This window comes from Protopterus annectens, chromosome 4.part0, assembly GCF_019279795.1.
Source record: "Protopterus annectens isolate FY-2018-M chromosome 4.part0, PAN1.0, whole genome shotgun sequence".
In the NCBI taxonomy this organism is placed as follows: Eukaryota; Metazoa; Chordata; order Ceratodontiformes; family Protopteridae; genus Protopterus; species Protopterus annectens.
Genome location: NC_056733.1, coordinates 341,589,383 through 341,661,471, shown reverse-complemented (window position 1 = coordinate 341,661,471; position 72,089 = coordinate 341,589,383).

The following is a 72,089-nucleotide window of genomic DNA, read 5'->3' as shown; positions in this document are numbered from 1 at the left end:
TGATTTGGATCCTGCAAATATATTACACTATCTTACTACAATTAGTAGGAGTAGTGATGGCGTCAGGGTTATAATTAACAACAATTGGTGTATTCTGAGAAGTTGTACTGAATTACAGGGTCTTATTCCTGAAAAAGCTAGATTTGCCTATCAGAACTGTGAGAGCTTAAAACAATAACTTTGTTATAAAGATCTAAAGTATACGAATATGAACCAGCTTATAACAAAGAAGGGAACTATCACCTAACAATGATGTCATATTTATACATCCCAGCAGTGGCAAAATTTATTATATTAAATGTTTTGCAACATGTAATACTTGTTATATTGTCTATCTTGCAAAATGTCAGACCTGTCCAGCCTTCTATGTAGGAAAATCTACTAGATGGCTTAGAGATAGGATTGTAGAACACAGGTCTGACATAAAAAGAAGTAATCTAACAAACTCACTAGCCAAACATATTAGTGAGATTGGTCCAACACATAGTTTTACCTTTAGAGTGCTGTGCTTCAGAAAACAATTAGGGGAAGTGATATTAATAATAAACTGGAGTTGAAAGAATATGAATGGATTACACTTTTACAAGCCGATGTTTTACTTGGTGTTAACAAAATGATTACGTTCAAACCAGTCCTAAAAGATAGGATGTTATGTTTAAGCTAGAACAGTTATTTTTGTTCTGCCTTTAATAAATTAGTTTTTAATTGTTCATTTATATGTTTAATTGGAAACTTCTTTTTATTGGCTGTGTTTTATTGAATGATTGCTATCTGATTGGTATTTAAGTAACTCAATGAGTTTGCTTTTTATCTTGCACTGAAGAAGGGTTGTTGTACCTGAAAGCTTTGCTCTACCAATAAATGTTTTAGTTGTATCGGTTTGTTTTTTGCTGCTATTTCTATAGTTAGGTTAGACAGCTAAATATGTATAGGCAAATATATATTTATATATATATATATATATATATATATATATATATATATGTGTGTGTGTGTGTGTGTGTGTGTGTGTGTATATATATATATATATATATATATATATATATATATATATATATACACACACACACACATATATATATATATATATATATATATATATATATATATATATATATATATATATATATATATATATATATAAATGTATGCACATCGCATACTCACACATTATCTATCTGCTATAAGCAACAGGTGTTGAGACACAATTTTTGTATGGATTTAAATCATGACTAGATGTCAGTGTGCAAAGGTATGCCATTTTCAATTCCTGAGAAGATGCTTACAGTATTTATTAAGGGAGCACAATTAATTATGTTTATAATACTTTTTCCTTTTACAAACTTAATATAAATGTCAGTCTTCTGATCAATATTCTTAAAGTGTTATCAAAGTGTCACCAGACAGTTGAAAGTATTCCACAGTCAAGTTGTAATTTGTGGTAACTTTCTGGATTTCTTGGATTCGGGTGGACTGCATTTCTTTAATGTCTTTCATGTCTGGTTAGAATTCAGAAAAGTGACATGTAGATCTGCAGCAATAACAGAAAAGGAGTATTCTAGTGCAGGAATGAATCGAGCTTTTCCAAGTATAAGTCTTCTTTTCTTTGTTCAGGTTTTCCTACCTATTTTGTGATATGCCAGTCAGCTTTTGATTTGTTTAGACTTTGTGCATATGTCCTGTAACAGATACATAAGGATCTAGCCAGGCTTTGATGGTGTCAAAGGCTGTGTCATTAGGGCAGTTAAGGTCCAGTTTGCAAGTGCAATATTCGACCTACTGGGTCAGAAATAACATGGATTCAGTCTTAAAGTTTAAACTGAAATTCAGCTAACTGACAATGTTGACAATACCTGTCAGGTTTGAGGTTAAGGTATGAGTGATGAAAGCAGCTGGGTTGTAATCTACCAGGCAGGCAAAGTGAGAATGCGCTGATAAGCAAACCATAAAGGTCCTAACACTGACTGCTGTGGGACAATGCAGGTGAAATGAATCCATTTTTGACCCATTTTGACATTAAATGTTGTGTTATGTAGAGAGCGAATGAACACATTTCTTTATCAACTGGCTGGGCATAGCCTTTGCTGGAAACCTTGAAAAAAAGACAGAGGTATAAGTGGCCTGTAAGATTTTCTTTTTTTTTTTTTTTTTTTTTTTTTAGAATGGCCTAGGTCTAGGTCAAGCCCTGCCAGAGTTCTGGAAATAACTTGAAAAGAAGGAGGTGCTAATAATGTTTAAGAGGAAAGCCATAAACTGTTGATGAAAGACAGAGTCAAAGGCATTATTCAATTAAACAAATACAATCCTAATCAATTGCCTCTCTTCCATGTGCATAAAAATAACATGAGGGAACATGATGTGGTAGAATTCTGTGTTCTTTTCCAAATCCATGTTAATTTGCAAACAGAAGTACATGCTGAAAAAGTAGCTTTTATGATACAACCAGCACTGAAGAATAAAGGAATAAAGAGTGATTCTTAAGGTTATTAAGGATGTCCCATTTTTGACTTGTACTAAGAATCACAGTGGGTATTGAGGTCCCCATAAGATTATTTTGCTTTTATCTAGAAATGTGGGATTATAGCCATAGCCTTAAAAATGTTTACAATACCAGAGGAACTAGAAGAGTAGAAAGTGGATACTACACCAACCTTGTTACTACTTTAAGGTGTCCTCCTACCTGGTGACTGCAAAGTGGCATGTTTAGGTCACTGTTTTAATTTTTAGAAGACAAAAAGCAATCAGAATAGCTCTTCTTGGAGCAAAGAGCCCAAACACATGGTCTTGGCAACAAAGACCCTCTAGCTAGAACATGAGTTAGGATGACAACCTATTGAATGCAAATCCCTACAATAAAATGCTAGTTAGAGCCTTTAGTGAAGTGTAACAAGTCTTAGCTTATTGCAAAATGGTTAGTTGGGTTGCTCTCCAAAGATGAACCCATTCCAGCAGGACATGTATAGTCCCTTATATAAGACATCTTTTCTAGAGCTGAAATTACCCAGAGTGCTTATCCATCTTTTGCAATCAACTAAGGCTTGTTACACTTTACTAAAGGCTTAAACAAACATTTTATTTTGGGGATTTGCATGCAACAGACCATGACTTTAATTCAAATTTTAGATAGAGGATTTCCATTTCCGAGATCATATGCCCAGGCTCCTTACTCCAAGAAGAGCTATTCTGTCTGGATTTTTTTGTTTGTTTGTTTGTTTCTCCTCAGCCCCAACTACCTAAGCAAGGGGTGAGATTGAATCAGTAGGACCATATACTGTCATTGTGTTATCCCTCTTTAATTGTTAGAAGATATGGACATTGACTTTGATAGGAATTACACATGCAGACGGTGGTAGAAAAAGTGTCAGATATATGCACTGCTCCTGGCTAAAATTTAATGAATAAAATAGATCGATAACCATGAACTCAAGATAGCAAAGATATTAGATCTATAATTCTGCAACCTCTACCAGACTTAGAAAGGATGGAGAAGAAAGGTACTTTCATACTCATATGTTACTCCAGTCCAGCTAACCAGTCTATCTTGAGGAATATGCAAATATTGTCCTAAAAATTCCACCAAAGAATCAAGTTTGCTCTGAGTCTTTCAGTCTGACTCATTGCTGCAGTACATAACCTGTCTTCTTGGAGTAGAGGTGCAGAGCCCAAACAATGACCCAAGCGATCCAGCTTTAGTTAGTTGCATGGGTACTGGCGGAATAAATCAGGAAGGAATGAGAATGAGTGTCTAATCTTGGCTTTCCCATTCCAGGGGATTTGTAACATGTCCCACAATGAGAGGACTGCCTGCAGAAGACCTCAACACATGTACTTCATGTGAAAGGCATGTCCAGCCAATGAGTACATCAGATTCTGAATGAGCATAGAAGATGTACAGAAGCTTTCACTTGCACCGGGCTTGGCCTAGTGGGCATTACATTATGCCTGATAGACAACAAAGTAGGATTGAGGATGATAAGAAAATTGACGACCCCCGTAATAAACGTAACACTTGGCCCTGTCCTCCTTTACTTGGTGTCCACAGATGTCAGGAGGAAAAGGAAACATGGGACCGAAAGATGTGGAGAGTTGATGCTCATGGATGAGGAGGGGCCAAAACAAATATGCAAAAAATGTGACAGTACCCTAGAATGCTTAATGGTGGTACCTAACAAATACAGGACAATGAAGCTAACCATTCAATCACTTTAGCATGCATTGCTCTTTGTGAGCCTGCTTTGTTATTGAACCAAAGTTTAGAACTAGGTCAAGGTGCAGATTTCAAAGCCGATCATGTTCCATGGTAAGAGCCCACTCAAAGTTCTGGCATTATTATGCAGGAATCCATCCTACTTTTCAGAAGCACAGCATAAGCATCTAGCAATTATATGCATGTCAACAATATGGGTGGTATGATGCTGCATTCATCTCCTGACATCATGAAATAATTGCATATCAACTCAGTCCAAGCTGTTAATGCATAGGTGAATTAGCTGGCCAAAACTGAACAAGGTAACCCTAAATAAGTCTAGGGAAAGCGATATATCAGACCATGAACTGTATTTAATCAGATTCAAATGTGATAAGTTAGTTTGTTTGATTATTAGTTGCTTTTAATGAGCTTTTTTTGTTGACACATTTTTTTCTGCTATCTGTTGGTCTTTTAATGATAACTTGTTGCTTTATTAACTTTCTTGTCAGCTTATACTAAGGCACAATTCTGTTAGAAAGGCATAATTAGATGCTTTAAAAAGTATAGTTATACAATTAAAAATACAGTAAAAAAGAAAAATGAGGGATCCAGTGCTCAAGCAGAATGAAAGAAAAATGATAGGCGACAAGAAAAATGGGAGAATGACAAGCAGTGTGCTCAGCATGTTGGGCTTTTTTGTGTTTGTGAACTTTGTGGTGGAACTGCAGAAGAATGTGCAATTTGGAACTTTACGGGAGAAGATAAAAGTGAAAGATGCTAATTAACTGGTTAGAAAAGTGAAAAAGTGCAGAGTGGGTATGGAGAGGAGACAACATGATGTCAAAAGACACTATGGGGTGGCAAAGAGAGTAAAGTGAAAGAAGAAAGTATCAGATGCAACCATTATAGTCAGGACAAGAAGAAGAAACATGATCTTGGTCAGGCCCTAGTCTGGGTAGAAAGGTAGTGAATTCTTCACTGTAATGAAGGGGGCAAGTAAAGATTGTCAGTATGACAGAAGTATGGGCCAATAAAAAGACAGGGGAGGGGGCATAGAGATGGCTGAGTATAGCTTGTTCATGAGGGACACAGAATTGAGGGATGGAGATGGAGTAATGATCCATATAAATAAGGCATCAAATATGAGGGCAAAAAAAACAACCCCATGAAGGTAAAAAGAGAGCCAGGCAGTCAAAACCTACAGTAAGCAATTTGGCTATCCAAGTAGAGGAAAGGAGGAATATTGTGGATTTATGCATTGAGTCAGCCCTTAGACTAGGGCAACCACTTACTCATTTGTTTCCAGACAATCCAGAAATCAGTATGATTGTCTGGTAGTATGCCAATTCATGTACAAACTCTGGTTTTCTGCCTGGTAGCACAAACCAAATGCCATAGTATGTAAAAATGCAACCTTGGACTGATTTATTTTACAAAACACCACTTCAATACAATTCAATCAATTTAGCCAAGTATAAGAATGACCAAAAACAAAAGACAAGGAAAAGGAAATTCACCACCTCAGTTATGTCACAAAATGGGCATGAGGTTAGTGGAATAGGCTGGAAAGGGGTGGGGAGAGGCAGGGGCTATGGGCAATGTAAAGATTGTACCTTTGGTCCAGTTTTTACTAATGTGAAATGTGACACCCCCACCCTGGACAAATCAAGGAATGAGGATGAGAGTAGAAGACAGAATAAAGAAATGTGGTAACAATGAGTGCATCACTGGCATAGAAGATTTGAGTCTGACAAGAACAGACTGAAAATGTTTAGATATGTGTCTATCCAAGGCAGAGGGGGTCGTGGATATCCAAGTGGGGGGCACAATTAGCCATCAATGATCATGATCTTGCCATTGTTTGTTTTGGAGTTGGAATGCAAGACAGGAACAAAAAAGATAAAGGCAATGCTGTGGGACTTTAAAGGGGTGCATTCTGATGACACTGGGAGGGTCAAAGGTAAGTTAGGGAGCTGGGAACAAACTGAAGGAATAAAAAAAAGCCATCATTGCTTATAGCATAGCAGAAACAGCTAATTTATAAAAGGTACATCTGAGAAATTGCCAGCGTTCATAATGAAGTTATCTGTGATGTCTTATATAGAACCTAAAAAGTGTCTTTTGATTTTTTTTTTAAGTAAGAGGGTTATAGAGCTTTGGAGAAATGTAACTGTGATAAAATTGACTAAAATACCTCAATCATTTTGCTGAATTTGCTTTCCTTTGTAATAAGTAGTCATTTTACTTCCCCTTGCTTTTCTTCTGCAGCATGACAACCACAAGAGAGATCACCCCTCCAACCTGCATGGGAATCAACGTGATAAGAACTGTTTTAAGAAGCACAGCATCAACCCTTATGCATTAATAGAACTAGGTGATCAGAAGTTTGTTACATCTGTTGGCTCCGTCATCTCTGAATCCAGAGTGGCATGAGGAATGTTTTGTCAGCCTGCCATCGAAATGGGAATGGAAGTTGTTAAAATTTACCATCGCTGTTAATCACCGCACTTCAAAAGGCAAAGACAAATTCATTGGGGAAGCTTCAGATTATATTTTGCGATTCTACAGAGGTGAAAGTAGAAAACATGAATAGTAAGTATATATGTATTTAATCAAATTAGCATAATGTATGCAAGGGAAGTTATAGTTCATATTGCTTAGGGTATTTCTTTTCTAAATTAACTAACAATATACATACAGAACATATTACATCTGGAGGTCATAGATACAAATGTTAATGGGACAGTATAACTTGCCTTTTGGATCACATTCAGTGCCTTTTATCTTACATGGAGAGTGAGACTGCTGTTTTATATAAAATGTTTATGAGTTCAGAATAAAAGCATATAATTTTTAGTATATTTGTCAGTGCTGTAAAAACTCACATTCACATTCAAAGTCATTGTAAGCAAGAGTCTGTGAAATTGCTAGGGAAATCCAAATCCACACAAAAAGTAATCAAAGGCCAGGGATCGGACCCTAGAACGTGGACCTGAGAGACAGACAGAATTCATGGCACAACATCGTGTTGAATCTATACTGCTGACAGCTTAAGTCTGGAAAAAATTTGTCTTTCCAACACCTTATACAATGTTCTTTTGATGTCAGTCTTTCTAGAGTTAGCCTGTTTTACATCACTGTTCTCCACAGCCAGTCCAGGCATCTTCCCATTTCATTAAGCACACTTCTGGTGCAAACACTTTCACTGCTTGTTCTGCATTCCCAGATGTGAGCTACTGCCTTGACTAGTGAACTTCTGCTTCATTTTCCATCAGCCTGCTCTTCCCTCAATGCATACGTTTTTGTTTACCATACAGAGAAGACCCGTTCTGCAACCTCAAAAACAATCAACTGTTCCTTCAGGTAACAAATAACTTTAACCTTTTTTTAGAATGGAATGTGTGCCTTTTTCCACCTATACCACTGCCAGGAGGGCAAACAAAAAAGCTGAACTTCTACCCCAGTGTTTTACAGTTGGCAGCTAATTTGACTTGAAGGGCTTACAATGAAACTTTTTTTTTAATATACCCAGTTGTTTGATAATGCCTTGCAGTGCAGCAGATTTCAACACATCCTTGAGGTTTGATAATGATTCATAGATTAGTACTAGGCTAACTGCCCTTATGAGCTGCCATTTTAAGCCTAGCCAATTATCCCTTGTGAGACTCAAACCTTGCACCTTGTGTTTGTAAGGCAAACACTTTAACCATTAGGCCACCCTCCCAACATAAATATTGCAGTGAAACAATTTTTAATATGCCCCTGGAATTTAGTAATGGACTTGCAGTGACATAATTGTTAGCATACCCTTGCAATTTTATAACGGCCTTAAGAGTGAAGCAGTTTTTAATAAAACTCTGCAGTTTGGTGATGACCTTGCAGTGAAACAACATACCCCTATAATTAGCTAATGGCCTTACAGCAAAATATTTTTTTACTATACCCCTGCAGTTTAGCAACCTTTGTTGTAGATACATGGGGCGGGGACAGAGAGTGCAGGTCTCTAATTTTCTTAAAATAGCTGAGCGTCCCTTCTATGAGGGAGTGCCTTTTCCACAGTATGTCCCACATTATGTTTTATGCCAAGGCTTCAGACTTCTCACTTCTAATTAACTGTACTGAAATGTTCAGAATGCCCCATGTGCATACACATGCATTCCAGCTGCTATGCTCATTGTTATCTTCCCCAGTGTATGCCACCTTGCTCCAGTTCTGTGTGTAATGGCTACCCCTTTTTGCTCTGATTAACCCTCTCCACATACAGAGTATGTCAGGTTTATACCCTGTTTTTGCTTGTATTTTTCCTATTCCTTAGTTGGCTTCTTATATAAATTTTCAAGTCATCTGATTTGCATACATACAAATTCCAAATTATGCATTTATTTTATCTAACAGCTTATTCTAGTTTACCATTAATCATGAAATATGCTTCTTGTCCACGGCTCTTTTCCTCTGTAGCTTAACATATATATATATATATATATATATATATATATATATATATATATATATATTTTTTTTTTTTTTTTTTTTTTTGCATAACAATTGACTTTTTTATATGATTATCCCTTCCCTATTGGATTTATGCCAGGTTTGTACACTTTTTTCTTTCTACTCTTTCCTATTAGGTTTCCTACCCTGCCCGACCATGATCAGCATCTACTTCCTTATGTCTGTTCTTATTTTCTCTCCTTCGTTTGCATCATCTCCAAACACACATAACTTAATTTTCTTTTCTAGCTTCATAACCCATGTTATATCCCACGGCCTTGTAACATCACCCCAGAGTTCTTTTGGTCACTTATACTCCCAAAACATATTTTCAGTCATATCAGGCACTTTTTATTTAGTGCTATTTATCCTTTTGTTGTCCAGGTGAGTCCCACTATGCTGATGGCCTCTTTTCAGCAGGGAGGTCTGAGGTGGCATTTATACTACTAGGGGGAGTTTGGCCAGGGCTTCTGGAAACCTCCCCTACTTGTCATTGTTGCGAGTGGGACCATTTTAGAGCAGCACTTCCTGTTTCTGTCCCAGGCACAGAAGCAGCCCTGAGAAACAGGTAAGCAAATGGGGAGAAAAGAAGATGATAGAGTGATGAAACAAATGGAGGTGAAAGTAAATATCAAGACAAGAGAATGTGTGCAGGATTCTTAGAAAATGTTTCAAAGAAATCTGTTGATGGAGATTAGTCAGCAAACCATGGATGCATAATTGCAACCCTCCAGTCGGGACGGTTGCAGGATGATTTACTTAAAGAAATGATGGTGCAGAGTGAGTCAGAAAATGAAGAAGATGCATCCTGATGGGACATTATGGAGAAAATTAAAAAAGGAGGATGCAGAGACAATCCTGAAGAATAGTGGTGAGATGGAAAAGAAAACATCTTCAGAGAAAGTGAAAGAAGGCAAAAGTAGAGAAGCAGAAAAGAAGGCAGAAGAAAATGAAAAATGGAAGTACGTAGCAAGGATTCAATGTAAAGAAGACAAAGAAATGGACAGGTATGGAATATGGGATACTTTAATAGCCCAAGTGGGTGTAAAATCACATGAGGTAATGGCATTCTTATTAAAAAGAGAGACATTTTGTGACATTATATTTGAGACAGTTTTTCAATAGAAAAAAATTGAACAATATGAAAAAAGAAAGACTGTAACCAATGGATTTTTTATAAGATAAAAGCATTTAACAGGAAAAAAAAAAGAAAACTAATGTACAATTTCAAAAGAAGTAAAAAGAGAGTCTTTGAAAGGGCATTTGAAAACTGCATATAAAGAAGTACTGGACATTGCAAACTTTTATGCCAAAATGGGTTTATGGACTGGCAGCTGGAATTGTAACATATACCAAGCATGATAAATATAGAGGGGAATAGGGGTGTTATAAAATACCGGGGACAACCCAAATGTCTTTTTTTTTTGTGGAAATGAAGGACATTTCATAAGTAACTATGACAAAAGAAAATGTTATATTTATGGAGAAATGGGATGTGATGCAAAAAATGTGAATTGAAATGGTATAAATGTAACAAACAAAAACAAAACAAAATTGGACACTTATGGGTGGATTGCAAAAATGGCAATAAGAGTAAGGAAAAAGAAAGAGAAGAAAATGAACAAAGAGAAGAAATTTCAGAAGTAGTAGAAACAGAAGAAAAATTAAACGAGAAAAAATAATAAAGAGGACATAGAAGAAGGTTCTGAAATAACTGATGAAGAAAACATAAATTAGGAGGTAGCAAAAGAAAAACATAATAATTCTATTAGTAAAAGGGTAAAGGACAGAAAAAGAAAATTTAACAGGATAAGTACAGAAGAAAAAAAGAAAGGAAATGGATGAAAAAGAATATATACAGCTAATGATAGGGAGCTGGAATAAAGGTTAAGGTATTTGGTCACAGACACAAGGTACTGTGCTTGATTCTCACCATTGGAAGGGAAGTTGGCTAGGCTTAAAATGGCCAATTAAGAAAGCTAGCCTAGTAATTAGCTATGAACCTATGAAACCATGAATCCAAGGAAAGGGAAAAATGAAAATTTTAGAGTGCTTTCTGTAAATGTGAATAGTATTAAGAATATAGTAAGAAGAATATGGATTTTGGAGTGATGTAACATGTGTGATGTAGATGCAACTGTATTAGGAGACACAAGATTTTTAACAAATGAATAAGATTACAAATACAGAAATTATGGGGAGGAAAGATAATCTGGAATTTGGAAAATGACAGGTTCTGTGGAATAGCTGTATTCTGTGAAGATACAGTAAAGATATTAGATGTAACTTTAGCAAAAATGGGAAGATTAACCACTATAGATTTAAAATGGAAAGAACAAGTATATTGGGTTATGACATTATATACTTATACTAATTGAAAGACAGGGAAAGCATATATCATCAGATTTTAGATTCTACAGTGATAAATATGAATATTATAATAACAGGAGAATTTGTGATTTAAGAGACAAATGTAAAAAGAAAGGAAATGATATATGAAAAATGTTAGAAGTTATAAGATGTGGTAAGTTAAAACTTTGGGATAAAAATTAATGGACTTACAAAAAGAGTACACATAGAACTGAACTAGATTATTTTATAGTATCAGATTATTTAGTTATAGAAGAGGGGGAAGTAGTTCAAAACAGGATTTTCTGATCATCTTGCAATATGGCTAGAGATAAAGGAAAACAAAGACTATATAAAATAGGCAAAAGAATAAAAAAGATACATGCGAAAGCATGTAATGAAGAAGGGAAGAGATTAGTTATACATTTATGGAAAGATCATATTACTATTAGAACATTTTATAAAAAAATGGTCTGAATGGTGGGTGATATTAGAGGAAAAAATTAAAAATGTTTTTTTACAGTGGCCATATGATGTGAGAAAATTAGAGAAAGAAAAATATGAAAGAACATATAATGATACATTGGAAGACTTAGAATATGACAATAGAAAATTCTTTGAAAAAAAAATATATACATATATATATATATATATATATATATATATATATATATATATATATATATATAAAAGAAATCAAGAAAAAATACAAGAATTGTTATATAAGCAAAACTATTTCTTACAAGGAAAAAGAGAAGACGTATCAAGTTACTTAAGCAGATTATTAAAGGAAGATGGTAGTGTAATTAGATAAATAAAAATGTAAAAGGAGAAATAGAAGGAACTCAGGAAAAATTATTAATAGTGTAGTAAAATATGTACAAGAAATGTTTAGAAAAAAAAGAAGGTAGTGAAAAAATGGAAGGAAAAAAGGTAACAGAAAAAAAGAATAAAGAAATGAAAAATGAAATTTCTTTAAATGAGCTAGACAAAGTATTAGGACAAGTAAATATGGATTTGGTTGCAGGACCAGATGTAATAGGGTATGAAATGTATAAAAATTTAAGGGATTGGCAAAAAATATATATTTTTAAAGGTTTTGAATGAAAGGTTAAATGGATGTTTTAAGTGTAAACAATTAGATAGTGGAATACTTAAATTCATATGGAAGAAAGAAGATAGAAGACAATTTAAAAACTAGAAATAGATAGCATTGAACAACAATGATTATAGATCTTTATGAAAATAATACAAAAGAGATTTGAAACTAAAATGGAAAATATTATGGAAGAACGTATATATAGTATAAAGAGGAAGGTTTGTCAAGAATTATTAATGATTAAAGTTAGAGAAATTGTGGATGATATTATGAATAGAAAAAAGAAGCAAAAATAATGATAGGAGACTTTAATAATGCATTTGACATGACTGGAAATAAAATGTTCTGGGTAATAATAAAAGAATATAATATAGGTAAGAAAGATCGGAAAGTATGTATGTCAGTGTATATTAATTTGTTTGTGTCTTTCGGCTTTTCCCGGTTAGGGGTAGCCACAGCGGAATTCCGGTCCGCTAATGATTGGTAGTGGATTTTTTACATACCGGGTTACCAGCCCTGACGCACAACCTTCAACGAAGGCACACCCCATTCATGTATGCCTCCACACAGAAGATGCTCTAGCTGAGAATTGAACGGGACTATGTCTTGCTATGAGGCGACAACGCTACCGCAGCACCACCACCGCAGTTAGTTATGTCAGTGTATGTTAATAATAAAGTAAAATACTTGTAAATGGCTGTCCAATGAGTTGTATGCTCTTTGCATTAGTTATGAGCATGATAGTATGTGAATTAAATTATAAAATAAAGCACACAGGGTATATAACACCTGAAGGATTAATAATTCCAGTTCTGTTGACATATGCAGATGGTATTATAATAATTGCAAAAAAACAAAATTTGGATAAAAGAAGTAATAATTTGCAAAAACGAGTGTCTGGAGGTGATAGGGATGGCTTTAAATAAAGAGAAAAGTAAAGGGTTAGGTGACAGAATAAAGATAAAGCGGTATATGTTTTACAATTAATTAAATTGCTGTGTTAGGTGTAAAATTTGGGAATAAAGATGTAAATAGAATTCAATGGGAAAAACAGAAGAAAGAGTGCAAACCTGTCTTTTCTGGGTAACATTAAAAATTATCACTCAGAAAAAAGGCTTGTTTGATAAATTCAGTACTATTAGGAAAAATAGCATGCTTAGCATGTGCATTTATGTTGCCAACAGTATTTGAAAAGGAATTATTGCAGATATTTTTTTTCATTTATATTGGGTTCTAGATTAAACCCCTTAAAAAGAGGAGTTTTGTATGTAGATAAAGAAGAAGGAGGTTAGGGGTTAATTAGCCCAGTGGTATATGCTGCTTCATTAAATATGTACAAACTGTTAAAGTGGATAAATGAAAAATATGAGAGATTAGTAGTAAAATTGTAAAAAAATATAAGTATGATAAATATTTGGGAATGGAAAAAAGAGTAAAAGAGAATAAAGAGTGTATAATGAAGAAAGAAAATGATGCCAAGAAAAATATTTTTGTGGAAAATAAAAACTGATGGCATAGAAAAAGATAGAAAAGTATGGTATAAGAATGTAATGATAAAAAATTACTATGTAAAACCATGGGAAAATCTATAAACTTAAAGCTATAAAAATAAGAAGTAAATGGTGTAATCAGAAATGTAAAATGTCAAGATTTTTTGTGGAGACTGGTAATAGATAAATTGCCAGCAAAAGGAAATATGACACTGTGGTGTCCCCACTATGGACCTGTAATCAAGGAGCCTGAATTCTCACCACTAACACTGGAATGGGATGTCCACTTGGAATAGAAATGAATACAATTAGTAATTCCAGATGCCGACCTCTCTGCATCAAGCACAATTTCCCTTAAGAGCACACAGGGCATACACTCAGCCCGGGGTCTGGGTGTCTCCATCTGTCACCCTCCAGGTCCCCAGTAAGACTGTCTACTGGCACAGCTGTGTTCAGCACCCTCTTTGTGAAACTTGTCCTTCTTGTCCCTGCTCCCTGTAGCTGATACAGATACTCTTTGAGATTTAATTTTTATACACACACATACACACACACACACACATCTGGGAAAGGCTGGCACAGATTACCTGGCCTACCAACTTTCCCCAGAGTATATGCTAGTTTCACTGCCATCAGTCAGATACTATAAGGTTTTTAAAATGGTATTCAGTTATACTACCACTATCCACTGCCCTATTTCTCCTTGCATGGCTGGCAGTACCTTCCATCATCACACCTCTCCCCCTTTGAAGACTCAAGCTAGTCTTTGAAACTGCCCCTTGAGAAACATTGCTTGAGGGGAATGAACCTATCTGGAAATACATTACAATATACCCTGTCTTTAGAGCCCATCTGTGTTGGCATTGCTAACCCCACTATGGTGATGCACTGTCATATCATATGCCTGCAACCCTAGGCTCCACCTTAGTAGCTTGGCATTTTGCTGGCTGGCTTGATGTAGCCATAGATCTCCCTCAGACTCCTCCTGCCTCCTACTGCAAATACGTAGCACCAGGACCTCCATGTCATGGTAAGGTTTCATCATGTGGTACAATTTGTGCCCCTGCTACCTGCCTAGCAGTTCTACCATGTAGTTAACATCACTGACCTTCATTACCACTTTGAAGGGTCACTCTCAAGCTGCCTACAGCTTATTGTGCCTGACAGGAATGAAAAACATAACCTACTGTCCCACAGCATACTCTCTGGCTCAAGCATTCCTGTCATATCAGACCTTTTTCTGCTGTTGGGCTCCTGCCAAGTTCTGCTAGGCCAAGCCCATAAGCTCCCTGATCCTTGTCCTGAGGTTTAGGACATATGCCACAACAGACTTCTTGTGGGACTCACACATCTTCCCACTCATCACAAATCAAATCTAAATGTCCCCTCACCCTATGGCCATACAGCAACTCAAAGGGTAAAAAACCTGTGGATTTCTGTGGTACCTCTCTGTAAGTGAACAGCAGATGGGGCAAATATTTTTCCCACTCTCTCTTAAACTGGTCTACAAATGCCTGTAGCATGGTCTTTAATGTAGAGTTTAACCTCTCCATAAGATCATTAGTCTGGGGATGGTAGGGGATGGTCTTTAGATGCTACACCCCATGGTGCTTCAACAGACAAGCCAGCAGGTCTGGCATGAAATTGGCAACAACTCTGTCAGTCAGTAGTTCTCGCTGGAAATCTACCCTGCTGAAAATCTCTAGCAAAGCATTTGCCACTTTCTCTGCCTTGATGAAGGACAGAGCCACCACCTCAGGGTATGTAGTAGCATGATCTACTACCACCAAGATATAATTCTTCCTTGTGGAGCTTGTGGTATGCCACACAATATCCATAGCAACTCTCTGAAATGGCTCCTCAATCACAGACAAAGGCATCAAAGGAACCTTGACCTTGTCTCCTGCCTTGTCTACTTTTCGGCACTGCTCAAAGCTCCTGCAGTACCCTGCTACAACCCTTGCAATCCCAGGCTAATAAAAGTTTTGCATAATATGTCTGTTGGTATGGTTTATGCCCATATGTCTTACAAAAGGACTGTCATGGGCTATGGCTAGAAGTGCCAGACAGTAGACTCTAGGCACTACCAACTGCTGTATTACCTCAATCCCTAACCCTCCCTCAGGGGTCCATTCTCTATACAGTAACCCTTCGTTCCAGTATACAGACTCCCCTTTTCCTTGAGAATCAGGTGCCTCCCTAGCAACATCCCTCAAGCCTTCTAGTGTAGGGTCTAAGAGCTGAACCTGTCTCAGCTCTACTTTTATGACTCTTCCCAGCTCCCCTTCCACAGGAAGTCTGGTTTCCTTTGACAGCAGTGCCTCACTGTCAGCCTGGGTACTACCACTCACCTCTGTCCATGCAGTCGCTCTGTCCAAGGGGACCTCAGTACCTATCAACAGCTGTGCCTCACCTTCAGGCTCACTGCTACAGGGTAGCTTCCTCCCTGAAATAGCCACAACACTAGCCTTGGCTTCAGGTGTGGTGTCTGTCTGGGTCTCCCCCAGGCTATGAGACCTACATGTCTGTCTCCAAGCCTAACTGTCTGTAACTGTATACACACAAGGTGCTGCATTATCAACATTATTCCATATCAGAACATCTGCAGGGATATCCTCAAACACACCTGCTAGCTTGCTTCCTTTTCCACCCTCCCAGTCAAGGTGAACCCTGACCAAAGGCATTTGGAATGGGGTACCTCCTAAAGCATTGACTGGACTGGATTGCCCGAGCAAGTACTGCACCTTTTTAACCATTGCAGGCTTCACAATGGGTATGTCAGAGGCTGTGTCTCTCTTCACAGTGACCTGTTTTCCATCCACCAAGATTGGATATAAACTCTGGTGATAGTTTGGTACCCTTGTTGTCTCCAGACAATTTACCACTGGCTTACTGTTATTCCCACTTGCTGGCTCCTCCACCTTTTGTTCCCTACCTTGCTTCAGTGGACATCTATATGCTACATGGCTCCACTGGTTACATTTAAAACATTTAACCCTTGTCCCTGGCCATGCACCTGAACTAGTGGCTTCCCCTGTTACTGGCAGACTCTGTTGGAGTTGTTTAGGCTGCCCACCATGGGTTCCCTTATATCCATGTGCAGCACTGGGTATCCCCTTCTTGTGCAGTGATGCCCTGCTTGCTAGAATAGAGATCTCCTTTTTTCCCCAGCTCATCTGCAGAGTTACACTCCCAGTCTGCCAATCAGATTCTCATGCCCTCAGGGAAAGGGCTAAGGGCTTGTTCCCTCACCAAAAGGTCTGCAAGCCCTTCAAAAGTGATGACCTGACACCCACTCACCCACCTATGAAAATAAGTGCTTAACTCAGCAATATAATCACACGCATTTGCATATGCCTTGTGACTATGCTCCTTTTTTCTGTAAGCTTCAGGTGTTAACTTAAAACATTTTAGTAAACAACATTTGTTTTTTTTTCATAGTTTAAGCAATCAATATCAGACAATTTAGAAACAGCAGTTATAGCTTTACCATGGAGTAAGGGGGTCAGAAACTGTACCCAGAGCCCTTGGTCAACATTATACTCTTTACATACTCTTTCAAATATATGAATAAAACTATCAAAATTATCACCCTCTAAATTGTGAAAGAAATGTAATGACCTTTATGGCTTCTGGGGTTCATTTATTCCCTTTCCCATTACCTCCACGGCAGTGATGAAGAGCCAGCTTCTCCCTCTCATGTTAACACTGCTTCTCATTTTCTTCAGATTCCAAATGCATCAGTCTCTGTGCTGATTCTAATTCCATATCTTTGGCCTCCAGTTCAAGTCTCTTTAACTCCAGATGGATTTTTAAGTAATCTAAGGAAAAGGTGAACTGTCCTGTTTGTAAGGGCTGCAAATTCCCATCACCAGTCTGGTTATCCTCTTGGTTGCTGGTCTGAACTGCAACTAAAGATGAAATTATTTCCTCTTTACTCAGGTTTGCATACACCAGTCCTTTGGCTTCACACACCTTGGCCAAATGATTCTAGTTCACGTAGATCTTCAATGTTTTCTGCATCAAGTTAGTCCACATAATACATCAATTTTATGGAACAATTAACTAATGTATTACATGGTTAATTATTTAATTAACCATTTAACTAATTAACTAACTGTATAAAAAGACGTGTAGTTTGCATGCCCATGTTTGTTCTGAAGAAGTTGGGAGATTGCTCCCGACGAAAAGTGGATTTTATTGTTTTGAACACTTAAAAATAAACTTTTTCAAGGATTTTTATCTTGCGTTGTCAGTCAACTGCTGTGTTAGCCGACTTGCTGTGGTGCCAGGTTCCGTGTTTGGTGCAAGTAGTCTACAATTATTTAACCAAATGATTCTATGTCAGCTTGCCATAATCCTTGTTGACATTTTTGCCAGTTCTCCCTGACTAAGCTAAACTAACAAAAAATAAATAAAAACTGTTGTGATATGAAACTCTGAATGTTCACCTTATGGCTGCTTGAGAGTACACCTTTAGTGACAACTTCTTCCAGGCTACAGAAGTTCAATATCTACACCACTGCTCACCAATATGTGACATCACCACTCTGGACCAGTAATCAAGGAGACTTAGTCCTCACCACTGACACTGGGTTAGTAACCGAGTACATTTCTGAAAACTACAAAACAGAGCCATGACAGCTCCAAATAAAGGGTGTATAGTATGTGTAAAGCATGTCAATGGTAATATATATGGCCATTAGCATGGAAAACAGTTGGCAAAAAAAAAGATGTTATTTTTTTTTAGCCGATTTTGGCAGTTTAAGAGTAGGGCAGCAGTGCGCAAACGGGATCGGGCTGAAAATAAAAAAAACTGAAATAAGCATTGTATCCAAAATCACTGTCTTGTCATTATACTCAATGGCAGGCAGAAGAAAACATATCCAGTGAATAGTAGTTGATAAGGGGGAAGGCTCACTGTCGGACATGTAACTATGCATTAGCAGGCAATTCTATGTAAATGAGAGGAATGATACTGAATCCCAGATTTCCCTTCAATGGTAGCCAGCACCCAACAGTGTAAGTGCTGGAATACCATGATGCAAGCATAAGAGTTAGCTGACATCATGGAGGGAGGGTGTCAGACATACTGTAAGCTTATTGGAGCCCTGTGGCTTGGGTTTGTCCTTAGCTTAGCAGAGCTAAGCAAGAGGGTGTGTCTGAGACTGCCTAGCACTCTTTACATTGCCTAAATAGGTGTGCGAGCTGCGCACCATATTTTAAAGGAAAAAAAAAAGTAAACCAGGAAATAGCAGCTCCGTGCACATCTGAGCACTGTGTTTGTGCGGCGCACCCCTGGACTTAAACAGAAAAGCAATGGGAAGGGAAAACTGCAGTAGGAAGGTAATCTAGGAGAGCTAGCATAGCTGGCAGGTGAAATGTATCAGAATCAGCCAATTACACAGGCAGGAGCCCAGCCCAGCACATCACTATAAACTAGGCAAACACTTTTCCTTCTTGTTTTTCCCACAAACTCTACACCACCGGTGTATACAAGCAGGGAAATTTTAACAAAAAAAATCAACAAAATGATAGGGGCTGCAGCAGCTATCATACATCAACATGTGGAAGAGGCTGAGAGTGGTGAGGATGAGAATGCTGTCCACCAACCCACAGTGAGTGGAAGAAGAAGAGTGTACAGACCCAGGGTAACCTACCAGGGGCTAAATGAGCTGGAGATAGTGGAGTGCTATAGGGTGGACAGGGACCTCCTACAGCAAATTGTTGAGCTGTGCCAGCCACACATCACACACAGAACTAACAGAGGGGAAACCATCCCAGTGGATACCAAGGTATGTGTAGGCTTAAGAATACTAGCCACAGGTACCTTCCAAAGGCCAACCGGGGATATCATGGGGATCTCACAGGAATCAGCATCCAGGGTACTCCACCAGTTTCTGGATGCCATGTCAGCCCATGCCGGTGAGCACATATATTTCTCCAACTCCTGTGAGGCGTTGGCCAGCAATATGCGTCTCTTCCACCAAATAGCAGAATACCCTGAGGTAGTGGGTGCTATAGACTGCATGCACATATGCATCAAAGCACCACCTGGTGAGCAGGGTAGGGTCTACATCAACCGCAAGGGCTTCCCCTCCATCAACTGCCAGGTCATGTGCGATGCCCAGGGCATAATAATGAATGTGTGTGCTGGCTGCCCTGGAAGCTATCACAACTCCTACATCTGATGCAGCTGTAACAGAGAATTGCCAATGGGGACACCCCTTATGGTCACCTAGTGGGGGATGCTGGTTATGCACTGGAGCCATGGCTGATGACACCCATCAGAAATGCACATACACCTTAACAAGAACTCCATAATGAGGCACATGCACAGACCAGAATCATAATAGAGCGTGTATTTGGGATGTTCAAGTCATGGTTCCAGTGGCTGGACACATCCAGTGGAACCTTGCAGTACTCACCAGCTACATGTACCCAAAATGTCATCGTATGTGCCATGCTACACAATATGATCCTGCAGAAACAGCTGTAGCAGGAACAGCATGGGGCAGGGCCACACAGCCTCCCACCATTGCCAAGGCCTGCACAGGCACAGAGTGACTCAGAGGAGAAACAACCTGATCCTGCCCCAGTAGGCAGAAGGAGGTTTGCCCAGTATGCCCAGGCCTTGGCAAAGAGGCAACGCATAGCACATACACTGACACGGTAGGGGCCCAGGGAATGACATCTCTCTCTGACTCACACATACAGTAAAAGGGATGCCAGACATGACACTACCTGTGCTTAACCATGTATAGGGAGTTTACTATGTGCATCTGATATAGTCAGCCCTCCAGCACCATCCTCAATACTGGCACAGCCACAAGGTAAGTCACTCTCTCGACCAATTGCCAAATGGAGTAGTATGTGTTGTTACTTGTATCTATGCTATGGATGTGAGCATGCAAGGGAATCGGGTGGTTAAAATGGGATGCCAGCAGATAGTAGACACCTATAGTAGCAGCATGAGATCTGTAACAAATACTGGTGTCACCATAGTAGACAGTACTAGACAAGGTGACAAAACTCACTGCAGGAAATGTGCTTGGCCGCATGTGTGTCTATAGGACACACACATGCCAGTCAGGGAGGCTCACATACCCAACAACAGTCTCAGCCAGCAGGACAGGTGTAGACAAACACAAAAAAGGCTGTGCTAAGGCCTCTGATTGACGGCTACAAGGAACACCCCCCCAAACCTACACAGACAGACTACAACAGGTCAGGCAATGGGATGTTAGTTTTGAAGGGTAAGAAGTCAGAAATTGAAATGTAGGTCAATCATACCTAAGACCTGTAGTACACTGATATGCCTCTAGTCAGCATGATAGGTTAGACTACAGAATGAAATGGAGTACTTTTAATACCAGTACAGTCATAGCAAATGTGTATAAGTATCAGGTGTGCCCCCCCAATCCTATGTAGAAATGTAGTAACAGTCAGGTGTGCCCCCCCCCAATGCTATGTAGAAATGCAGTAACAGTCAGGTGTGCCCCCCCAATCCTATGTAGAACTGTAGTAACAGTCAGGTGTGCCCCTCAATGCTATGTAGAAATGTAGTAACAGTCAGTTGTGCCCCCCCATCCTATGTAGAAATGTAGTAACATGTATGTGTAGGTATAATAACAGTGGAGCACAGATTACCTGAGCTGGACAAGGTAGAAGGATAGATTGTAGCATGTGTACAATATGCAGGTCTGTGTGTGTTAGGTTGGTGTGTGTAGTATATTGTGTGAGAGTGGTCAGTATGTATGCATGGTGAGGTTTGTCCTGGTGGCCATTGCCCAGTACTGCTGATGACAGGGCCAAGTTCTCACAACTGCAGTGCCAAACACAATGCTTCCCGGCAAAACACATTCCAGCACTAAGCCATACTAAATGTTTGGAAGTAATATGAGTCACCATCTGAAAGATGGGCATGGCATGAATGTCAGCCCAGATATACAAGCAGTACACAGGGGGAAGTACTCCAGACAGACAGTGTATAATATGTAACTGTCAAATGGACACACCCTCTGAATTTTACATACAGGTTTGCACAAATTATTTGGGCTTCCCAATGTCGTCTGGCCAAACACTGGCAGACTACAAAGGTCATAGGAATGAAGTATTGAGAAACAGCTGATATCCCTGCACAAGCCAGCATAGGTGGAATGCCCCATGCATACCTGTGAGTCAAATGCAAGTAGTATCCATAGCACACATGCACACAGCTCACCCCACAACCACCCACAGGTACCTCTCCGGTCTTATCCCTGCTGTTGGGAATGAGTACATGACTCCCACCTGTGTATGGCAATAGCGAAAGAATGCAGTATGCAGAGCAGGTTTCCCATGCAGGTGTGTCTCTAGCTGTAAGCAGCACCCTGCCAGCATCCACACCACTGGATCAATGCTGACAGAAAGTATTGGCATGAACAACTTGCACACCTACCCTATCACCCCAGGGGAGTATAGTGTATTGCAGTCTGGGACTGTAGGAGTGACAGAATTCAACAGCCTGCTACAGCTGGCCAGCATCATTACCAAATTGCCTACAGCCCTCTACCAAAGGCCTGTGTCTCACCCGTACTGCCAGTGTATGTTATGTCATGGACTCCCAAATAGCAACATAACACAGTCCACAGAACCCAAATGCAAGGCCATGTGGACAAATCACAGTAACATGTCCACAATGTCCTACTGCATGAACTATGGACCAACACCAAATTACTGCTGGGATGAGGTGATAACTATAGGGAACATATCAGATAATGTTTGCATAATGTATGGAAGTGGATAGAATAATAGAGGGGGGTTGGAGCATGGGCGGCATGGAGTGTGTGAAGTCCGAAACTCAGCCATGTGCACAAACTATCCCTGGCTGCAAACACAAGAACGGGTGGCTACAAACCTGATCATAAACCACATGTTGAAGGGGTAATGTCCAGAATTATGACCCCATGCCTCTGGGTAACCTGTGTGACTCTGTACAGCTGTGAGGTATGGCCACAGCAGGATATGGCCATACTGTCACGTCGATAGATGTACAAGCATGGGATCCTCTGCTACCACTGTACCAAGGTGCTGAACCATTTACACAGACCCAGCAGCAAGTGTCTGCAGCTTCCCCTCCAGAATGGCATGATTGTGCAAGAATATGTAGGCTGCTGACCACAATACTGGACAAAGCTGCATTCACCCTGTGTTCTCCAGGACATCCCTGCAAGCAAATATGTATACCTGACAGTATTTGATGACATAAAACATCACAGTGTATGACAGTACATATGTCTGAATATCTCTTCTAACACCAGGACCATGCAGAAGAAGCAGCATAGACAAAATTACCTACAGTAACCCACTATCCTTTACCCATTTTGACCCCATATTGTCAACCGATCTATAGATATCCTGCAGAAACAGTTTGCTAGCTGTAGGTATATAACACAAAAGCCTGCACTGGAGTACAATCTACCTGGAATGGATTCACACATTCAATACAAAAGGTCATACTGGGCATGCTCCCACACTTAGAGAAATGAAGGCCATGTCAGACAACAAAATACTGAAAGGTCATACTGGGCATGCTCACAGACTTGCAGAAATAAAGCCCATGTCTGGCAACAACAGTGGACCATACATATCTGACAGTCACGGATGTTGCTGCATACATTCCTCAGTACACACCAGTCATGCTTTGCACACACATTGGATAGGAATACACACATATATCCAAGGACAACACACTATAATAGACCAAATTTACACATACATAGATGTGTGGAAGAGAGGGACAGTGACAAAGAGCCTCCCATCATTAGGCCTGTCCCACCCAGCACACATCCATTTGGCTAAAACCACATGATGTCCAAATGTCAGTCACCGTAGACATTTGCCTCTGGTATCCCTCAGCACTATAGTGTCTGTGGTGCTTCTGCTAACTGTGTAACATGACTGTACAAGTCAGTAGTCATCTAGCAGTTGTATACATGTACCTGTGGAATATAAACCTGCGTGTGCCTGAGTGTTGTGTATCTGCCTCTAGATTAATGGGTTATGGCCCATGCACACACACTGCACTCCCCAGTGACCTACTATGGCAAGCCTGCTGATGTCTTCACCTTGAAGTACACGTTTGGGGAAGTCATAGCCCAGTAATCTCTGTGGCGCATCCTATAACTGCATAGTGATGTACTAGTTAGGTAGGAGTTCTAATCCCAGATGTGGCAACTGTGTGTGTGTTTGTCTGTGTAGGGAGCAATGCTTTTGAGGCCATTCACAGTCACTACAGCCTCCATTGCCCTTCTTTGCCAAGTCTGCTGATGTCATTCACTTTGAAATACACCTTTGGGGAAGAAATAGCCCAGTAATCTCTGTGGGGCGTTCTATAACTGCATAATGCTGTGGTGTGCTATAAACTAGTTAGCTGGAAGTTCTATTCCCAGATATGGCAAGTGCGGATGTGTGTTTGTCTGTGTAGGGAGCAAAGCTTATGAGGTCATTCACAGTCACTACAACCTCCATTGCCCTGCTTTGCCAAGCCTGCTGATGTCATTCACTTTGAAATTTAGCTTTGGGGAAGGACTAGCCCAGTAATCTCCGTGGCACATCCTACAACTGTGTAATACTGTAGTGTGATAAACTAGTTAGGTAGGAGTTCTATTCCCAAACATGGCAAGTGTGGATGTTTGTGTGTTTGTTTGTCTGTGTATGGAGCAATGCTTTTGAGGCCATTCACGGTCACTACCACCTTCATTTCCCTTCTTTGGCATTTCTGCTAATGTCATTCACTTTGAAATACACCTTTGGTGAAGGGGTAGTCCCGTAACCTCCATGGCATGTCCGATAACTGCATAATGCTGTAGTGTGATGTACTAGTTAGGTAGGAGTTTCAATCCCAGACATGGCAACTGTGAGACTTTGTGTGTTTGTGTCATTCGTATCCTCTGTGGAGGTGGCTGTGAGTGTGTAACAACTGGACTCATTGTGGAGTGGGTTTTGCAAAATTCTTATATGGTAGGCCTATTATATGTCACAATGTCCACCTTACAAGGATAACAGATGTCAAATAGCAGGGAGGCCAGGGTTGAAAATCCATACCCCTACATGTGACATCAACGCCTGTGGTGCATGTGATACCTGCGTATTACTGTATTGTGGCAAACTAGCTAGTTAGAAAGTCTAATCCTAACCCTGCCAACTGTGATAATGTGTGTGAGTCCCTGAGAGAGTGTGGCTGTGTCAACATTGACACCTGTTCATGTGGATAGGCACATTTACTACACCTACCTTATCCCTCCTTTATCACTTTTTCAGATGTCACTCACCATCAGATATACCTTTGGACAGTTCCCCAACATGTAAGCTTTGTGGTGCATGCAATAACTGCATAGACATGTGATAGCAATACATAGGCAGGGGTTTGAAACCCCGTACTGGTAAGTGTGTGATACAAACTTTCTTAGGTTTTACTCTCCTACCCCCTCCCAGTCTTACTTTTTCTCTGTCTGTCTCTCTCACTCCCTCTCTGTTGGATGTGGAGAAGTACACCTGCTTTGCTTAGGCAGCAGCTTGTGTTTTGTAAGTGATGCTCATGATCAGCTGATGGCCTCTGCACTAATTGCAGTCCCCCACTAGCTGATTGCATGTGGAACAGCTGTAGTAACATTCCCATAGCCAATTGCATGGAAACATACTCCTATACCTAGGAACATCATGTGGGTGTTAGGCCTATTCATTCACTGTGAGCAGAACCTCATGTTGATGTTTGGCAAACAGCATCACAGATGGTATTGGGATATACCTCTAACAGCATACACTGTGGAGACAGGCCAACAAACAGGAGGGGGATGTTCCAGACATTACTACAGAATGTAAGTGTTGCTCTTCTGCATTTGGAGTAAGGTTGGTTTAACAGGGTTTGTGTGGATATGGCTGGTCTACATGATTTAATACCTGTCATGACAGTGTTATGTGTTTGAGGAAACTCCCACCTGTAGGGTTATCTGCAGACTGGGCAGTGTTTGGAGTCTTATGTTTCTTGTGTTACTCACAGATCACCTATCTTAAAACTGCAGAAGCATAGTCTGAGGATTGCAGTCAGTACATGGTGACAGCCATTATAGTTACTGACTTCATATCCCTCATAGGACATATGTCACAACAAACCCTGTTACAACAGTAAATGTATGAGGGTATCACAGCAACATGCCAATATTGGCTCAGTGTTTGTGGCTCCAGCCACAAGTCTGTCAATCTTTGTGCATATGTCATGCAGTAAGAGGTGCATATGTTCTGTACACCATTATTTATTGACATCATACCTGATAACAAGCCAGTCAGATATTAGACTGCTAGACATGTTATGTATAGTAGGGGTTATTTTTGAGGACATAACATGGGCATTCTGTGGTTGTGTGTACAGTAGTGGGGTCCGTGTACTTATGGTGATTGTCGACAGGATGTGTATTGTGAATATGTACCTTGGCCTGTGTACAGACTGTGGTAGAAGTCACTGTTCTTGGTCCTGTTCTATCTGATGATACATGCTGCTCCAGTGTATGGTACCCTATCAACTCACATGTTTGTAGGGCCAAACACACACACACATGACCCATACCACAGACAGGCATTGGACCACACTGTGTCATGACCCAGTATATGTATGGTTAGTGTGCGAGTGTCACATATGAGGATGGTGTTGATCAGACAGTCCATATAGTGTAATACTAAGCTTGCGTACCATATGTGGCTGTGGTTGTGTTCACATTGGTTGTGGGTATGCACTTTCACACAGGTGTATGTTACTCTGTGCTGTGACATGCCTGTAGAGCCTGCTATATTTTCAGGCACGTGTATTCCCCCATACAAAATGTAGACCAGTGTTGTGGCAGTCTGCCTGTAGTTTGCACAGTGCTTCATTACATGCCTGGCAGCTTAGTGTAATTACCCAGTGTGATGTTATGTCCAGATATTTGCAAGACATACTGCTGCCAGGCCACCATAACTGTTGTGTATTTTTGACAAAGCAGTGGGATTCTGTACAGATGTATGTCACTAACTACTGGGTAGTATGTTGCCATGTGACCTCTGCACCACTAGTTATTATGTGTCAGGACAGACAGAAGTGTGTGAATGCATAAACTGTGTGGGCATATGTAGTCCAGTATTTATGTGATATACCCATGTACATGGCTGTTAACATCCACATTGTCAGGCTTGGTCCACATGTCTCACATGAAGAAGATCTGTGTATACCTCTGGACTGACCAGAGAGTGCCAGACTGTCCACATATATTGGTCATATCTCTGCTGTAGTCCACAGGATCATTACTGTGCTATCAGTGGTACTGTACTATGATGTCCTTAGCATGTCTGTCAGGAACCGATGGCATACATGTCAATAGCAGATGTGACCTTCCACACACAACATGTCTGTTAAGACAACCCCTATTACAGTAGCAAAAGTCTACATATATACCTGCAATACATACATAACATCCCCTTGCACTAAGAGGTTGAGACTATTGGTGCTGAGGTAGGACTCCACTCCATATTCTGGACATATGGTAAACATATATATATATATATATATATATATATATAAATATATATACAGACATATACATATATATATATATATATATATATATATATATATATATATATATATATATATATATATATAAATATATATATATACATATACAAACACATATATATATATATATATATATATATATATATATATATATATATGTATACACATCTATATTTGTCTACACATATACAGATATATAGATATATATGCACATATAGTTATAGGTATCTACATATATATCAACATAAATAGATATATCTGTATACGTATATATGCACATATAGTTATAGATATCTACATATATATCAACATAAACAGATATATCTATACATATATGATGTACATATATATGTATGTATATATATATATATATATATATATATATATATATATATATATATATTTATATATATATACACACACAGAGATCTATAAATGACCATATATATGATGCACTATACAGATGTGTATAAATGGTTCTAGGTTATAACATCGACAGCTACTTTCACCGACAACAGAAACATCGACACCACATAATCGACAAACCATAACCACGACACCTCACATGCCCGACAAACAAGTAACCGACAGTCCACAAACACGAAACCCCATACACTGCACACACCACAATAACAACAATCAACTAACAAAACACATCCCCGATCCAAAAACCACACACAGAACACAAGCACACCAAAATCCTCACAAACCCACACTAAACCTCACACACACAACTATGTACAACCCTAACCCAAACCCTTACCCTAAGGTCCATCACTATCGCACACTCAGCTAACCCACGCCCTAACCCTAACTCACTTAACATGCCCCTAACCCAAAAAATACTACTACCGCACACTTACCTAACCCGCGCCCTAACCCTAACTCACTTAACCCGCCCACCCAAAATACCACTACCGCACACTTACCTAACCCGCGCCCTAACCCTAACTCACTTAACCCACCCCTATCCCCACAGACTGTCACTATCCACACTTACCTTACTCGCACCCTAATGTCCGTCACCACCGCATACTCACACAGCCTTCTTTCCAAGTCACTATCCCTGGCGTCGGCGTTTTCATCCGTAGCATCGGTCTTCCGAATGTCGATCATCTGGCGCCCGCTAATCCGTTGTCGGTGATGTCGGCTGTCGATCTTCTAACCTAGACCCGTATAAATACATATATATGAATATATATGTGTATGTACCTGTAGACATATATCTACATATGTATATGTATTCATATCCTTGTCATGTGTAAACATTACTGTCATGTATTCCTTCAGATGTATCACACCGTATGAATTTGATATGTGTATATTTAGATATAACAACATATGTGATGCAACAGTAATATCACTAACAAGCGCTACACAATTGTAGATGTCACAGCAATTATTCAATACTATTCAATATGTGTACTGACAGATATATTGGAAAAACAACAACTGTCTTCGCAGCTGTCATGGTGTAGTGCTTAACTGTTGTGACTAAAGTGTACAGGGTCCTGGGTTCAAGACCTGCAAGGGCTGTTTATTTTGTTGCTGGGAAGAATAAGGGCTGTTGGATACAGAGTGACTAAGGCAGTTTTGAGCAGCTTTAAGTACATTTGCGTGGGTTTACATGAAGCTAAGCAGTGCTAAGGTGCGGTTAAATGTACAGGTGCTTACACCATGTAGGCTCGGCTTAACAGTGTGCAAATGTGCTTAGCTATAATATTGCAGTAATGCTGAAACCTTCTAGGGATGGCTTAACCCTGGTATCCAATGCTCATGTCCCAGTCTGATAACATAGCAGGGTAATGACATCTGTAATAAGTGTATGTAATGCCATGCACATAACATGCATCTATGTGCTGTCATTACAGTAGCAAGGGGTTTGAGTCTCCTGTCTGGGACACTTAAGTATATAAGACCTGTACAACAATCTTATCCATGTGAATGTGTTACTTACAAGGGTAGTATCCCAGGTTATATGCCATCACGCTGGCATGTAGTTTATCATGCCATTACTACTGTTGACAGTGCTTTCCAAGCAAGAGTAGATTGCTAATTGTATTACTGGCAACAAGCACCCCTGCATGCATAGATAGACTCTGAGTCCTCACTGTCATGTTCCTGGTGTGTGAGCTGTGTCACAGTATATATCCCCTACTGGATAATGATCTGACATGTGGAAATTAACTGTAGACTACTGTCTGCATAGCACATGTCAGCGAGGGCTGCCAACATGTAGTAATGGCATACATATTGGTGTCAGACATCTATCTGTCAACACATTCATCCTACTGCACAGCTAGTTGGCAAGCTGATGTCTGTCAGTCCCTGTGCAGATGTGCAGATGGCAGGTATCCAGCTTGGATATGTACAGGCAACCTATGCTTGACTGACACTGACATGTCTGCCCAGCTGTGTTATAACTGGCACAGATAGGACACAACACCCTGTACTCAACACACCATGGGTACCTCCACTACACTACCACAGTCAACAGAACATGCTTCGGTACAGGTCTCCAGCACAGACACTAACCATGTTTTGTAATGCATGTTACATACAAGTCAACTGGATCACCTCACTGGCCATTTTCAGGAGGCACCCAGAGGATTGGCTGATGCATGTCATTCTCACCTTGAGGGTCATTCAGTGGTGTCTGTAGATAGATTGCTTGCCGACACATGGCAGGTGGCATGATACCACTGTACACACATCCCCTACACTTCCCATCTCTCCATGGATACTAGCCAGGTACACATCTATGACGACCTGCAGCGATGCACCCCAGTACTGACAAATGTGTATGTGTGCATTAATGAGGATATTAGTGTTTGTGTGTTAGTACACCTGTAGTTGGGAATACCAAGAGGGCCTTCACACCCACCGCAACACCCATTGCCAAAGTTAGATGTGGCTGCTGCTGTACCAGACATTACATGCACCCTGTTATGCTCCTCTTCCTAAAGGCTACCTGAGCCTTGCAGTACCAGCACAACACTGTTGTACAAACGGGTTGATAGGCATGGGATACCCACTGAGTTCTGGCAAGTGCGTGTATGTGTGCATGTGTGTATATCTGTAGGGTACAGCATTTCATGGCCACATACTCCTATTACAATATGCATTGCCACACAGTATTATGGACAGTGATGTTGCTGCCCATAGGAGAGGCATGACAATGCATCACCCTACTATGCCTGTGGCATGTGCATTAGATGCATATCACTGTAGTACCACTGTCTGGATGGACAATGGGTTGTATCGCAGTCCTGGTCAATGTGTGATTGTGGGTATGTCAGAGTGTCATCATGGGTTCCAGTGTGTACAATATCCACAGTGGGGTGTGGGTGCTGTGTACACTGTCATTACACCATGGTTCCCCCGATACATGTCCCATGTACCACTGTATGGTGACCACTGTCACCATCAACCATACAGGCAACTGATAACAAAATCCAGCCCAGTTATGCATGTGCTGTGTGCAGCCTACCTGTAACACGTTGGACACACACTGACAAGTTAGTTACCATTGACAGGCCGAGGTCTCTCAGATGTATGTCTGCCTGTTATGTGTCTGTTATTGTGTATATGATGGCATGTCACACTATGTATTGTCCATATACAACCATTACATCCCCCATTATCATACTGTACATGCCTGGGGATGTTCTGCATGTAACATGTAAACTGGAACACACCTCATCCTAAATGCTGTGTGGTGTGTGCAATTAAAGCCACACACATCAGTAGCACTACATACCTAGGTAGGGGTCTAGTCCCAGTGTTGCCAAGTAAGACTGTGCGTGTATGTGGAGGGATCTACTTCAGGTTGCTGATTATACATGTCCCAGGGGGTCACCTGTCCATGTGGCACAGGCAGTAACTGTTATACAGACTTGTGACATGTTCAACTGTACCCAGGATATGGCACAGCCATGGTGTCACCACAGTGCCATACCCCTTGTGAGATATGACAGCAGACCATCCTCCTGATGATACACATATACACCTAGAACACAAATGGATAACATTATGGAGATCACAATCACTCAGTGTTACTAACAGCTATAATGCATCATGGCTGGACAGCTACACCACCTGGCATGTAAGCATTAAACATTACTGCTGACATGTTATACAGCAGTACATTGGTATACTGTAGTGCAGTCAGCATGTGCATCAGAGCCATACCTGTCCCTGCATCAATGTTATGGATGACAGGGATGTGGCACAGGTATCATCATATGTGCAGGGTGTGTTGTTGGTTTGTCAGAGACCTAGGGTGGGCCATACATTTGACACCATGTGTGTGGGTGAGGGGTGTAATTTTCTGATATGGGCGTGGTGATGTGGTGTGTGTAGGTATGTGTTTGCCCTAGGTGTGTTTGTATAGTGTATGGGTATGCATGCACACAGTTCTTCCATGTGGCTGCCCTATACAGGTGTTTCTTGGACAGCTGCAGACCATACCTGGCAGGGTGCGCAGTTCACCACCTCTGGCCACCGGCACATGGACTGTGCCTGCCAGGGGTTCCATGGGAATGTCCAGGTACAGGCCCTGATGTGTTACTCTCCCCTGATGATGAAATATGTCCACTGGAACCAGGTCTCTCCTGGGACTGGCCAGGGCCACATGCATGTGGCCTGCTGTGGTGTGGTGTGGAAAGTGCCCCCCCTGCAGTGCTGGGGCTGGTACTGCCACTACAGGAGTGGCTCAGTGTCCTTGTACATCCATGTCAACTGCCAGATGTTGGTGTTGCTGGTTTACGTCCACGCGGCCATCACCCCACTCCCACCACATGTTCTAGCACGGACAATCCACGGTTGATGAGGCCCAACATCTCACCCATCCATCTATCCATGACCCAGTATAATCACATAGGGCACCTGCAAGTTCATGGATGTTGTCACTTACAGATGAGAAAGCAGCCCTCTGCAGCCTCAGACCCTGTCTGGTGTACAGTTCCATACATGCCTGCGCCCCCATGACAGTCTGAAACATGCCTGGTGGTACCAGTTGTGGCACTTCTGCCAGTCTCCTGTCTGGGACACTTAAGTATATAAGACCTGTACAACAATCTTATCCATGTGAATGTGTTACTTACAAGCGTAGTATCCCAGGTTATATGCCATCACGCTGGCATGTAGTTTATCATGCCATTACTACTGTTGACAGTGCTTTCCAAGCAAGAGTAGATTGCTATTTGTATTACTGGCAACAAGCACCTGCATGCATAGATAGACTCTGAGTCCTCACTGTCATGTTCCTGGTGTGTGAGCTGTGTCACAGTATATCCCCTACTGGATAATGATCTGACATGTGGAAATTAACTGTAGACTACTGTCTGCATAGCACATGTCAGCGAGGGCTGCCAACATGTAGTAATGGCATACATATTGGTGTCAGACATCTATCTGTCAACACATTCATCCTACTGCACAGCTAGTTGGCAAGCTGATGTCTGTCAGTCCCTGTGCAGATGTGCAGATGGCAGGTATCCAGCTTGGATATGTACAGGCAACCTATGCTTGACTGACACTGACATGTCTGCCCAGCTGTGTTATAACTGGCACAGATAGGACACAACACCCTGTACTCAACACACCATGGGTACCTCCACTACACTACCACAGTCAACAGAACATGCTTGGTACAGGTCTCCAGCACAGACACTAACCATGTTTTGTAATGCATGTTACATACAAGTCAACTGGATCACCTCACTGGCCATTTTCAGGAGGCACCCAGAGGATTGGCTGATGCATGTCATTCTCACCTTGAGGGTCATTCAGTGGTGTCTGTAGATAGATTGCTTGCCGACACATGGCAGGTGGCATGATACCACTGTACACACATCCCTACACTTCCCATCTCTCCATGGATACTAGCCAGGTACACATCTATGACGACCTGCAGCGATGCACCCCAGTACTGACAAATGTGTATGTGTGCATTAATGAGGATATTAGTGTTTGTGTGTTAGTACACCTGTAGTTGGGAATACCAAGAGGGCCTTCACACCCACCGCAACACCCATTGCCAAAGTTAGATGTGGCTGCTGCTGTACCAGACATTACATGCACCCTGTTATGCTCCTCTTCCTAAAGGCTACCTGAGCCTTGCAGTACCAGCACAACACTGTTGTACAAACGGGTTGATAGGCATGGGATACCCACTGAGTTCTGGCAAGTGCGTGTATGTGTGCATGTGTGTATATCTGTAGGGTACAGCATTTCATGGCCACATACTCCTATTACAATATGCATTGCCACACAGTATTATGGACAGTGATGTTGCTGCCCATAGGAGAGGCATGACAATGCATCACCCTACTATGCCTGTGGCATGTGCATTAGATGCATATCACTGTAGTACCACTGTCTGGATAGACAATGGGTTGTATCGCAGTCCTGGTCAATGTGTGATTGTGGGTATGTCAGAGTGTCATCATGGGTTCCAGTGTGTACAATATCCACAGTGGGGTGTGGGTGCTGTGTACACTGTCATTACACCATGGTTCCCCCGATACATGTCCCATGTACCACTGTATGGTGACCACTGTCACCATCAACCATACAGGCAACTGATAACAAAATCCAGCCCAGTTATGCATGTGCTGTGTGCAGCCTACCTGTAACACGTTGGACACACTGACAAGTTAGTTACCATTGACAGGCCGAGGTCTCTCAGATGTATGTCTGCCTGTTATGTGTCTGTTATTGTGTATATGATGGCATGTCACACTATGTATTGTCCATATACAACCATTACATCCCCCATTATCATACTGTACATGCCTGGGGATGTTCTGCATGTAACATGTAAACTGGAACACACCTCATCCTAAATGCTGTGGTGTGTGCAATTAAAGCCACACACATCAGTAGCACTACATACCTAGGTAGGGGTCTAGTCCCAGTGTTGCCAAGTAAGACTGTGCGTGTATGTGGAGGGATCTACTTCAGGTTGCTGATTATACATGTCCCAGGGGGTCACCTGTCCATGTGGCACAGGCAGTAACTGTTATACAGACTTGTGACATGTTCAACTGTACCCAGGATATGGCACAGCCATGGTGTCACCACAGTGCCATACCCCTTGTGAGATATGACAGCAGACCATCCTCCTGATGATACACATATACACCTAGAACACAAATGGATAACATTATGGAGATCACAATCACTCAGTGTTACTAACAGCTATAATGCATCATGGCTGGACAGCTACACCACCTGGCATGTAAGCATTAAACATTACTGCTGACATGTTATACAGCAGTACATTGGTATACTGTAGTGCAGTCAGCATGTGCATCAGAGCCATACCTGTCCCTGCATCAATGTTATGGATGACAGGGATGTGGCACAGGTATCATCATATGCGCAGGGTGTGTTGTTGGTTTGTCAGAGACCTAGGGTGGGCCATACATTTGACACCATGTGTGTGGGTGAGGTGTAATTTTCTGATATGGGCGTGGTGATGTGGTGTGTGTAGGTATGTGTTTGCCCTAGGTGTGTTTGTATAGTGTATGGGTATGCATGCACACAGTTCTTCCATGTGGCTGCCCTATACAGGTGTTTCTTGGACAGCTGCAGACCATACCTGGCAGGGTGCGCAGTTCACCACCTCTGGCCACCGGCACATGGACTGTGCCTGCCAGGGGTTCCATGGGAATGTCCAGGTACAGGCCCTGATGTGTTACTCTCCCCTGATGATGAAATATGTCCACTGGAACCAGGTCTCTCCTGGGACTGGCCAGGGCCACATGCATGTGGCCTGCTGTGGTGTGGTGTGGAAAGTGCCCCCCCTGCAGTGCTGGGGCTGGTACTGCCACTACAGGAGCGGCTCAGTGTCCTTGTACATCCATGTCAACTGCCAGATGTTGGTGTTGCTGGTTTACGTCCACGCGGCCATCACCCCACTCCCACCACATGTTCTAGCACGGACAATCCACGGTTGATGAGGCCCAACATCTCACCCATCCATCTATCCATGACCCAGTATAATCACATAGGGCACCTGCAAGTTCATGGATGTTGTCACTTACAGATGAGAAAGCAGCCCTCTGCAGCCTCAGACCCTGTCTGGTGTACAGTTCCATACATGCCTGCGCCCCCATGACAGTCTGAAACATGCGTCTGGTGGTACCAGTTGTGGCACTTCTGCCAGGGGCATGATGACCAGCGACCCTCCCATGAGCACCCCACTACATCTGCCTATGGGGTGCCCTGCCATACATCCTGCTATGCATGCTGTGTCCAGACACAGCAGGCATAGATACCACACTCTCCTGTGCACTGCCACCAACCGCCAACTGTCCCTCTGCTATGGTTACTGGTGATGGGGTATCTATAGGCACTGTGACTGTGTGCGAGGTTGGGGTGAATAACAGGGGGATGTCAAACGATGGCACAGTTTCGGCCTCTGACAACCCCGCCTGTGCCTCAACAAACCTATCATCATTTTTGGTGTCTGTATGAACACCAACATCAGACTGCATGCAGGAGGGAGCCTGACCCATCTCAGCACTTGTGAGGGGAAAACAAAAAATGCACTTTAAGACCTGTATGGCATTGCATAAGAGTACACACATGCATACACACACGCACACACACACACACACACACACACACACACACACACACACACACACACACACACACACACACACACTGAAATTACACCATAATACCTACTTGTCCCTGAGTTTGCAGACAATCCCAAGTTTAGTCACGTAAGTTCCCAATCCTGTATCACACTTGGTAACATATACTCATTAATACCAATCATTAACGTATCATTCTTCTAAATGCCTAGACAAGTGAGCACAACACATGACCTGTTACTCCATTACCTCTTTGACTTGATTGGAGTAGGTTTTACAAGGCCTCACTGCTGTCATCCAGTGCTCACCCTGGGTATGTCCGGACATAGTGAGCATGGCCCCCATATGTTAGGGGCTACTACATTCACTCAATAATGTCATGCACTGGAGTGTCATACGTAACTATTGCTCAGTAGATGCAAGATCTGCTGCTCAATCAACTTATTATGTGGACAACAGTAATATATGGATACACTCCCTGGTGTTGTCTAGTAATTCCCCAATGCATCTGTAGTCCTGTATATGTGAGTAGTCGTTCACCATTCTGCTGATTGCAATTTTAACAGTATACCTGGTGTCTAGTTTCCCTCCCAATGCATGTTCCATGCTACAGACCTTATTATACTATCATCTGTCCTGAGATTACATATCAGACAAGTATTCCTGGTGTCTCATGTGTCAGTCCATGTCCATGTACTGCATGATTCCAAAGGGAAGTACTGATGTATGAACAACCCCACAATCACACATGTGCATACATGGACACCCACACAAACACACACACATGCACACACACATCCTACATGCATCAACCCCCCTCCACTCCACCACACTGAACTTACAGACAAAATAACTCACACACACACACACACACACACACACACACACACACACACACACACACACACACACACACACCTGCAGGTGAGGTTGCATAAAGATAGTACACACAGACCTCCCATTACCCATCTGTCAACATGCATAACATATGGTATTCAACAGCATGCAGTGCAGCTATCGTAAATCCATGCTAGCAACAGTATACATGTGCGTGATGCATTGGCTGTATTAGTAGGTGATGCCTCTTCCCCTGGAAAACACTGCACCCATGTACACAGTATTGCTGTGCACCTGTTCTGCACCCTGCCATGTACTGTGCATCATACCTCACAGGTTTACACGCCATTGTTGAATGTGTATTACTGTGTCAGTTATGTCTGCTCTAATGCTCACAGCTCCTATGTGTTTGTCCGACACATACCTGGGATGATATATGGACAGGTGTCATTTGTGAATGCCTGATGTCTGATTTACAGATCTCAACATCAGCAGTGCATTTATGACCAATATGATACTGTTACACTGACAACCGTCAAACCTTACCGTGGCTATGGGGAGTGTACACACCCTTATTGATATGATGCCCTCTTCCTTGATATGCCATGGGACCACATCACTGCATTTGTTAACATTACATGAACCTGATATGTGACATATGTCCTGTACATTCAAATGCAGTGTCTAACAAATGGGTTAGTTGTGCTGATGCTGACCGTGATGCATACACTTTGTGGGTGCATATGTGTGCACACCCTTATCATGACGGTTTGTTGCACCTACTGTTATGTGTACTATAGCAGTCACTATTCCTGGAAGGGGTATACTAGCATGGGCCATCTGCATTTGCCAGTATATGGTCAGTCTGCCCTACACATGTCCCCCAACTCTGTATGATTGCAAGGTCAACTCATGTGCACATCCCTTGTTGTTTACACACTGCCGTCACTATTCCTTTGGAGTCAGGGTTACATCTGCCACAGTTTCTGAACCTGACTGTGTACAAATACAGACATTCGTAGCATCCTTAGGATCCCTGCTGCAGTGCACTGGTGTGTCATGATGACAACCCCTCCCCACCTTCAGCCTTTTTGCAGATGCTTGACAACTATGGCCTACACATGTGTGTCAGTTTGTAGTGTCCCAAACACTGAACACCACGTGTGACAGCCTAGTCCCAGCTAATGAATGGCAAATATACAGGTGTACACTAGCACTGGCACAGTACAGATGGGGATGGTGGGCCTGGAGTGGGATGAGGCATTGGTTATGCAGCACATGTATCTTACATGATACTGTCTGTAGGTTTCCAACGTGGTCATGGTACACCAGTACACATTGCAACACATGACTCTTGGAGACCTCTTCTGTTATGCATACACTGCCTGTAGAGAGGCCTGGCTGATGTTTCCTGTGGTACAATTGTCATATCTGATTACCCTAACTCACAGGCCACACACTTGCAGAGTCCAGGCAATTGCTGACATGGATACTGCACAGCCAGTACTTGCTAGACATTCCTGCAACCCCCTCAGTGTTGTGGCATGTTACTAAGCAGCCCGCATGACTAGTTTGCTACATGTGACATCATCTGTATTGGATGGCCATCTGTTTATTTCCTACATCATTCCTGTCCCATACATCATTGCCACATGAATGACTGTCTGCACTGTTTGCCATGGTATATGCAATGGTGAGGTATGGCTACATGTCCAGCTCATGGGTGCTACTTGGCGGGTATGGAGCCCATACCATGTCATGTAAGATGTGTGCAAGCCACGGCTGCCTCTGTTGCAGGTAAGTGTGCACATGTGATGGCCAAACGTCTTGGGAAGCAGACCAATACGTGGTGTGACAGTGGGGACGTGTACTTGTTGAAAGGTGCATTTCCATGACAAATGCATGCAGTAAGTACCTCAATAGCTGCTTCCACTACATTTTATCTGGAGTGTGCACACATATGCTTCCAGTGTTTGTGAAGGTATGTATTCCCCATATTTGCTGCCCTAACCTACGATTCCATATTACACACTTATTGCTCATGTTGGGACCACATATCAGGTTTTAAGGGTTGTGGACTGCAGTATTATGATATGCCATAGTGTAGATCTGTAACAGTTGCCATTGTAATACTGGTATATACACTGTTGTAGCACTGTATAAGGATGATGTTTCACATATGTCCCTATTGTAGGCCATTCGTCCTACCATTATGTTCATCCCTGTGGACGCATTTTGCAGTGACAGGATGTTAGTTATATTGCAGGTGTCTGACACACCCTTCAGATACATCATCATGGTCACCACTGTGATGCAGTACAGTTAACAGCAACAATACGTGAACATGTATGGCATGCATTATGGGTAGGTGTGTTAGATGTGTGCATGGAATATACCATAACCATTACATGACCGGTGTATTGGCAAGCAAGAATATAAACCATACTCACCAGTTACAGCCTGCTGTCTTGGTGGTATACCAGAGGGACTTACATAAGTGTGTGAGAGATGTGATGTCAGTAGCCACAGCTGTGGCATTGGTACAGGGTGGGTGCAGCATTACAGTACATCAACAGTACAAGTCCACAATACTACAGCTTATGCACTTCTGTTTATTACTACTATGCGGCAACAGACTATATATATGTCATCTAACATATGCATGATCTACCTGTACAGATGCGGATGGATATGCAACAGTGGTCTACTGATGTGCCCTGTGGCCTTACCTGCACGTTCCTCTGCTGGTATGTGGGTAGCACCCACCTCCACTATGGTCTCTGCCAGTTGCTGTGAATGCGGGCAAGCAGGTGCCATGAGGCTGGAAAGGAGCTCCTCATGTGTCAGGGGGGATGGATGGCATGACCCCCCCCCATTGCAAGGTGATCCCCCTGGACTGCAGCAGCATGCCGACAGGCATTGCAAAGCAGGTCACTGCAACGATGCTGGACCTGCTCTTAACTGCGGTTATGCAGGCCGACATCATTGACCCTGTGGACTAGATCGTTCCACAGGATGGTCCACTCCTGCTGCTCATGGGCTGTCCTGCCAAACAGCACCTGGTAGTGCTGTACCAGGTGGTTGATGATGACCTCATTTTCATCCGCTGGATAGACAGGTAATCTGCCACGTGACATCTTGCCTGAAAAACATAAAGATGGAAACAGGTCTGAGCAACTCATACAACAAGGTCACCATAGTTCTTAATACACATCTCTGTCTCCCCCACCATATCTGCGACAACAAACTGTTCATACAACTCAATAGGTATGGCTACAGCTTACCTACCATTGGGACATATATCACATTGTACCACGCTTTGTGCTATGTGTTTGTAGCCATGTTCCCTGTGGGGACACTATCATTGCTGGCCTGTTACAGACAATGTCATCTGCATGCCATTGTAAGGGCCATTATGATTCCATATATGCATGTGGTCTGTTTGCTATGTGATTGCTGCACATCTATGATTATGTGTTATTGGGAATATCTATGCATGCTGTTGGACATGATCCGGGATTGTGTAGACTATTACTATCCACATATGTTTTATAACAGTGCCACAATAGCATATTTAGGGAACAGTTACCAGCAGGACCGTCTCTCCCACCTCATCTGGCCATGTTACCAGGCCACATCACATGTGGGACCCACCCTGGGTCCTCCTCATCTACTGGTCCTGCACTACCTTCAGGTGAAACCACCTCTGGGGATGGTGTTCCCCCCCGGGGGCACACACAGACATGATCCTTTCACCCGAGGTCAGGTCCAGGGTCTATTGCATAGGGGAGCTCCACAGAGACTTGGGGGATGTGCTACAGCACATTGAGGCCCTCAGTATACAATCACATGGTCCACATGCTCCTACTGCTCAGCCTCCTGCCCAGGCACCTTCAGGGCCATGAAGCTGCTGTTATGACTTGCAATGGGTGGTGGCCTTGTTCCCATTGTTTCCATATGGGGACTCATGGGGCTTCTACATCACAGATGATACCCACCATCCAGGGTGCTTACCCACTGCATGTGTCATATACCACCCCTGCAGGCTGTTCTCTCTTCCAACCCAAATCACCACCACAACTATACCTGCTATCCTTCCCCAAATTCTCATTTCCACCTTCAAGGGCAATGTGGTCCCAACAAGGGGTTCACATGTGACATAACCGTCCATGTTGCACACACTTACTGCTGTATATATATGTGTGTATTGATATGTGTGATGGTCTCTCACACATAGCATGCAGCACTGTAATGCAAATATAGGGGACATGTATTTATATACATATGTGTGAGTGTGTTTGTATATATGTAGACATGCACATATATATCTCTATTTATGTGTATATATATATTATGTTGTATATATCTGTTTATATGTGTTTATATATATAGCAAGTAGCGATACCTCTTACAAGAGGACTTGCAGACTCAGACCAGCTACATATTTGTATAGTTTCATAGTTTCATAGTATAGTACTAGGCTATCTGCCCTGGGGCATTTGTAAGCCTAGCCATAGTGATGTGGCTTTTGCCACCCCATGAAATGGTACAAAAAATGTACAGAATAAATTTAGAATACTGTGCCTCTGTCTAGTAGTGACACAATGAAGGTCCCCTTATATAATAGAATTAGTTTACTGTGCCCCTGTCTAGCAGTGACACAGATGTGACCCCTGGGGTAAACTTACGATCTCCCATCCACTCATCAAGATTTCTCTTGAAGAGAGTCTGTGAGGGGCTCTGCCTAATACGAACTGGGATCTTGTTCCAAAGCATGGGAAGCCTCTGGGTTATGAATCTATCCCTCCAGCATGTCCTGTTCATACTTGTGCCGAGGTTTAAGTCTTTAGCTCTCGTGGTTCTGATGGATTTGGATTTTTTGAGGTGGAGCATGTCCATCAGATCCTGATTGGACATGGCCTTGTACGTCAGGCAGAGATCACCTCTGAGCAGGCAGTATGCTACTGAATAGAGCTGAAGTTTCTTTAGTCTGGCAGAATAAGACATATGTTGGAGACCCTTGATCCTCTTGGTGAGGTACTTTTGTGGTCTCTCCAGCTGTTGCAAATGCCAGGTGAGGTACATACCAAATGGGGCATTGTACTCAATCATGGGTCTGATGAGGGAGGAGTATAGGGTACAATGACATCCTTGGATCTGGATGTGAATCCTTCATGATGAGGTGTGCAAGGTAGAATGTTTTTCTAACCACTTTGGCAACGTGGGTGTCAAATGAGAGGTCGCTGTCGACTTGGGTCCCTAGGTCTCTGATTACTTTTTCCGTACTCAGTGGGTTGCTGTCTATGTGATAATTTGTGGATACTTTGTTTTTCCCAAAGGGGATGACTATACATTTTTTGGCATTTAGTTTAAGGCCGTGACTCCGGCACCAGTTGTCCGTTTCTGTGAGGCCTTTTTGTAGGATGTATGTGTCCGCTGGTGCATCGACTATGGCACCTAGTTTGCAGTCAACTGCGAACTTTGTCAGCCACAGCCCTCCCATGTTTGCTTTAACATCTGAGAAATAAATGCCGAACAAGAGGGGTCCCAGGACAGACCCCTGTGGGACACCACTTGTGACTGGCTTTGAGACTGACATTGCTCCAGCGATTTTAACTTTATGGGTTCTGTCCTTTAGCCAGTTTGCAACCTATCTAGTGACATAAGGGTTTACGTTTAAGCTGTTGAGCATATCTATGATGCCTGAGTGAGGTATTGTGTCGAAGGCCTTAGCCAAGTCCACGTAGGCTGTATGAACTGCTTTGCCCTCATCAATGGCTCTAGTGACTGTTTCGAAAAAGTCAACCAGGTTCAAAAGGCAGGATCTGCCCTTTACAAAGCCGAACTTGGGTGGGGTCAAGTGTCTGTAGGTCCCCTATGTCTCTGTTTATGAGTTCCATAATGATTCTTTCCATAGCTTTGCAGATCAGGCTGGTTAAGCTTATGGGGCGGTAGTTTCCAGGGTCTGTAGAGGCACCCCCTTTGTGGAGTGGGACCACTGTTGCTGTACGCCAGTGTTCAGGTACATATCCCGAAGTAAGGCTAAGATTAAATAGCATTTTTATGTGTGGGTTTAGCTCCTCTTGGAGTTCACGTAACACGCAACCCGGGATACCGTCAGGTCCCATTGATGCTGTGTTTTAGCTTTGTTTAAGGCGGTTCTCACTTGGACATCTGAGATGACAGGGAGATTACATTCAGCTGGGATAAGTATTTCTTCTTTTGGGGGTGAGGGAGGGGAGAAATTTGCACTGAACCTGTCAGCCAGAATGTTGGCAATATATGTGGGTTCAATGTGTATTTTTTGTTGTTGTGAACCAACTCTGAGCATATCTGAGGGTTTCCGCCCAGGTTTCTAACATAGCTGAAGAAGGCTTTGTGGTTATCTTTAGTGTCCTTAGCGATTTTTCTCTCAAAGTTGGCCTTGGATGTTTTTATGAGAGAATGTAGTTTTCTGCTAATGTTGATCAGAGATGTCTTCCCTTCATGGGATTTTGCTCTGACATGCAGTAGCTTCCTTCTTTTGTTATACAATTTGTTAATGGCTGAGGTCCACCAGACAGGACGCTTGCCTTTGGTGGAGAGGGACTTGGATTTATTTGGGATTGCATGATCCATGCATTCTTGGAGATGTCCATAGAAAGCATTTGTGAAGGATTTGGCATTGTGGGATGTGGCATCCACTGGCACAGTGGGCTTAAAGGATACCATCTCAGTCTTAAGAAGAGTGAAGTCTGCTTTTGAGAAGTTTTTCACTGTGGTCTTTTGTGCTGGGGTGGAGGTGGGATATGTATATCCAGGGTGATTAGTTTGTGGTCAGATCTCACTAGTGAGGGTATACTTGCGGTGTGGAGCATTTTGTCCCCATGTTTGTGATGATCAGGTCTAGTATATTATCTCCCCTAGTGGGAGAGGTGACTAGTTGTTCCAGTGCATTTGAATTTATGAATTCCAGGAACCTTTGGGCTAGGGTATTAGGGCTAGAATAATGTACCCAATCTATGTTTGGGTAGTTGAAGTCTCCCAGTATGATGGTATTTTGTGATACATTCATATCCTACAATGTCTTCAGGAAGGCTGAGTGGGGTTCTTGAGATAGGGAGGGTGGTCTGTAACATGCTACCAGTTGTATAGCAGTTTTGCCTATGGTTAGTTGCACCTGTATGGTCTCTGATGCTTCATGTGTTGCTACTAACCTGGAGGTGTGGGTGTCCTTGATGAATATGGACACTCCCCCTCCCTTTGTGGTTCGGCCTGGATTTTGGGGCCGAAAAGCATGATACGAGGTATAGCCTGGTAGCGCTGGGGTGCTCTCAGGAGCCTTGAACCAGGTTTCAGTTACTGCACAGACGTCGATGTTCTCCATGCTGAGGAGTGCATCAAGTGCCTGCATCTTGAGATTTAGACTTCTGGCGTTGAGCAGCATTACCCTTAGTTTTTTTCCACTTTTGTTTTCTAAGGAGGTGGGTTTGTCTTTTGAGCCTTGCCTAAAAAAGGCACTATGGGGGTGGGAAGAGCCTTAGCCAATATCCGGAAGCCCAGTGGTGACAGGTGTAAGCCATCCCTTGCGAAGCAGCATGGCTTGTCCAACATGTCATCCCAGGCAGACAGACATTGGATCCCCTTAGAATGACACCAGTACTTGAGCCAATTATTAAAGCTGATCATCTTGTCTTTGTATTGTGGTATCATTCTTGGTGAGGGCAAGATGCTGCTCAGGGTCAGGGTCATACCAGCCTGGGCTACATAATCGGAGAGCTCCTCTATGTCTCTTTTCATGTAGTCCAGGGAGGTACGTCTCAGGTCATTCACAACAGCATGGACAATGACGGAGTCATATTTGTACTTGCTTTGGAGTGACTTGAGTGCATGTGTTATGTGGCGGATCCTAGCTCCCGATAGACAGCTCACAGTCACCCTCACCTTGTTCAGCCTGGTCAGCAGGACATCAGTGTGTCTGACTATAGAGTCACCTATTACTAGTGTATCAGGCATGGTGTTTGACCTTAAGGGCTGTGATTGGTTGACACACTGATTTATTGAAATATGTGTTGCATGTGTTTTGTTTTGAGGTGGTGGATTTTTGTATGTCTGCTTTGGGAGCCTCTGTTGTTTTGGTAAGTTTTTTATTAGAGCCTCCGAGTATGTCTTTGTGTTTTTATGTGTTTGGTTTGCAGTTGTGGTAGGTCTATGTGGGACTGGGACTGTTGTGTGTGTGGTTACCATCTCCTCCTGTCTGTTCATGCCAGCCCTGAGTTGAGAGAGTTCAGCCTCCAGTTTGGCTATATAGTTGCATCTCTCACATGTATTTGTGTTTGTAGGGAGGAGGAGAGGGTTGTCTGTGTACATGAGACAATTGTAGCATTGTCTCAAGATACCCAGATTGACCAGCTGAACTGGAGAGGACGCCAGTAATCTACCACTCGACATGCTAGAACAGTATAAGGGAGTGCTGTACCTTTAAGGGAAGTGGATATTCACAGGGGTGGTAAGTAGATGTAGTGCTTTACTTAGTGCAGAGTGCTTACTTAGTAGAGAAGTATTGAGAACAAGTGCTAAGCTTATAATATAGTGAGTAGTCTGATTATACTAAGAGTAGAGCTCCCTTAAGGGAAAATTTGAAGAGAAGCCAGAAGAAGTTTAACCTTGTTTAACCGGCGCTGCTCTATGCGCATAAAGCCGCAAAGCCGCAAACGCGATTTTAAACAGTGAACTACAAAAGAGCTAGAAATGGTCCAAAACAACCAATTACTACAGCTTCTTGTGCTGAGGTCACTTCCTACAGGGACAGGTAGGCTGCTCAAGGCTGCCCACTCCCACTGGTGAGCAAAGAAACTTCCCTCTATCCAAGTAAGGTAATGGACAACACAGGAACTACACCACAGCCCAGAATACAGCAATGCCTGTAAACTGGTCTAAACTAGTCGAGGAGAGGCTTGAAAACAAGGATTATTTTTCTGTTTTTTTGGGGTTTTTTTGATAGAAACGCACAGAAAATGCAGAAACAGTGATAAATCAGTTACACAGGCTAGCACACTTTAGTGGGCAGCCTCAACAGTTAAATTAAACAAACAAACAAACTTTCGATCAAATTCGACTAAAATGTAACTTTAAGTGCAGATTTTAAAATAATGCAGCAAACAGTTAAAAAACAGTTCAAGCTAGTTCAGGGTAAGCTACAGAAGCTATTCCAAGTGAAAAAAAGCAAAGATACTTAAATCCAGAAAGTAGTCGCTTTTCTGAGTTCCCTGTAGCTAGGACCACTCTGTAGGACCACGAGGAGCTTGTCTGAGCAGTTTAGCCAGAAAAAAATGCCCAGAGGTGGATTTTAAACAGTGAACTACGAAAGAGCTAGAAATGGTCCAAAACAACCAATTACTACAGCTTCTTGTGCTGAGGTCACTTTCTACAGGGACAGGTAGGCTGCTCAAGGCTCCCCACTCCCACTGGTGAGCAAAGAAACTTCCTTCTATCCAAGTAAGGTAATGGACAACACAGGAACTACACCACAGCCCAGAATACAGCAATGCCTGTAAACTGTTCTAAACTAGTCGAGGAGAGGCGGGAAAACAAGGATTATTTTTTTTGTGTTTTTGTTTTTTTGATAGAAACACACAGAAAATGCAGAAACAGTGATAAATCAGTTACACAGGCTAGCACACTTTAGTGGGCAGCCTCAACAGTTAAATTAAACAAACAAAAAAACAAACTTTCGATCAAATTCGACTAAAATGTAACTTTAAGTGCAGATTTTAAAATAATGCAGCAAACAGTTAAAAAACAGTTCAAGCTAGTTCAGGGTAAGCTACAGAAGCTATTCCAAGTGAAAAAAAGCAAAGATACTTAAATCCAGAAAGTAGTCGCTTTTCTGAGTTCCCTGTAGCTAGGACCACTCTGCAGTGGTTCCAGAACTACAGACAGAGTGTGAGTAGTGTTGTTATATGCATTGTATAGCACCAGTGTTACAGGGTTTGTGTGTACATACTAGTTTAACATGGAATGCAGTCTGTCTACAAAGCTCTCAACTGTGGGCTTATCACATGATGGCCAGAGGTGTGCCTATTATGTTTTGTCTGTCCACCACACAGGTCTTGTGTCAGATATATCACTGGCAGTGTGTGTGTTGAGTGCTATCAGTACATGACTACATCCATTTGTGTTTCTGACTTCATATTCCTGACTAAGGGTACATTGCAGACTATCCTGTAACACCAGCAACTTTCTCAGTGTATGACAACACTATTTCACATGTGGGCCTGTGTTCCGGCCTCTGTCCTCCACCTACATACCAGGCTTTCTCTATATGACATGCAGTAAGGGGTTGTTATGTAGTGGCATGTGATTATGTCATGCTGCCATTCCTGCCATCATTTCAGTGCTGTTGTGGCCCCCACACATGTTGAGGGGTTGGGTCCATATATATGTGGGCTTCATCTGCACAAAACATGTGTACCTTTCTGCAGTCCAGAGGTCAGTGTATGTAACAGTGTTATATGCCCCTGTAAGTCAATCTATGAGGGGGTATGCACCATAAATAACCTAGGCTGTTACAACATGTGAGGGATATCAGTAGTAAGCTGCCTTAAGGTATATGGATGTACATTACCATACATTTCACCTTGGGAAAATCGCTGGCCTACTGTTTACTGCCATACAGACTGTTCTGTTTGTCAGCGTGATTGTGATGGTTTCATTTATGCATTGTTATGTAACAGATACATCCCATTGTATCAGCTTAAGTCTTTTCCCCCTAGGGATTGCATACAAAGTGTAGTTAGATGATGCTGGACTATACATCTGCATTACGTACTGTTGCTTGATTGTTATCCTGTGGCCCAGTGTGTGGTGTCATATACTCTGTCTCTGTGAGTATATGTTTCAGGCAACAATTGTCTTTTGTATGGGTGACACATACACTGTCCGTTTGATAAGGTAGCAACTGTAGGAATACTGGCTGTTCAGTATGGTGTGCACCCTCTAAATATGTATCTTCCTATACATATATCTGTGTCTATGTGTAGTTACATATATAACTATATATATATATATATATATATATATATATATATATATATATATATATGTATCTGCATATATATGTGTGTGTGTATATGTATCTATGGAATGTTTATTGCTTCCACATTGTACATTCCCTATGGTAGCCAGAGTGTACTGCATGATATGTTATTGATACCATCCTGACATCATACAGGTGGGATGGATTACTGTTAACATCTTGTGCCCATGTTGTGTCAGGTCCTTGGTATGGGACTTGCAACAGTTTGTATTGTATTGTAGGGCAGATCTGTTTTGCTGTGGGGAGGAATGATATGAATACTTACAGGACATATTTAGCTTGGACCCCCTCACCCCCATTAACGGTGCCTTTGGCCATATATGTATTTGTTATGTTCTCTTTTATATCTATAGATATATATCTGTATATACATATATATATATATATATATATATATATATATATATATATATATATATATATATATATATATATATATATATATATGCATATATTTTTATCTCTCTCTCTCTCTATATATATATATATATATATATATATATATATATATATATATATATATATATATATATATATATATATATATATATATATATATATATATATACACAAACACACAAACACACACACACACACACACACACACATATCTACATGTATAAATACATTTCCTGTACTGTTGAATGACTATGCTGGATGATATATTTTTGAAAACACAAAGGGTATGTATATCTGACATGGCTTAGTGGTAAAACACTTTTGCTATGGTGTGCAGGGTCCTGGGTTATAGCCTTGCAGAGGCTGTTTATTTTGTTGCTGGGCAGAACAAGGGCCATTGGATACAGAGTGATTAAGGCACTTTTAAGCAGTTGTAAGCGGGTTTGTGCAGAGGTAAGCAATGCTAACTTCCAGTTGCAGCTTCTTATACTGATTTAGCTTCTCAGTTGCTTCACCTGTGTAGGCATTGCTTACCCCCGCGCAAAGAAGTTTAAACCTGCTTACTGCTGCTTAAAAGTGCTTATTTCCGCTTATCTCTATGCTAATTTCTTTAAAGGAAATGAAAAAGGGTTGATAGGAAAGTGGTGAAAAAGGGGCACAAAGAGGGAAAGATAGTAGGGAAAATAACTAGGGATGTGCAGGATGGGTGTAGGTAAGGTCCATAGCTGCCCATTTCTTCTACAGCAACAGCTGTGCATATACACTGAATTTGGAGGTAGATTTGGACACTCAAACTCCTGAGAGAGGGGTGAGGACAACAATAATATGTTATAAAGCCAATTAGGCCAGATTACATGTGTCCTGTGGACACGTGTGTGAAATGGACAGCTATGCATGGGGCAAGATTTTTTTTTTGATAAATTGCCCTTTTTCTTTTTTTTTTAGGTGAGAGTGGGATGTTGGGGAGGGATATTAGGTATATTTGGGGAGGTAAGTTGGATAGGATAACAGACAAGACCGCATACAGGGGCACTATATGACACATGTGGGAGGTAAACTCCTTGATGGGGAGGGGTGTTTGGAAATCATAAACCCATGAACCCCCTAGTGGATACAGTGGGACTGAGGTCCCCACCCATGGGCAGTCACCACTGCACCTTCACAGCCCCGAAGGTGGCTGTGCTAGGGGCTGAGTAGAAGGGCCAGACTGACCCTCTAGTTGCAACATGCTGCCCTCAAGCTGGCATAGCAGATCTCTAAACTCCCTGTGGTGCTCGCAACGCACCATGCCCCTGACCTGGCGATGGGTGACAGTGTCCTGTCCGCGCCCACTCCAGGGGGGGAGTGCCCCATCCCCTGAGGCAGTTCCACCAAAAGGTGGTGCAGAACCAGCAGATGAGGAGGTCCCAGGGTGGGCCCCAGACATGCTGGTGCCTGGTGCCACGGCCAGATGAGGTGGGACAGGTGGGTCCGCTGAGACCGGCCTTCCCAAACATGCTATGGTGTCTCAATTTTACAACATATGTGGGCTAGTAATAGACAACATATTCCAGGATTAGGTATAACAGCATGTATAGATATTCCTATTAACCCAAAACACCAGATATGGAACAGTTGCATAGCAAACAGAACACATGCATATATGGACCCACAGTGGCCATTACAACAGCATGCAGGTACATAGATGGCAGCATGCCACCAATGTGGGAGTATTTCAACATGGCACATGCACAGAAACAAATTTAAGTATTTATCAAACAATAGGACATATGTCCAAACAGTATATTTAATGGAGCACATACTGACTGAGTTGTGTATTTAGTTTATTGTTGCAGATATGGTGTGGGGGGGGGGAGATGTCAATTAACAACTAGTATATTCCTGTAGTTCTCATTACTTTCCTAGTCAGTGCTGTGCTCTGTGCCTTACAGGTATTAGTACACTACCCTATGTCCTTAGTTTGGACAGTGGTATGGATGTAGACAACTACATACATGAACTGAGTTTTACCTGCAGTATATACCTCTTACCTTGTATGCCTGTTGGAGGTATTGTTTATTAACACTACCTAACTGTTCCTATACATATTCCCAGATTCCAGGTTGCTGTCATGCACATACCTGTCCATCTCTTATTGCACACACTCTGGGCATGTCTTGACCACATGCAGGTGAACTGGGGCATATTTGACAATTGCCCTCTTAAACTTATGGTGAGTTGTACAATGACAGGTTTGTTTTCACTGACATTTTCCAAATATGCACAGGCCTGACAGTCAGTTATATGACATAAAATGCTGCCTACATGTCAGAGATTAGCACACTGATATGCCAGGGGGACAGGGTAACAGCCGACAGATATGGGCCAATTAACTGGACATTCTGGACAATTCTGTACACTTGTGGGGTATGATTCTGCATACAGTTTACTACCACTCCCAGGATTCGAACCATGGCTGTGTCTGCTAAAAAATAAAACAGTGTCCATCACAGTTGGTTTGATATATAGATATTGCTGGGCATCTCTTCTCTGATTTCTGTGTCTAAGTCTCCTGTGGTTTTACAATCTGACCTTCTCAGTACAACACTCTTATACAGGATTTCCTAGAAAGTTTTATTATGTAGCACAGTGTGGGTGACAGTGATGAGTGATACCTTATTATTCTGAGTAACTGCAACACTAACAATGCCATACAATACCAGAGTAAACAGTACCAGTACAGGATATCAATCTTTTATTTCTAGGCACAGTTTTCGTACATGACAGACTTGTGGGGGCAATGTTTGTTAGCACTACCTGAATGTTGCCACACATATTACCATATTCCACATAAGTATTATGCACATATGTCTCACTCTGTTACTGCACACACTCTGGTCACAGCTTCACAACATGGGGTGGAGATGGGACATACTTGTTTTTTACTCTCATAACATTTTGGGGAGTTGCTAGAGTGACAGGTTTGTTCTTATAGATGTCTGACAATCAGTATTTCGTATTTGCTGCCTAAACATCTGGGATTATCCCACTGATTTGCCAGGGGGACAGGGTGACAAGCAGCGGATATGGGCCAATTAACTAGACATTCTGGACATATATGTACAGTTGTGCGGAATGATTATGCATACAGCCTACTAACAGTCCCAGGATTCAAACCATGGCTGTGTGTGCTAAAGGTACAACAGTTCATGTCTCAGTTGAGTGTGCTATTTGGAGTATGTTGTCTATCTTTTCACTGTTTTAAGTCTCTCTCTCAGTTGTACTATATGACCTCTTGTGATTACAACAGTCATATACAGACATTCCTACACATTTTATTTATGTAGTACAGTGTGGGTAAGAGTACTTAATACAACAGTACTATCAAGTGATTGCAAATCTACATTACCATATGATATCAGAGTAAACACATGCAGTCCAGCAGTTAGACCTTTATTGTCAGGCTATTATGCTTTTATTTACATACAACCTATATGAGACTCTTCCTGCCATATTTTGTGCAGTACATGCCTTAAACAATACAGGTTTTATACAGGCAATTAACTTTCTACTACCTTTAGAATTATTTCCACTGTAACAGATACAAGCATGCAAAGTCTGAAGGTAATGCTACTCAATGCTAGAAGTCTAAATCTCAAAATGCACTCTCTCAAGGCACTCTTAAAAATGGACGACATCAATATCTGTGCAGTAACTAAGACCTGGTTCAAGGCTCCAGAGCGCACCCCTGCAATACCAGGCTACAACTCTTACCACACTTTTCAGCCACCAAACCAAGACCGAAACACTAAAGGTGGAGGAGTGTCCATATTCACCAAGGATATTTACACCTCCAGGATAGTTGCGCAATACAATGCATCTGAAATTCTCCAGGTGCAACTAACACTAGGTAAGACTGCAATCCAAATTGTAGCTTGCTACAGATCCCCCACTATGCCCCAAGATTCTCATTATACCATTCTAAACATACTGGAAAATATTAAGATACAACCAAACACCCTAATACTGGGTGATTTCAACTACCCTGTCATTAACTGGGAAAACTACTCGGGTACCAAAACCTTTTCCCAACGGTTCTTGGAATTCATAAATTCCAATGCCCTGGATCAACTAATCCATTGTCCCACCAGGGACTCCAGTATCCTAGACCTGGTCATTACCAACATGGGCTATAGATGCTCCACACCAGTGGTCACCTCCTCATTGGTCAGGTCTGACCATAAGCAAATCACCCTGGACATCCACATCCCACCCCCACCCCCCAGTAAGGAAACCTCTGTAAAAAACATTTCCAAAGCCAACTTCATGCTACTCAAGTCAGAAGTGACAAACTTCATGACACCCATGCAGACGGGAGTTGAAAGTTTGACTGCTGAATCATACACTAAGGCACTGTATGAGCACATCCACTAGTGCATGAATCGTGCCATCCTAAACAGAATCAAGAAGCTCTCCTTCAAAAAAGGAAGTCAATCTGGTGGTCCCCTGCCATAAACAAACTATACAACAGAAGAAAGAAACTGTTGCAGAAAAGAGGAAAATCCCAGGATGCAAAGAACTCCCTTACCAGCCTCAGTAAGAAGCTGAGATCCCTCATAAAATCCTCCAATGCTAGTTACGAAAATAAAATTGCCAGAGATTCCAAAGACAACCACAAGGCATTCTGTAGTTATGTCAAGAATCTAAATGGCAATGTTCAGATATGCTCTGAGCTACAACAGAATTGCAATAAATATACTGATCCCAAGGATATTGCCAATATCCTGGCAGATCGATTTAGTGCCAACTTCACCCCCCTCTCACCCAGTAAAGGGCCCATCTCATTACCAAAAGGTTGCCAAATTCCGGTAATCACGGCCACACAGGTAGAAACTGCACTCTCCAAAGCTAAGAATACAGCATCCGTGGGACCAGATGACATCCCGGGCTGTGTACTATATGAACTACAAAGTGAACTGGCACCTCACCTAAGTGTCATGTTTAATCATAGCCTCACCTCAGGCTTCGCGCCCACTGAGTGGCGAACAGCTACAGTTATCCCACTCCACAAGGGTCCACCTTGGATCCTGGGAACTACTGTCTCATCAGTCTGACGAGCCTGATCTGCAAGGGCATGGACCGCATTATCATGGAACTTATAAACAAAGACATTGGCAACCTTCAAACATTGGACTTCACACAATTTGGGTTCGTGAAGGGCCGATCTTGACTCCAGAACCTGATTGACTTCTTTGAATCAGTCTCCAGAGCTGTGGACAAGGGAAAGGCAGCCACACAGCCTATCTGGACCTTGCCAAGGCCTTTGACACCACCCCCACTCTGGAATCATAGATAAACTTACTAAGCTGGGCATAAATCCCTCCGTCACTCGATGGGTTGCCAACTGGCTTACTGACTGGACCCAGACTGTAAAAGCAGCTGACTCCAAATCCAGCTCCAGACAAGTGACAAGTGGAGAACCTCAGGGTTCAGTCTTCAAACCGCTCTTGTTCGGCATCTACTTCTCTGAAGTACAGTCCAACACTAAGGGACTCTGGCTAATGACTGCAAACTGGGAGCCATTATTGAATCCACAAATGATGTGGATATTCTACAAAAGGGCCTTACAGAAACAGATGCTTGGTGCCAGAGCCATGGACTCAAGCTTAATGCCAAGAAATGTATAGTTATCCTCTTTGGGAAAAAACATGTACCCATGAATTACCACATAGGTGGCAGTACACTAAACACCGAAGGTGTAATGAGAGACTTAGGGACACAGGTGGACAGTGGTCTCACCTTCGATAACCACATCACCACAACAGTCAGGAAATCCTTCTATGTGGCACACCTCATCACTAAGGGCGTTTCATCCAGAAAAAAGGAGGTCATTGTCCCACTGTACTCATCCCTCATTAGACTCATTATAGAATACAACACCCCATTTGGTATGTACCTCATAAGACATCTGCAACAGCTAGAAAGGCCACAGAAATACCTCACTAAAAGCATCACAGGCCTAAAGCAGATGCCCTATGCTGACCATCTAAAAAAGCTCCAGCTATACTCTGTGGCATATTGTCTACTCAGAGACGATCTCTAAAAAGGCCATGTCAAACCCTGAGTTGTTGGACATGCTCCACTTAAAGAAATCCCAATCCCTCAGAGCCACAGACTCCAGGGATCTAAGCCTTGTCATCACAATGAACAAAACATGCTGGAGGGATAGGTTCCTGACCAGTGACTCCTCAGACTCTGGAATAGACTTCCCATACATGTCAAGCAGAGTGTCTCCTTGGCCCTCTTCAAAAGGAACCTTGATGATTGGATGGGAGCTAGGAAATTCACCCCGGGGATCACATCAGTCACCCTGCTAGACAGGGGTCTAGGTAAGTAAATATTGTGGGAAGAAATATCCAGGGAATTTTTATGGCTAGGCTTGTATAGGCCTTGGGGCCAATAGCCTAGTACCAGCCTATGAACCTATGACAGTACATGCAAGGGTATTACTAACCTGCCTCGCATCACATCCACTGCAATCTACAGGCATGGGCTTCCTGGTTCACAGCCTGCTCATCTGCCACTGTGAAAGACATAAGAGTAATATTTAGCCATACCTATCCATAATGTACATGAGCTGGCAATTATTAAACAGGTAGTGGACTGATACTAACACACAGCTGGTACATCCCCCATCCTCCTAGCCTCTTGGATCAACTGATCCAAGAGAACCCCCTTTCTCCGCTTCAGGTCGGCATAGTGATGCCTGACCTGCTCACACTGGTGAGGTCATGGGCGAGACAGTCCCAGGCTTCTGCTTTGTATTGGGAACCCTGGTACTGGCCCTGCAGCAGTCTCTGGTCATGGTCTTTCACAAGGAGTCCTGCCATGTCTCTGGACTCCTGGATGCTCCAGCGCTGCGCCCGAAAGCACACACCCTCTCCCATACCAGTCATAGTGCCTACAGGAGGAAGTTGCAACCAGTTATAAGATGTATTCCCACCTGTTGGGTTTAAATAGGGCCGATTTCCCACACTTTGCCATGATTGGACGGTTTTGAAAAGGCTAAGCTATAGGCAAACCTGCGTATCTAAGGTTGGCATTGCTTAAAGGGGTATACCAATGGGCAAACTGATTTAGCTGGCCTACACATTGCTTACACCTACTAAGCAGGGCTGTGCAATGCTTAGCGTTGCTTAATTTTTAATTTGTATACTAGTTGCAGTTTGGCATTGATTTATTATTCATTACATGTTATATATGTGTTTGGTATTCATGATTCATGTGTACTTACACTGCATGGGGTCCTTGTGTTTATTAGGAGATTTCAACACTTTATTACAGTGACACCTCACATCTGGGCTTAATGCAGTACTCCAGTTCATATATATATATATATATATATTATGTAGTAGGATATACAACATAAAACTGTATATAGATGCATTCTATGTGGGCAAGACTGTAAATAAACTCAAGCGAAGGATTTCATGTCATCTGTCAGAAATCCGCTCTGGATGTAAAAATAATGCACTAGCCAAACACCTTTCTCTTCATAACAGACACACAGGTTTTAAGTTACAGATCCTGGATCGCATAGACATGGGTGATCTTGAAGGAGACATCCCGAATATTCTGGAGAAATATGAACTCATGTGACAATTAAAGCTAAACTCATTTAGAAAGCCTGGACTAAACTACTACTGTTCAATTAAAAGTGCACTGGAACTTAGAAAATTGCCACATTGTTTACATGATTAATTGTATTTTATTTTATTTTTTTCTACAAATTGGTTTTAAATACCATTTTAAATCATTTGAAATTTAAGTGTATATTTTGTTTCCATCATCATGCATATATTTTTTTATTTTTATTTTTTTCTGGTTCTCTTTTTTCCACTTTATTCAGAATGATGGTAATAACAATACTAACTAATTATACAATTATATAGGTTTTTAGGGTTCTTGTACACAGACCTGAAGAAGTCTAGAAGGACGAAAGCGATCTTTGTTAACAATAGGTTATGAAAATAGAAACTGATTTTACATGCAAAATGTATATGTATATATTTATATATAATTTTTGATCGCAAAATGAACTAAGGTTGATATATTTCCAGCCATGTAGTATATTGTCTTGTATAAAATCACAGACTTAATAATCTACTTAATAATTTGGTTAAATAAGATGTACCATTAAAGTACATTAGGGCTATATATTATTATGACAGCTACTAGGTAGGGCAGGACCAGCTCGAATGTCACACTGATGGGGAAGGGATGTGAATTTAACATGTGTACCAATAACACTTTGTTTTACAGCACAATAAACCACTCCCATGCCTGATAAAAAGTATATATATATATTTAGAAAGCTTGTGAGGAAATTATTACTCTATTTTTTGTTTTACTTGGATCACTTGTCTGTGTACTTAATAAAGGATTTTTGACTGGAAACAGACTGCCTGCCTTGCTTGGATTACTTTCGAATACTTAGTAATGCTGTAGAATTATATATTTTCTATTATTACTTTTTGACTTGACGAGTTTACGTTTGCTACTTCTACTACTATTGTCTGATCTGATTAATATACAGTGATTAACTAGAAATATATGTACTGAAAATCTTCCACACAGAGAAGTTTTTTATATTCTAAGAGCTCTGCTCTCAGACATGCCCCCTTCACTCGTACATGATTGGTGTCCATTCAGGAGCTCAGGCAGTGCGCCTTCATTAATATGCCTGGTGCGCTGCCATCCTGCTTCTAAATGTCCGCTTCCATGCAGGACTAAGCTAGTCCTGCATGGAAGTATAGTGAATCCGGGAGACAGAGCTTTGCTCAGATCTCCTGAAAGTCATAAAGCCATAAAACACTTCTACTCTTCCTACAGGAGCTACAACCTATTCTCTAGCACAAACATTGCATCTCTGGCTCCATTCAAAATTGTGGGATAACATCTTTATGGCTTAACCCATAAAGTAATTTAATTTCGAGAATATTTTGCAAAGTCAGGGTGGCTTAAGATTAACCTCTTCACTTCCAGTATATGCTGTTACAATGTATACATTTAAACTGAATGGACACCGAGCATGTACGAGTGCAGGGGGCGTGTCTGAGAGCAGAGCTCTTAGAATATAAAAAACTTCTCTGTGTGGAAGATTTTCAGTCCATATATTTCTAGTTAATCACTGTATATTAATCAGATCAGACAATAGTTACAATACTACATGTACATTTTTTTTCCTTCCAGCAGGGTGCACTGTTGATACATTTTAACATAAGTAAACCTCATGAATGCATTTTTAGCACAAGCATCTGTACAAATCAGTTTGATATACTAATGACATATAATTACTTACAAAATTCCAGCTAGCTCTGCTAGCATATGTCACAAATCCACTGCCCTATTTCTCCTGGCATGGCTGGCAGCATCTCCTATCATCACATCCATATAAAAAGAAAAGTGATAGAATGTGTTTACATTATCAAGAAGAAGAAACTACGGAATATGTGTTTTTGAAATGTAAAAGACTAAAAAAAGTTATGGGAAACTAAACAAGTTTTTTCAAAGATATAAAAAAGTAGATAAAATAAACATGAATATCATTAAATGTAGATATTATAAAAACAGAAGTAAAGAATATGTTAAAAGAATAGGTAAAAGTTATTTTATGTTATATGGACTATATTGAATGAAATAAATGAAATTATGTTTAATGTTAAATAGATTTTAGCAACAATATTAAGTAAAATCAAATAGTGGTTATGGAAAAAAGAGTTGAGGTCTAATAGGGATGAAAACTTAGTGTGATTATAAGGGACATTCTAAATATGTGTAAACAGATTTATATATCTACATATTTGTACATCTGTAAATATCTGTATATATGTAAATATTTTGTAAATAACACTTCTTTTGTATATAAATAAAGGACCACTGCTCTTTTTGGTAAGTGCCATGGGATTTTTTATATCCACCTGAGCTACCACCAACTCAGACAGGTGAATCCTCAGTTTAATATCTCATTCAAAGGACGACACACACAGGAGTGCAGCACACCCCTCCCCCACATGCAGTTCTTTGTAAGTTTTGCCCCATTTCATTTTTCACTTCCATGTTCATATCTTGCATTGGCTTTTTTAATCCAGCAGGGGATGAGAAGCAGGATGTTGATGATTCATTTTACTTCCTGATTGTTGGGTCTCCAAGTTCTGGTTGTACAGCAGAGTGAAAATGGGTACATTGCCATAGCATTCCTTTTGTAGCTTAACACCACTTGCCTTTTTCTGCTTATGTTTACAGTCTTTGGACTTATATCCACTTGTATTGACCATCAGTACAATTTGGATTTCTGCTGAGTGATCTGCAGTCCATTACCTTCACCTTGTGGTGACCATCATTTTGGATATCTACATGGAGCAAGAACAGATAACTGAGAAAGCCCTTCTACCTGCCCCACTTTGCTCATGGCAACAATGGTCTATTTCTGGACCTGGTCACAGATGATACTGACAGCATCCCTGCCTCAGCAGCAGATGACTGCTTACAAACATAATGTTCATCACTGCCATCACTTTATAGGGTGCTAATTGGGAAGATGTTTAGGATGGCATACAGTTTTGTAAACTCCCTTCACGTCTAAATGCAGATAGCTACTCAGGAATTCATCTCCAAGTGATGCCAGACTTTAGCTAACTGTGTGCTTCTCTCTCTCAGAATAAGAATGCTTCACCAAGTATCAGCAATACAGTTTTAATAGATGCCAGACTTCTATTTATAGTAAAGAAACTACATTTAATATGCAGCTCTCCTGACTGTGTTGAATGCATTTCCATTCTACAACTTCATGCTTTATTCATGCTTGCGTGTATAAGATGACAAACAATAAGAGTGTGTGTGTCTTGGGGGGAGCAGGCTATTATCTTTTGGTGATCAGATAAATAAGAAAAGGTGTTTTTTTTTTATTTTTTTGCATTTCAGAACTTCACTTGAATGCAGGTATATTTCTTTTGTTAACAGACTTTTAATGGTGGAGATTGAGAAAAGACTTGAAATGTATAATGAGAATCATTTTTCATTGGTATAGAGCATATTGGGGATGTGCTCCAACTGTTTGCCCTATTAGTTCATGATATTATGTTATGTGTTCACAGCTACTTTTGGCTGAAGTCAAAGGATGGAAGAAAACACAGAGGAGTGATACTCTTGGGTTTCAGGTTTCTATACAAACCTGCAAAACTTAGCGAACAACAAAAAATCCCTGTTTCTAGGAGTTCACCTAATTTCCTTACGAAACTGAAGAAGATGCTGTTTAAAAAAGGTGGCAACAGTACCGCTGTCATCCCTTCAATCCGTCAGTGCAGTGTGAATACAGTAGTGTTTCTTTGCAAGGTTTTGTTTTAAGAATCCCTTTCAGTGGGAAACTAAAAGATAGTGGCGTCACGTGTATGTTAATGACATTCAGCTGCCACCACTTTCTAGATAAGATAGTCACAGACATTATTAGTATGAGGCAGATTACCCTCCACATTCAAACATAGCATGCATGCATGTGCACACCCTTGTATTTTTTGCCATACTCCGCCTATTGACAAAAACCCATACACTCACACACTCAGATAAATTTTCGCCATTAGCAGCATGTTATCCACTTTCTTTCACATATGCACTGGCCAGACAAATACAATGTAAGAACATACAATGGATCTAATGCAAACTTGTGTAGTTATACATGCACACACACACAATATATATATATATATATATATATATATATATATATATATATATATATATATATAAAATTATGGCAGCACTTGAAATAATCAAAATTAATGATTCACAGTCAGTGGCTGTTTCAGTTACTCTCTGCCAATTATTCATGCTGAGTTATCTTTTCCTTGAATGAGTGATGGCGATTTTTGATGCTCTTAACTTGCAATTGACCCTTGTTACTAATACTAATAGAAACTGTTCCTCTATCAATATATTGTATTTCCACAGTTCATTCACACTGTTCTTCCCAGGTCTGTATGGCAGTATCAGAAATTCTCCAGTAAACTGTAATAATTTTAATGCTTTTGTAAAGTTCTTTGTATATTTCTTTATCTGCATTTACAATGTCCCCACAGGATTATGATATTTCTACAGAGGAAAAACAATTATATTATGTATACCAAGAAAAAAAATCAGCTGACTACCTCATTGGAAACAACACTGTATCTGATATCATTGTCACATCTGATCAAAGTGACACCAAGCCATATACAAACAAATGCGCACATACACATAGACACAGACACACACACATCTATACATTTATGTTTTTCTGCACACATATATAAACTTAATATATATATATATATATATATATATATATATATATATATATATATATAGATTAGATATAGATATAGATATACACATACATATATATATATATATATATATATATATATATATATTTATGTGGGTCTACTTGACATTATTGAAATATCAGTAGACCGACTTTCAAATGACGGAGGCGACAATGCTGAAACGTAACATAGACGACTAAAAAATTACCCAATAATGTGCAATGTACCTCTCACGTAATGCAACAACAAAAGCAATAACTCATCCCATGTAAGCACTGCCCTGTTAAATAAACGTACTGAACAACTACCGAACTCTCTTTCAAACCCTGCCCACAAACCAATAGCCATGTGAAAGTAAAAAATCCCACTGAATATTCATATGGGTGCCCCGCAAAAATATTCAGCAGAGATTTGTTAAACCAAAAATCACAATCACTTTAATTTAAAAGTTTATGTTTTTGCGAGGGGCTGCAACCCCCAAACCCCCTGAAAATTAAATATACTAACTCCGAGATTGCACAACAGTGCGAAAATGAGTGGATTTCTTGTTCCACTCAGCTTGGATTCAGCATTTCAATCATTCAGTCATCTGAATGTTGGCATAGTATAGTTTCAGTTATATGAAGCTTCACTCTTTTGGTCTTGGTTATTTGAAAGTCGGTCTGCTGACATTTCGGTAATGTCAAGTAGACACATGCCATAGATATATATATTCTTATAAAATATATAGATATAAAAATATAATGCACATATATCAAATATGGTGTGTAATATCTAAATATTACAAATTTGGCATACACAACAACAACAAAAATATTGTCAGTGCACCACACCAAGAGACTCTAAAATCGAAACTCACTTTCAATATTGACAGTCTCATCCATTAACACACCTCCTACACTGTAATTCCAAACAAATGAAATACAAAACAAAACCTGCTTACTGTCTTTTTGCAGGGGAGAAAGCCACCGTTCACCTTCTTATGTGGGGCTTTGCCCCATACCTCTATTTATACATAAGAACAGATTCATTGCTAGTACTCACTGAGGTATCACATTGCCAGTGGTTAACACAAACACATAGGTTACAGAATGAAAACATTGCTGGTGCGTACTTACATATCAAATATATAGCAGATATCAAGCAATTCATTTATTGCTCCTTCCAACTAGCTTCTATACATTTACATGTTGATCTATTCGAAAAGCGACCATATCTTGCTAACTACATCACAAGTATGTGTCAGCACAGCATACAGAGATCATCAGTGTGCCATGCCATAGTGTTGCTCAAACTGTTGAGATATGGCTTTGTATTTAGGTGCTGTGGCTACTGCATGCAGCTGCAGCTTAGAGGACATTTTGCCCCATTGACAATTCTCTCTTTTTTTAAGGTTTTTATAACCAATGTGGCTCAGCCATTGGCTGAGTCCTATAGCAAAGCATTTGATTCCTAACTAACATCATTGTGGTATCCTAGGGGCAACCATCCACTAGTTGATACCGTAATATACTGAGTCATTCTGTGATTTAGTACAGCCCACCAATTCAACAATCATGCAGACACCATGAAAATGAATACATCGCGGTACAAGAACCACAGGGCAAGACTGGCTTACAGGAAGAGAAATATTAACAGTTAACAGAGTAGGAAATTGCCTGGAAGAATCAGCTTTGTTACTGCTGTAAATGTGTTCGCAAGAGTTATGATGACCTCAGGGGGAGCCAGTACAAAACAGGTGAACAAAGGTAAGGTATCGCCAGCAGAGAGAAAGTGCTGTAAATGATCTGTATAGGTCAGAGGTGAGAGATGCCTTGAAATATTGAATCAGATTCTGGGGTTTTCATCTCTGCTTTTGAGCTTAAGATTCTACATATAGGAAGGATAAGCTGAGTTAAGACCTCCACTAAGGACCATGCATTTTGTAGTTGGCATGAAAATGCTGAAATATTGTATGTGTGCTGTTTTGTTAGTTTTTCTATATCTCAACTGCTAATAAAAGTCTACAGTTAATACCTAGTGACTGTAAGTATTTATATTGAGCAGCCCTGCATCGTCTCTAAAAAAACAACTTGTGAAAAGAGATGCAATAAGGAAGTATCTTCATCTTCAGAGCTTAAAGCTTTTGCCACTGAGACATATAATGTGAAGCAGTCTCTTTTGGGTGAGTAGAACTTAATCACAATTCCTCTCCATTTATATATATTATCACTTTGGTTATCTGTTTTAAAAATTTAATTTGCATTTTGTGTATTTCAGAAATAAAGCTATTAGCATTTTCCTTCCTGGATTTTAAAGAACACACGAAAAGCAATGCATATATTTTTACAGTATATATGAGTCCACTGAAAGTAGAATCTAGGTCTGCAGTCTCTGTAGCCTCCCCTGATACTGATGACAGAGCAGAAAACAAAGCAAATGGACTAAGAAATTCTTCAGTGAGAAGTCTGTCATTTAGAGTCCCAGAAACCATTTGGGAGTCCAAATCTACACAGATTTCTCTAGTCTTCTATGAAACAGAAATTAATGCATGCAAAGTAAAACGTGATTTACTGGGGAGTCATTTTACAGCAGGACTCCAGTCTTGTTTAACCACACAAGGAAAAACTAAGGCATTTGCAGTAAGAACTGAAATAACAAAACATTCAGTGGTCACTGGATTTTGCTTGGTTGTGATTATTCACGTAACTATACCAGCAGTACTAGAGTCTGAATCACTTGTGAGGCCTGAGGTCACAAAACAAGAGAGACAGGGCTCTAACACCATAGCCAGTTCTCACACGTGTTTTGCTGCACAAACTGAATCTACCTTAGCCAGTCCTGAACCCACTTGTTGTGTTTTAAGAATTGGAAGAAAATGAGCTAGAGAAGATACAGACGTGATCGTGTCTCCTTTTGCCTCTGGATTGAACTTCAGAAATGCTTTTCTAGTATTCCTTTCTGAGACTGATTTAAAGGGCTCCATATTGAACGTGCAAGACTCAATAATGCAATTCTTTCAACTACAAAAATTAAGTTGGATTTAAGACATATAACAGCAAATGTTGAAAGTTGCCATTACACATTTGAAGCATTTTTTGCAGAGGAACAAGTCCCCCTCTACCACCCAATGCGGGGGGCTGTACCCCCAATACCCCCACTGTGTATATATACTGAGTCTGAGACTGGCATACCATGGAGAAGAGGCAATACTCTAACATATAGCAATTTTATAGTTAGCACATATTTTCCCATAATCACAGTTAAATTATTGCAGTTCCAAGCACCCCAGTTACAGTCCTCAGTCATGCAACAGGAATCCAGCTTAAAGGATCTAGAAAAATATTTTCTTGTTCGGATTGGTACAACAATCAGAAGGCAAGAAAGATCACAATACGTGCAGCTCAACACACTTAGGAGCAGTGAAGCAACATCTACCAGCCACAACAGTGAAAAACTAAATAATAATCTCATAGGGCCATTCTCTTTATATTCAGGAGCAGAACATGGGGAAGAACCTGATGCTTCTTCAATCTGCTCTTCAGCTTCAGAAAGTAAGATGCAGGCTGACACAGGAAACCCTGTATGTGGTCAAAAAGTCATGCAAGTTGTAGAAGACAGTTGTTGGCTAAAGTCTGTGCTTGACACAGCTTTTCAAAAGTTGTACAGCTGTGCATATGAAGTTTGCTCAGTCTGTACAATAAAACGTTAAAGACAGAAGCTAAATGCATGATGGACAAAAGCTCCAAACCAAAGACATTATTTGTACTGTTTGCTAAATTTAATGATTGTATCCAAAGGCATGTTTTGATCATTTTAGTCCTAATTACAATATGACAATCAATAAAATTTTCCTTATCTATAAAAGCATCTTTTTATTTAAAAACAGAGAATATTCACCTTGAAATGTAAAAACGTCGATTAGTTTTGATGCTAACATTATTTCATGATGAACAGTGATATTCATTACCTTCTTGTCATATATGAATGATGTTGTGATTCCTTGGGGGGGGTTGAAAGAAAGTGTTGAATTCATTCAGGTATGTGCATTAATAGTGTAACGAGTGACTTAAGAAATTAAAATACTGAAGTGCTCGGTGATCATCATCCTTTAAGAATTCAATAATTTGCTATATTTCATTATTGTAGGGCCACAATGAACTGTAGCATGTCAAAACACCATAAGTGTGTGTCCAGGAATAAGTGAACAACGTTGTGTATTAGGAAATGTTGCCACCACTGCTGTATTATCGGTTGATAGTGTAATATAATCAGCAGACATAACTCACAAGCAGACGTAGGCTATGAAAATGAGTTAATGACTTTACAATATCAGGTTTAGAACAGACAGAGACATTGTGAAGCACATTCTAACAAATGAGGCATGTATGCAGGTTACCAGCTAAGGTGGTCTCTTTGTAGTCACATATATTAAACTGAATACAATGTAACAGTATTTTTATGTGTATGTGTGTGTGCATATATATATATATATATATATATATATATATATATATATATATATATATATGTGTGTGTGTGTGTGTGTGTGTGTGCGTCTATGTATTTTAGACTTGTGTTCACACATGGTATGTGATATCTGCTCATAGTCGACACTGCAGCACTTGTCCATTGTCATTACATCTCAGTTAAAAATTATATTTATTTTCCTGAATAGAAGAGTTTTCTATCAGTATATTTAGGTGTGGTCCCCTCCCCCAGGACTTTTAAATATGTATCCAGTGACATACTGATATAAAATACATGAAGACAGAGTAGTTGGTACCATGCACTGTGTAGCTGAGGGTCATGATATGATTTGCTAAGAAATTTGACAGAATATTTCAGTTCACCATAAATATACACACTGACATTTTCTCAGGCTAAAAAAATCTCAATATACCATATTATTCCTGTGTGCTACAGAAACCAAAAGTAACAATATTACCCTTTTCTCAGAAAAAAGTGATAGCTTTTGTTGTTCTAAATGATATACCAAAAGTGTTTATTTTCCTGTTCTGCAGCTATGCACATAGTTAAAATTATTCTACCTGTGTGCCCTAAGCTCTAGTATCTCATGCAGTGTGATGTATAAGGCTGGCCACACAGGTGTCCTGTCCTGAAAATTTCATAAGAAACAACTTGAAACATTTTAGAAAATACTGATATTTGTAGGTAGGATCAAAGTCAGACCAGGCTGGGACCAATTCTGGCACAGATGGATAAAGCCATAATTGCGCACCACATTTCTCAGGTCATAGGTTCATAGGTTCATAGGTAGGTACAAGGCTATCTGCCTGAAGGCATTTATAAGCCTAGCCAGAATGTGTTAGCTTTCGCCGCCCCCTTAGATTAGTTCCCTGTGCCTCTGTCCAGCAGAGCCAAAGAAGTGATCCCCGGGGTAAACTTTCTGTTTCCCATCCACTTGTCAAGGTTTCTCTTGAAGAGGGTTAGCAAGAAGCTCTGCCTAATGTAGATTGGAATCTTGTTCCAGAGCATGGGAAGTCTCTGGCACAGGAATCTATCCCCCCAGCATGTCCTATTTATTGTTGTGGTGAGGTTTAGATCCCTGGAGCGTGTGGCTCAAGGGGATATGTTTTCTTTAGGTGGAGCATGTCCATCAATTCTGGATTGGACATGGCCTTGTATGTCAGGCAGAGATCACCTCTGAGTAGGCGGTATGCAACTGAGTACAGCTGGAGTTTCTTCAGTCAAGCTGCATAGCGCATCTGCTTGAGGCCAGTGATCCTCTTGGTGAGGAACTTCTGTGGTCTTTCCAGTTGTTGCAGGTGTCTTGTAAGGTACATCCCAAATGGGGCATTGTACTCTATGATGGGTCTGATGAGTGATGAGTAGAGGGGCCCAATGACCTCTTTCGATCTGGATGCAAACCCTTTTGTGATTAGATGGGTCACCTAGAAGGATTTTCTAACCACTTTGGCAATGTGATTATCAAAGGAGAGGTTACTATCTACTTGGGTCCCCAGATCCCTTATTACGTCTTCCGTATTTAGGGGGCTACCACCTATGTGGTAGTTTGTGGGTACTTTGTTTTTTCCAAAGGGTATGACTATGCACTTTTTGGCATTTAGCTTGAGGCCATGGTTTTGACACCAGGTATCTGTCTCAGTGAGACCCTTTTGGAGGATGTATGTGTCAGCTGGAGAGTTATAGCCCCTAGTTTGCAGTCATCTGCGAACTTGGTCAGCCATAGTCCTCCTGTGCTTGCCTGTACCTCTGAGAAGTATATGCTGAACAGGAGGGGTCCTAGAACTGAGCCCTGGGGAATGCCACTTGTAACCGGTTTAGAGTCAGACCTAGCTCCCGCAACTCTTACCGTGTGGGTTCTGTCCGTGAGCCAGTTGGCAACCCATCTCATGACACAGGGGTTTATGTTCAGGCTCTTGAGCTTGTCTATAATACCTGAGTGGGGAATGGTGTTGAAGGCCTTTGCGAGGTCTAGGTAGGCTGTGTGGACCACCTTTCCCTCGTCTATAGCCTTGGTAACTGTCTCAAAGATGTCCACCAGGTTTAGGAGGCATGATCTGCCCTTAACAAAGCCGAACTGGGTAGGGTCCAGTGTTTGGAGGTTTCCAATGTTTTTATTAATGAGATCCATGATAATGCACTCCATAGTTTTGCAGACCAAGCTAGTCAGGCTTATAGGGTGGTAGTTCTCGGGGTCCATTGTGTCTCCACCTTTGTGGAGTGGAATAACCATTTCTGTGCGCCACTCTGTGGGCACATAGCCTGTGGAGAGGCTGAGTTTAAACAGTGTGTATAGGTGAGGGGTTAGTTCATCTTTGAGCTAGTGTAGGACGCAGCCTGGGACACCGTCCGGTCCCATTGATGCTGTGTTTTTGGCTTTGGAGAGGGCTGTTTTAACCTGAATGTCTGTGATTTCAGGGGCACTACATTCTTCTGGTATAGTTATGGGCCCTTTTGGAGGTGAGAGGGGGGTGAAGTTTGGACAGAACCTGTCTGCCAGGATGTTGGCTATATCAGTTGGTTCAGTGTATTTTGTGCCATTCTGCACTAACTCTGAGCAGATATGAGAATTGCCACTTAGATTCTTGACATAGCTAAAGAATGCCTTGTGGTTACCTTTGGAGTCCATGGCAATTTTTCTTTCAAACTAGCCTTGGATGATTTTATGATGCAACATAGTTTCTTGCTGATACTGATCAGGGATGTCTTCCCTTCTTGGGAATTTACTCTTTTCTGTACTAGTTTCCTCCTTCTATTGTATAGCTTGTTTATGGCAGGGGTCCAGCAGACTGGTTTCCTTTTCTTGGAGGAGTGAGTCTTGGCTTTGTTTGGGATAGCACGATCCATGCATTCTTGTAGGTGTCCATAGAGTGCATTAGCAAAGGATTTCTCAGCTTGGACAGCATTATCCTTTAGCATGGGGGCTTTGAAACTTCCCACCTCGGTCTTAAGTAACGTGAAGTTTGCTTTTGAAAAGTTTTTCACAGAGGTTTCTTTGACTGGGAGTGGTGGCGGAATGTGGATATCCAGAGTGATTAGTTTATAGTCAGATCTAACCAGCGAGGGGCTGACCTCCAGTGTGGAACACCGGTCGCCCATGTTGGTGATGACCAGGTCCAATCTATTGTCACCTCTGGTGGGGGTGTTGACCAGTTGATCCAGGGCATTTGAGGTTATAAATTCTAGGAAATGTTGGGCAAGGGAGTTCGTACTTCAGTAGTTCTCCCAGTTAATGTTTGCGTAATTGAAATCACCCAATATCAGGGTGTTTGGTAGGACCTTTATGTTTCCCAATGTTTCCAGGAATTAGGAGTGGGGGTCCTGGGACATGGTGGATGATATGTAGCAAGCTATAATTTGAGTAGCAGTTTTGCCCATTGTTAGTTGCATGTGGATGATCTCTAAAGCATCGTGTTGTGCCACTAACTTGGAGGTGTGGGTATCCTTGATGAATATGGATACTCCCCCGCCTTTTGTATTTCGGTCCGGGTTTTGTGGCCGAAATGTATGGTATGAGTTGTAGCCTGGTAGTGCTGGGGTGCTCTCTGGAGCCTTAAACCAGGTTTCTGTTACTGCACATATATCGATTTTGTCCATACTGAGTAGTGCCTCGAGTGCCTGCATTTTGAGGTTTAGACTTCTGACATTGAGCAGCATTACCATCAGTTTTTTGTTACTTGTGCTATTTACGGCAGTGGGTTTGTCTTTTGAGCCTTGCCTAAAAAAGGCACTATGGGGATGGCAAGAGCCTTGGCCAGTATTCGAAATTCTAAGGGTGACAGGTGCAAGCCATCTCTAGAGAAGCAGCGTGGCTTGTCAAGCATGTCATCCCAAGCTGACAGACACTGGATCCCCTTTGAATGACACCAGAAGCTTAGCCAATTGTTGAAATTGATAATTTTTTCTCTATACCATGGTATCATTCTTGGTGAGGCAGGATGCTACTCAGGGTCAGGGTCATACTGGCCTGGGCTACATGATCAGAGAGCTCCTCCATGTCTCTTTTCACGTAGTCCAGGGAGGTACGGCTCAGGTCATTCACACCAACATGGACAATGACAGAGTCATATTTGTACTTGCTCTGGAGTGACCTGAGTGCTTGTGTTATGTGGCGGATCCTGGCACTCAACAGACAGCTAACAGTAACCTTCTCCTTGTTCAGCCTAGTGAGTGGGACGTCAGTATGCCTGACTATAGAGTCACCTATTACTAGTGTGTTGGGTATGTTAGTTTGCCATAAGGGCTGTGATTGTGTGGCACACTGGTTTTGTGAAGTATGTGTTTCATGGTTTGTGTTGGGGGTGGAGGTTGCTTGGATGTCTGCTTTGGAGGTCTCTGTTGCTTTTGCAGATTTTTATTTAGAGCCTCTGAGTATGTTTTTGTGTATTTATGTGTGTTTTCAGGTCAGAGTAGCTTTGCAGGTGTTGGAAGATCTGGCAGGGGTAGGTGAGAGTGGGAGGTGGATACTGATGCACTGTTCTTGGGTGACAAAAAAAATGGTAGCTTAGTCTGTACACCGCCACCAAGCAAGCATACCTTGCCTGCTATTCAGCAGAGGAAGACCTGGGATTTGGGTCGGGTCCTACCAACCCACTGATGGCTGCTCTCAGTGCACATGCATTAAGGGGCACATTAGGGAACAGTATTTTAGACACATAGATTTGGGTGCTGATAAACAGCTCTTGATCTATGAGGAATGAATGGACTAATAGACCACCAAGAAGGCTGATGGTTATTAGGCACTGGTGACCCTAAAATGAAAAATTCAGACCCAAATGACCATTTTTCAGATAATTGATAGTTGCTGTTCATCAGTTTTGGATTAACAAATATAAAAGCTATGAAATATATAGAGTATTATGTAAGTTCAGGTCCAAAATGGTATTCATTTCTCTACAAAAGTAATGCTTTTATTCTCATGTGCTTTACTTACATCTTGTGATGCCAAGCTGAATTTCATGGATTTTCTGTAGCCTCTCCTTTCTCATCTGATTAGGAATGATGACTTTGACAGACATGAACAACAGTCTTTGAACACCTGATAATTCCTCGTGCTATACAAAATAAAGTCAAAATCTTTGAGTTGTTACTAACATTTTGTTTGCTCATCCATACATGATGACTTCTAGTTGTGTATTCTCTGCATTGTCTTTTACATATCTATTTTACACATCAAGACTATCTGTGAAAATAAGTAGCTAGGAAACCACTCATATCTATTTTAAATTGTACTCTAGCAAGTCTGTTCATTACTGCTCAGTAAAAGTTCTACTCAAGGTATCAGCAATTTGCATTTTTTTGTAAATTCAGTGACATTCTGTGAACTCTAGTTTGTACTTCATCAATTTTTTTCTTAAAATACTTTGCAAGACTATATGATCTAACTCTCCTGTAACGAGTCACATATTTAGTCATGAAACATTTGAAGCCCATATGAAATTGTCAGCTTTTATTTTTTTTCTGTGAGTGACTGATTTGTGTTTCAGTCAAAGCTCTGAACTCGTACAGGTTCATACATTCATTGGTGTATACTAGGCTAACGACCACTAGTGCCCTTATAAGCATGGCCATGGACCCAAATGTGACCCAAATATTTGATTTATTTAGAGGGTGATTTATTGGCTGCCTCTGTCCATCTGAGATATAGGTGCCAGACCAGGGGTGAATTTCTGATTACTCATCCATTGGTCCATGTTGCACTTAAATAGGGATGGGAAAAACTCTGCTTCAAATGGATGGATTGCCCATTCCAGAGAATTGAATTCTCTGAGAAACATATCTGTCCTCCCCACATGTCCTGTTTATGCCACAAGCAAAGTTTAGTTCATTTAATCTAGTAGTTTTGATGCTGTTTGTTTTGTGGATGTGCAAAAGTTTCATCAAAACAGGGTCCAGGAATGTTTTGTATGCCAGGCAAGAATCACCCCTCAGAAGTCTGTATGATAGTGAGTAAAAAGACAGAGGTTTGAGATTATCAGCATAGAACATTGTGTTTACTCCCTGTATTCTTTTTATAAGGAACCTTTGTGGACATTCCAATTGCCTATGTATCTGGTCAGGTACATACTGGAAGGGGCATTATACTCTATTATGGGTCTGATGAGGGCCAAGGACAGTGGTATGATGACCTCTCTGGAACTAGATGCCATGCCCTTGCTTCTAAGTTGAGCAACACAGAAGAATTTTTTTTATTACCTTGAACACATGTTGGTCAAAGGCTAGGTTACTATCTACATTGATTCCAGATCTCTGACTAATGAATCAACTTTTAGGGGTGTTTTATTGATGACATAGTTAGCTAGGGTGACAAACATCCCAAAAGGTACTATAATGCATTTCTTGGTATTGTGTTTTAAGCCACAGATTTGGCACCAAGGGTTTGTCAGAGTTAGACTTACCTGAAGGGTGTTCTCATCTTGTCGGGATTCAATGACTGCTCCCAATCATCTGCAGACTTGGTTAGCCAGAGACCATTCACATTGGCTTTGACATTCCAGAAGTAGATGATAAAACAAGTGGGCCTAGCCCAGAACACTGGGGGACTCCACTGGTGACCAGCCTCTTTGTGGAGGTGGCCTCACTGATTCTAACCTTCTGGGTCCCATCAGTGAGCTATCCAGCATGTTATAAAGGGATTTATACCTAGTTCTGTAAGTTTGTTGACAATGCCTAAGTACAGTATTGTATCAAATGATTTAGCCAGATACAGATAGGCAGTATGCACAGTTTTCCCCTCATCCATTGACCTTTTCAAAGAAGTCCACTAGATTCAGTAAGCATGACCTTCCTTTGACAAAGCCAGACTCTGATGGATCTAGTGTCTGGAGGTCTCCTATCTCCTTGTTGATAATTTCCATGATCTTTCTTTCCATGGCTTTGCAAATAAGACTAGTCAGACTAATGGGTCTGGAGTTTCCAGGATCTAGTGAAGATCCTCTCTTATGAAAAAGGTGACCATTGCACTCCTCCATTTACATGACACAAAACCTGTTTTAAGACTATAATTAATTAATGACTCCAGGGGTCCACATAAATCATATTTTAGACTGTTCAGGAAACATTCTGCGATGCTATCAGGGCCCATTTAGGCTATGTTCTTGACTTTAGAGAGCACAGCCTGTACATGCTCCCTAGTTATAGTTGGAGGGGTTAAGTC